Source organism: Photinus pyralis, unplaced genomic scaffold (assembly GCF_008802855.1).
Source record: "Photinus pyralis isolate 1611_PpyrPB1 unplaced genomic scaffold, Ppyr1.3 Ppyr1.4_unclustered_Scaffold539, whole genome shotgun sequence".
Lineage (NCBI taxonomy): Eukaryota > Metazoa > Arthropoda > Insecta > Coleoptera > Lampyridae > Photinus > Photinus pyralis.
The window spans coordinates 50386-122474 of NW_022171768.1; the positions used below are offsets into that span (position 1 = coordinate 50386).

Here is a 72089-nt window from a genome sequence, read left to right on the forward strand (position 1 = left end):
CACTATGGCCAAATGAAACCCCTGCTGCATCTGCATACGAATGACCGAGAGGGTCCATAAACATGCCCTTTGTCAACACCTGAGCTTCTCTATACACTACAAAACATAAACCCCCTGGGTGATCTTAGCCTCATAAAAGGTTTTGTTTATTGTATTTGTCCAATTTATTGTCTTCGTTTTCGGTGGCTTTATGGGTCAAAATTTTCGATTGCCATTGGAATTTTTATGACTACGGCTATTCATTCATCTTTACAAAAAAGAATATGTTAAGGTATTGTTATATTATTTGACCGGAACTACGTCATAACGACGAATTACTGGCAAAACGTCTACAATGCCTTGCATACCTGACGAAAAGCGCAATAAGAGAATATTAAAAGCATGTTAATTGTTATAAAATCATTAACGTCTTCATATGGAATTTATGAAGTAGGACTAACAGCTGTACCACTTTGACTACCTCCGGTTCTTAAGTGTATGAAAAATGTTTTCCGTTACCACTTAAAAGTATTTCTTAACTGATTCGCACCTTATAAAAAATGTACAACAGCTCTCTCTATCCATCTAGACTTCTTTAATTATATGTTTAGTTTATTGTGTACCTAATCAAAGTTAATTAAATTGGTTTGAGAATTTCCTCGTTTTTATAAATAGTGTAGACTTGATTTAATGAGACTTTACTAAATGCTAAATTCAAATTAGCGGATAGTTATGAGGCTGTTGATATAATGTTAATGTCAACGGGAAACTTAAATCTAATAAAAGACGATCAAAGATGATTTTCAACATCATTACTACAGCTAAAAAACATCTTAATCATTTTAAACTACACAAAAAACGTTGATTGAAAATTAGATATTGCTGAGGTATATGCTGAATAAAGTAACACACGGAAGTAATAAGGTAACTAAAAAACAGCCGAAATATAATGCTTTCCTCTATTTTGAGAGTAGATACCGACTACGGGTCATGCATAATGATTAAAATTTTCTTACCCTCACATCCACCACTCATGCCATTTATTTTTTAAGAGAAAATTCTCTAGTGCAAGGCTGCCCAAACTGTGCGTCGAGATCCAGTCGAGAGAACTACGCGCACATGTCGCAAGACGCGGGTGACGCTATTGACCTCCTCCTATACTTTCAAAAATATTTTCCTCATATAATCTGGAGAAATATGACTGGGTTAGAAACCCTTTCCAGTATAGCGCACACAATTTTCAACAGTGGAATAAGAGCAACTATACAGCTTGAATACGACGAGGACAATAGGTAGGTAATATTTAATTTTCTAACGTCTCTACACTACAGTAATGTTAGATTTAGATATATGTACAGACGACTAACACAATATTATTATTTCGATTATAATCACGCTCCCTTAGGAAAGTGAACTGGCTTCATTACCTAAAATGAAATCACGTCGTCCTCCGAATCAACCCCTTGCTTGCAGTTCTCAATAAATTAGCCTTCGAGGTAAAGACGCAACGTGACGTCTGTTGAACAACATCAGTAGCTATGTGTGTTAGTTCTAGTGCTATGCGGGAACGTGCTTTTAAACTCCTTACAGAGCGGATATCAGTAGACAATATTGCTATAGTCGTCCTCTAAACTAAATGTTAAGAGGTTTTTGTCGTACAAACGATGATACGCGGCGATTAACTCCCATCGAAATGCATGTTCAGCATAGATTCCCAAAACATACGAAAAGGAATTACCAAATGGCGGATCACTACGTGTCGATAATCTAGTATATCCTCAAAAACGAAATGGAAATAAGTAGCTTGCTACCAAACGACAATTATCTAAGCACAACAAAAAAATACGAATTAAGGTCGATTCTCACTAAGGCAGCGCGTCGCAGCGCGTCGCAGCGCAGCGCGGCGTGGGATAATGCTGCTTACAATTATATGCATACTATAAGGTCGCGCCGTTCTCATTTAAGCAGCGCGCCACAGCGCGGCGCCGCGCTTCACGAAGCAGCAACATCGGAATTGCTTTGCGAGCATTGCAAACGCGCTGCGCTGCTTGCTGACGCACAGATGTGAATCACAAAGCGTGTAGGAACTTGCAGAAATTGTCATTTAGTACTTCGAAATGGACGGTGACACAATTGAAAAATTAATTTCACTGGTCAATGAGTATCCTGAATTATACGATATGAGTAGAAAAATTAATTGTACTCGTCCGCTTTCTTTTTCTTCTTTTTTCGTCGTGTACATGGCATAGTGCCGCTATAAATATTATGAAATCATCTGGTGATGATGGCTCTTCTTCGAGCGTGTAAGAATACATTCTCCCTTAAGCTGAACACAAACAGAAACGCTGCTTCGTCACGCTTCCAAATGGTGCTTAAGTGGGAATACCCCTCTATAATTTGCTGCTAGCGACGCGCCGCGCTGCTCTGCACCGCGCCGCTCGGTGCTGCTCTAATGAGAATCGACCTTTACTAAACACACTGTTAACTAATTTGTGCGATAGACCCATAAAATTAACGACACTTCCTCTTCACATGCTTGCTGAAAAATAGTCTCTTCTGGAAAGGAATGAAAATTTTAACGATTTTGAACTTGCACGCTCCGGAACAAAAAGAATCCGGAAGATGTGGTTAGTTAAACTCCAATTATGATGCTTAGATGTTACGGGGGTTCTCCAACAAGTAATCATACCGTGAACCATAATAATGCTACGTAATGAAGAAAACGAATGAAAACTGGTTACCAATCGGCTTCAGCTAAAAACCTCGGCGTTGCCGTTCAAGAAAATTCCTGGAGCGGGCGTCTGGAAGCATTCCCCTTCGAACGGAGGACCCACTGGAGGGCGCACTCGGACTGTTATTAGAGTAGTCCGCTTTGGATGCCGCTCACCCTGTCCTTCGTGAATCTGCGGGGCCGTACCTTTAGATGATGATGCTGTTCTTAATACGAGTATATTGACGTTAAATACTTTCAATTACAGAATTCCAGGGTTTTTGAAAACTTACCACCTCCCATATCTTAATAAATAAACGAGATATTTAAAAAAATCAAAATCCGTTTCGGTAATTCGGAGGGGGAATCACAATGACATAGTTGGCGACGCACCCTCTCCAACCCCCTGCGCCCCAGTCACCCCAACTTTTAAATCTTAAATAGTGACCCCCCATGTGTGATACGTCGTTGGAAAGCTCTGAAAAAATGCTTTCCAACCATACCAAATAGCATTACATTTAGGTTAGTAATCATCGTGCAAATCAAAAAATAAACATGGAAAATCGTATTTAACTTGAACTTCCAAAGCCGACTCGATAGCAACTCATTTTTGATCGCCAGTTATAATCTATTCTCAAACTCTTTCGAACCTTTTCAAATGTTGGTTTTGCAATATTTCGACATTCTTGAATTATTCTCTGTCTTAGTTCGTCTATGTTCGCCGGTTGCGTTTTAAATACGACAGATTTCAAATGTATCATATTAGCTTATTTTTTGATTTGCACGATAATTACTCACCTAAATGTAATGCTATTTAGTATGGTTGGAAAGCATTTTTTCAGAGCTTTCCAACGACGTATCACACATGGGGGGTCACTATTTAAGATTTAAAAGTTGGGGTGGCTGGGGCGCAGGGGGTTGAAGGGGGTGCGTCGCCAACTATGTAATTGTGATTCCCCCTCCGAATTACCGAAATGGATTTTGATTTTTTTAAATATCTCGCTTATTTACTAAGATATGGGGGGTGGTAAGTTTTCAAATTGTCACCCTGTATATGTCTTATATACAGGCTGTTTCACGCAAATAGTATTCTTCGTATGTTGTATGTCGTGCGGAATCAATTCCTTATCATTTAAACCTGACAATTTTAGAAACACTAAATTAAAAATTACTGTCAAATGTATTCAGCTCATACGCACAATTTTGGGTAGTTTTTAGGATGTAATTTTAAATTTCTTTATTATGATGACTAATGAAACATGGAAACGAGTTCTAACTGTAAATGCAATAAATTCTTAGCTAAAATCACAAAAAAGTATTCATTCTGAAATAATCGTAGCAATAAATATCCAATATCACAGAAATATGAGCGCACCTAGATTAGGGTCGGTCGGTTTATTAGATACATTTTATACATTGTGTTCCTAAATATGATGTTAATACGGAACTCACTAATTCTTTGGCTTATTTTATGACTCAAAGCAAAGTTCATATAACCATATGCCCACAAACACTTCGTTACCGATTTACAGGGTGTTAACATTTCAAGATTTTTTAGGTTTTTTCTTTATATCTCCTGCAGTTTTTGAGATATTTCGTTCAAGTTTGAAATTATAACTCACGCTGAAGGGATTACATATTGGTCATTTCAATGGTTTTTCTTTTTGAACTTTTTTCGATACCATGATTATTACTACCAAGTACAACGACAACTTCACATAACAAATCGCAACATTTGTTACTTTATCGTATACACCACAGGCAACATACGTGTAGTACAAATCTAAAGGTATAATAATCCGTATTTTTTTCTGCGAAAGGATACGTTACTTTTTTTGTAGAGATGACGTTTTTTGTACTACTAAAATAGCGAGTTGTATTACAATTCGTTGATCCCAGAATTGGTAGATCCACGAAGAAGAAGAGGGCAAGATCTTCGAAAAATGAGCCGTTTAGCCGGAAATGAGAGTACAGACGGACCGACCGACCGACAGACCGACAGATCGACAGGCCTACTGACCGACAGACCGACTGACCGACAGACCAACATCATCAAGATTTTGTTTGATTCGGATTCCTGGTGCTTCAAAACGTGCATTTCCGTCAAAAAAGTGGGGGATCTTTTTTACGGTGCATCCCTTCCCGGCAATGTACATCCCGGCGACGTACACCCCGGCACCGTTCTCCCGGCGCCAACCCATCTCGGCGACCATTGCTATCCCGGCATCTGTCATCCCGGCGATTTATACCCGGCGACGACCTATCACGGCGACGGCCTATCCCGGCAACTATTGATTTTCCGGCATCGGTTATACCGGCATTGCATACCTTCCAAACGATCCCAGTCCATCCCCATCTTTTTTTGTTTTTTCTATACACACATTTATTATCTTCCAATTGCAAAAATTGAACACTGTTCATTGTCATTTCCTTTCATTTTTCCTGTATGAATAATAAATAGGCAAGGTATGTAAAAGTACCTATTTACTGTTAACGCTCCATTTTGTAGGTGTACGCAGTGTGTCCTTTCGATAGAAAGAAGGGTACATCAGCAAAGTTTTGGAAAGGTCTGAGCTGATTTGAAATCATTTTAAATTTAAGCAATTTCATTTTTTTTTTGTTTTCATGATATTTGATAACAGCAAATTGCCGGTACGACCGAAACCGGGACGTGCACTGTTGCCGGGATGGTCATCGCCGGGGTTGCCCGTCGCCGGGTTTAAATCGCCGGGATGACCGAAGCCGGGAAGTAAATGGTCGCCGAGATGGATTGTCACCGGGAAGTCGGTGCCGGGATAGTCATCACCGGGATGGCAATAGTCGGGATGACTGGCCGTCATTTTTTACCCAATGCATTGCAATACCTCCCTTACAAACGTGCGGGTGGTAAAAATTATAACGTTTTATTTATTATTCCAAAATATCCGGGCTATCCCACTAGGAAGGTTGTGGGACTTTTTCGAGCGTCGTCCTGGATGGTGGACACAAGTATCCATCAAGTGAACAGATTTAGTTATGCTATACCATCAACAAGTTTGAACAAGTCATAAAATACGGTCTTTCATGTTTTCCTGCTCCCGCAATTAGCAAATAGAGAAATTGAGTATCATACCCGAAGTATGGGACCCATTCATATTCAAGAAAAATTCCCCTTGTGAAAAGATGACTTTTGATGCTTGTCATAGTAGATATTCGATTTGTTCTTTAGCAGCTTTGGAATTGATGAGAGTGAAAAAAGCGCCTACCAGTCAACGAATGAATTTTGGTACTCAATTGACGCAAGATTGTGTGCTCTTTAATTCAGCATTAATAACTTTTTTCCTCAAAGACCAGTTTTCAAGTTTCATACAAAAATCTGAACAGTCATTGTTTTGCTGGTACTATGCCTAAAGCGGAAAAAAATTTCAAATTCGCTAATTTGGATGTTAAACATTGTCATTAAGACGATATCTAGCTTTTCAGGAAAAGGTGGACGTATCAGCCTTGACCAATATAATACATAATAATTTTTCTCCTTTTTTGTCCCGTTTAAATATAGATGAGACTTTGATTCGTGCACGAGTAAATCCACGTGCTTTTCGAGCACATTTATTAAGCAATTATGGTATCTGCCGAAACTCAATATAGGTATAAGCACAAAGCAAGATTGTGTGTGTGTGTGCGGTTGAATTTGTGGTGACTTAAAAAACGATTATGGTTAATAACACGAATTACCCTACCGTATTTAGAACCGCGGTGAATCACTACATTATTCCGAATTCGTGGGTCATATATAAATTATACTGTCAGGTATAAAAAAATCCATTGACTTGGGCTTTCAAATAACTCATAAAAATTCTTGAAAATCAAAATAGCTGGTAGGTATAAAAATCAATCGCCTCAAACGAGCTATTAGTGACGGTAAATTAGGAGAGGTCCGATTTTTGTCCCCGTTAAGCATTAGAACAGATAAATATTCGATAATAATGACGTTTAAAGCCGTCTGTAATTATATTTGATATATTTATAGATAAATACACAGAATATACGTGTATTAATAACAAAAATTCTCACGCACACATTTAACGAGACTTATTTTAAAGGAAACTGATATCTACAGCATCACTTTAAAAGCATTTGCAAAAAAAATGGAAAAGAATGGAATTCCGTGGCAATTACGCACGAACAATGGTTAAATGACAGGGTAGAAGCTATGATTAGTACCTGTAAGTGAGGAATATCACACCGGGGAGCCTGTCAGGGGGTCATTATATTCCTCCCTCCTATTCCGAGCCAGCCTACTGACCACAAGGACTTGGGTGGTCATTCCGACAAGGCCGTTCATTTTTTATCGGATTCGCAAATAATATTACTAATTTTGAAAGAATTAGTAATGGACCGTGGAAACCCGTGATGCTTTCTGTTAAATGAAAAGGATTTTTTACAATCCCGTGTCCCCTAAGCGGATTAAGCTGTTTGTCCCAGGATAAGCTCTATTATTTTTAGTATAAGTGTGTCATGCCTAACGCTTTATTATGTTCTTAGATGGAGCAATTTGTAAAATTAAAGCTTACCAACTTTGAATGGGAAAAATGAACGGATAATAAAAGTTATTCGGCTTCTTAAAGTTTTATGGTCGGTAACTAATTAAATGATATTAGATCGGAAACTTGATACCTAATATTTAATACGTAGTGTCGTTTACTTACCGAAACACGATTTACACGCTTAATTACGCCTGAAATGTATCAATCTGGAAGTGCGCCACCTAAAAGCCATTGCATTAACTGGTCGGAAAGCAGTTTCTTTTCAGAGTTGACTGACCATATCAAAAATGCGTAATTACGCTACACAACCTTTTCAGATTATATTCTCGTATGTGATATTTAAAAATTGATCATGATTGTATATATCGGCGAGCAATTATAAATTGGGTACACACAATCCGCTAAGGTCAACGAGTCTTACGTTACGAAAATTGTACCTACGCGTCATCCATCCATCGTGGGACCACGCGGCTTAACATAGAATTTAGTAGTTTTGGAATTAATTAGTGGACATTGTTGGCATACCTCTGAAAGTCGCTCATAGGAAAAGGGTTAAGTTAGTGTCGTGTTAGGAATTTTCTAACATTGAGTCGATATGTCTGTATATAGAATTTGTTGTTTCTTTTTATACGCTTCTTATGTTTTATCAATGGCAATTCCTTGAATATTTTCCTTGGCAAGGCTGGGAAACAATTCCTAATGGATGAAAGCTTTCAAACGTACTTTTGGTCCTAGATAATCTCGTACCGCTTTGTGTTACTATAGCAAATTGTATCTGTAGCGGGATAGAATAATTGTATACTCGTAGCATACAAAAGGCAATTGAGCGTTATGGTTAACTGTATGCAAATCCTAGCATTTTGTACGCGATGACTGAGATGCCAAATGTGATTGTGGCTTTCTACGTTCAGCCATAAAACACGAAATATAGGAAACGTACGTTGATACCATGTGTAACACCTAAGCATGCGAAATCGTTGGGTTTTAAAAAGAAACGTTTTTTTCCTTCGTCAAGAGAGCTTCTAACGTGTTTACTAATTGTCGACGAACTCCCGTAAAATTTGAAGCGATTTGATAGATGGCTCCACCTACTGATGGAAGTTAATTACGCAATTTCCGCGCAGAAATTACAGCGCATTTTTTTTGCATTGATTTTTGGTGTCCATATTCATTTCCTTTTCTTCGTAAGCCGCATCGAAGTACACCTCGATTAAAAAAACAGCCGAAAGGTTAAGGTCGAACGCATGGAATTGTAATTGCGATCTTCCGAATATATCTATCGATCTCTGTCGATTGAATTCATAATTTGGGAATTCCGAACTAACTAGTTTGGACGGTATCCGCCTATTACTGGAGGTTTTACATGTGCATTCTACTCTTTACGTAAGTGCCGCCATTTTGCATTTCGTTTATTTATCATGTACCTTCTTTAGGTTTTGGCTGTTATTTATTGTGGCGTAATTCCCATCGATAATCGTTGCTTTATCTACGAGTAGCCCTCGTATTCAAAAAGTAGATTTTATGTCATCAAAGAAGAGGGTTACCTTTGATTTCTTTTAGGATTCAAGTTCCATACACATTTTACGTTACATACTAATTCTTGTTTGACGTACAAGTTTTGTAACCTTGAACTCACCTTTACCTACGGGTGCCGATGCCCTTAGCTTACCTGCACATCTGCTAAATAGCAAGCGGCCATCTTGCTGTCAAGATAGATAATAGGCCACCGAGTCACGAAGGAGCCCTTATATAGAACAACTTCCGTAACCCTTTAGCGTCTTAGTTGATAACTATTTTGCTCTTTCGGGGTTTCATGTGTGTTGCGTCCCCAAACTAGAATAAAATATCCTTTCGTTTTTCCTTTAATGAAAATACCCTGTACATAACCGTTTTGCCTTGCCTGTATATATTCCTATTTGTTACGTGTGCGCGCATGAGCCGCAGAAGCTCAATATGTGTACTCGTCGCGCAGAATTCGTCCCATTCTTCGCCTAGAAGCCATCGACTCAACTACGTTGAGAAGTCGCCGTTAACCAATGGCCGATTAGCCTTCGTCGTTCGCATATAGATCTCGATCGATCCACAACGGGTCAAGATGTCGCCGTGCAGTTCGCAACATCGTTATTAACAAGCAGAACGTCAAAGCACCGCACATCAATAAGAAGATTTCGTTGTAGCAAAATCGACAAATTCGACAACTTCGTAGAATACAGCAATCTTCGCCATTGCAACATCGCCTTCGTTGTTAATGGACTTCGAAACAACACGTAAGTTCCTTTGTTTACATTATCCCTTCGTAACTTTACCATATTCTAGTAGCCGTCGTGCCTACGTCAACCATGTTCAATAGAAATTCATTTACTTTGTATTTTTGATAATAAACACGTTTATTTATGTGTCTATATTCTTTCATTCCCAGCATAAACAAGGCCTTGGAAGTAATTCATAATTACAGTCCACTTACAATCAAATTCTTTGTTATCGAAGCCCCCTTGTACGGTACAATGTGAGTATATTTAACTAATTTGTGAACATTCGTATATGCTCAGTACCCTTGCCATCTCGGTTAAGTTATGAAACGCAAATGTTGACCTAAGGATCGTACTCGATGTAGAAGCAGATTACGGGTAGAACAAGGCCTTTTAGGTAGTAATGAACTATATAATTATGTACCGAGCCCTGCGGCTTGGGAGGTTTTTTGACTGTTTTTAGAATTGGATGCGAGAACTGAACTCACTTCTTGGCGTCAACAGCTAGCTTTATTCCAAGTAAGAGTTGCCTTATGTGTTTTACTTGTAATTGACTCTATACGTGCGAATTTTTGTACAGAATATCAAGTTACTTGTGGAAAATCGTTTTAAGATTCAGTAATTAGTTTAATAGATCATTATTGACCGGGATTTATATTCTTTTGGGGGAAGTTAAATGTGAGTTTTATGGGAAGTTTAACGTACACGTTTGGGAAAATTCATATACGAGAATATTGTGTGTAATTAACGTTATTGAATTTTAGAGACACTTTGAATTTATATTATTTAGAAATAAACCAGTAATTTTCTTGGCTAATTTGATTTTACTGTTACTACTACCTTCGTATCTTCTCAATTTCATACGAGGAGAGCTCAGCCCTATTGGTAAGTTGTGACGAAGTGTAGAAGACTGAAAGCCCAGAACGAACTTCCGCTGTGGAAGCTCCCATGTTTATATTTCATTTACTAACCCTGAGCTAATTAACCGTTTATGCAGCGGATTTGAGTTAAAGCAGCTCCAACCTAAACCTTACGTTATAAGCTAAGGTGTAAACCTGGAGTAAACATTCAGCATCATCTTGCGATGGTACCTAAATATGTATTTTTGAATTCCCATATTTATAAAAATTAAAATTTGCAATACCAAATGTTACAGTGAATGCGTGAAGCAGAGAAAGCGTGCTTGCCGTTTTTTATATGGCGTCTATTTAATTATATTTAGTGGAAACAGTGCTGAATATTATTCCAAGAGTGCTTTTCCATATACATCAACAATTGATCAACGAATAGAAACAATTATCAACGCCAATCGACCAGTTTAGAAGAGATATTTACGTTGACCTACTTCAACTTCATGTAAGAGTCTTAACATGGAAAGATTTTATTGTTAACACGCTGATATTATTTATGAAGAATTTGGCATACAAATTGAGTAATGCTGTGGATGTAGGATTTGAAGAAGGCCTTTGTCGTCGTCGTTTTACCTTTCCGTAATTATGTTGGAAATCAGGGATATCATTTTCCTGTAACGTCACAGTTAAAACAACTGGTTTGAGCAGGTACGTTTTGCATGCGCGTTTCTAAGTATTTATTGATTTAAAGGTATAATTCAGGTAAAGTATCGATGTTGATTTTGGCGGGATATTTAAAATTGGCGCTTCATCTGAGCATAACGTTTCCCAAATTTTGTTGTCATAAACCTGCCCAAATTAAATTTTGGACATACCAACACTACATTATTTTTTTTACCAAAAAATAGATACCAGGTATTTATATAGGCAAGTACAAAAGATCAGTTCATGCAACGACCTACAGAGCAACTACAACAACAAGTCAGTAAGCAAAATCAACATCATTGGCGTAACCAACGTGAAATATCACAATCGACACAAAACAAGTACAATTTAAATACGAATTTTAGTTTCAATCGAAAAGTGTCCTTCTCAGATCTAACTTGTTAACCTTGTAAGTAAACTTCATGAAAGTATAAAAGTTTGTGACAGTTCTCTGCGACTTATACAAGTTCTGAATGTTTTGAATAATCTCAAAATCCTCAAGATCTTGTACGTATCCATTTATCCACCTTCTGAATATTTGAAGATTCTGGGAATTCTTAATATTCTGATTGTAAGCGTGTTGAAGATGATGAAAATTATATGGCAGATTTTGATGGTTTACAAAACAGTAAAATATTGTAATGATTTCGAGGATTTTAAAAGCGAGCGCCGCTCTAGTTTTTCTAGCGCCATCTGTGACTGAAAGTGGCAATGTCTAAACTTATGAATCTATGAATCACTCAGCCAGTGTGCGATGAACTGTTTCTTTCAATCGACAATATATCATTTTGCGCTCTTAATACATAAATAGCTATTGGCTAACGTATAGTTAACTACTGGTGGTGTAAAATTAAGAAAGTTACAACCCATGATGACATTGATGACTCCTAATAATAGTAGAACACCGCCGTACTAGTTCCCTCCCTCGCCCCCCTGTTTTGGAGAGTTTCCAATGTCATGGTTTTGGAATTTTCCAGGTTACGTCACTAGGTCATAACCTTGGGATTTCCCCGATTACATCACAGGGTCATTACCTTGGGACTTCTCCGATTACGTCGCAAGGTCACGACCTTGGAATTTTTTCAATGTCATGTGACGTCGCGTGGTCTTGGGATTTCCCAAAGCTATGGCCCCGGAATTTCCCAAGGTTATGGTCAATCTCATGGCTCTGGGACTTCCCAAGGTCATGTCTCTAGGATTTCCCAGATTTCCCCAAGGGCGTGGCTCTGAACTTTGGTTTCAAGCCTTGGATGCTGTACCAAGATTCTGGTTTTGGATTCTGGGCCAAGGTCATGGCCTTGGTACCGTCACTAAGGTGTGACCTTATTACAAGCTGTGAGATGAGGGCGTACAAAGCAAAACCAACGCGTACCATAAGTAAATATGGTGGGATGAGCTTGAACTTGGTGTATTACAAAAAAAAACCGAAACTATTCTTAAAGAATGACAAATTATGTATTTCAACATTTTGACAGAAGATGTACAAGCAAGCAAGCGAGCAAACAAAACAAAAAAACTTTGCTTATATGTAACGTTATCCTAGTTCTTGTTTGAAAATCCTTACTTTTTCAAGGCGTACTCTTTCTTGTTACACGTCATGTAAATTCGCGTTTCAAGAAAACCCAGTTTCAAGGTAAATTCAGACTTTGTTTATATACGAGTCTTCTGTAGGAATGTATGAGAGAATTTTCCAGAGCGAGTATTCCAGAAGGGCGACTTTTTGAGCGAATATTTCGAGAAGTTACAGTGTACTACTAACACAAAAAAACATTGTAGTAGGTATACTGTCATTCTCACCTTTATTGATTTATAATTTAAAAATAATAAAAGTGCGCAAAAATGGTAGCGGGTAATTCGTACAATTGCCTGTAAGATTAATAGTTCCTTATTCTCGCGGCAAAGCGTGAATCATAAACTAATTAAATGTATAAATAAAACAAAACTTTTGTGGATTAACCACAGAAATTTTGGAACTCATAATTACATCGCAAACCTATACTTACCTACAACGCCTCACTTTCCTGCGAGACTGAAACATTTGATCTTAATAACCTTTGATGTTTCATCATCTTACAAAAATTAACTTACCACCTCACCTGTTAATTTTTCAGTTACCTTGAAGGTGTAAATCTAAACGCCTTGATACCCATTTGATATTTTCAATTTGTTTACTATTATCTCTTTTACGTTTTGTTTTAACGCTCATCGTTAGCGAAAAACTTGTTCCACCAGACCATAGCTGGGAGATATAATTACGAGCAAATGATATCATCAATAATGCTTGTCCAAAAAAACTCGATTGGATGGATAATCTTGAGTGTATTAAATAGTTTAGGACAATAAACCGTAACCAATTAACATAAAAACTTGAAAACTACAAGAAAATTTAATTAACCGCGTATAAAGAAGGATTATCTCTAGAATTCACTAATACGAAATAGTTCTTAGCTATTCGTTAATGCCACTAAATTACTAATTGATACTAATAAAAAATCACTAAAAATAGAATAATGACTTTCTTTTTTATATTAACGGTGAAGGATCCAAATTCGTGTGGTGGGTGGCGTTCTTCATTATACCTGTGAGAATCTAATTAGTTGATGTTCAGTATGAGAGAAAGAGTCAACAAGTGACGCCATAATTTTTAATATTATTTGTGATGTTCTTTTAACGCATAATAGGCTATTAGAATGCTGCCGGACCATCTTCTTGTAAGCATTCAATTGAAATTATATACCGCTTAGTAATCATAACAATTCGCAGAAAGTAGAACACAAGCTTATCTTAAAAATTAGTTCACTCTGTATTAAATATGCAAAATTTAAGAATCGGTAAACACAAATATCATAGCACTCCAGTAAGGAAGAAATAGTGAGTGGTGTCTAATATTTTCTACGCTAGAATACCATGTTACAGACCAAGAAACCGAACCACCACGGACCTGGCCCCGAAACTACACACCAAACGTCAACCCTTGCGTTTTCCGAGTACCTTGTTTCTTCAAAGAGAACATAATTTCCAAAAATTTGTACGGAAAGACATAAAAAACAATTTTTCTCCTTTCCGTCGTTTTAAATATGTAGCAATAATATCTAATAGAAGAGATGGCACCAAAGCGTGATCTACTACGGCTCTAGAAGGATCCATACCGTTCACCTTGACTTCGGGCGAGAGGCGACGGGAGGTTTGAGCGAGGTGAAGAGGCACAGCCACCGAAACCGTGCTTATGTCCCATCCGGGAGCGGAATATTGAGGCGCAACATGATTAATTTAGATGAGGCTTATTCAGGCACCGACACGTAGAGACGCGATTTGTTAAAAGGCACCGAAATGTTTCAGTAGGTACCTAGGCGATTTCGTATAGAGTAGTACATTTCCACGGTTGTATTAAAAAAGTAAGTTCCAATGGTATTTCAACATAACAACACGAAGAGGTTAGCAGAAGAATGTACACCACAAACCTGAGAGTCTTCAACCTTTTACAAGATGCCAATAAAAATTAGCAACCCTTTTTCGGGAAAGAATTACCGAACCACCCTGTGTTTTATAACCATCCGTTACATGCAATTCATTTAATGTTTCAATTGCAGCATTAATTGTTTTTAGATTAGTGTGGAAGACCCAAACTCAGTCTCTACATTTAATTAAGGGAGCCATTAGTTTATTTGATTTTATTGATCCTCTGACTGGAGTCGTCTAGGACGTGCTCCACTTATCACTATTTGGCCACTTCCTATGTTTGTATTTTACTTTTAGAAAACATATTGTAATTAAGACTTGATTCATTTTATCCCTCAATATTGTGCTATTTTTGTCGTATCAAAATAAGTGCTGGGATCTTATTATTTCTTGAAGAATCTCGGAGTTTCTTCAAATATTCTTTATCGTTTCTTCTGGTTTGCTTTTTTACTTTGATTTGATGTTAAATCAGAAAGGACTAATGGTCCAATCAAATTTACTTTATAGGAGTGTAAACGAATACATTTTCTATTTACGTATTTCAACTGCCTCGTCCCTATCTATACTAACGTGTATTTTTTCCAGCGGGGTGTTTAACAATAAATGGCTTAAGTGCATCAATATTATGGGAGAGGGAGACCTATAATGAAAAATAAAATAATCAGAACAATCGTCTTCTGTTTCGTGGCGAAGTAGATTTCTTTTCTGGCGTCCCTCGTATATCTTGTTTCGGAGCTATCAGACTTTCTGGACCGCAGATGGTAAATCGAATTCAAGAAAGGAATTAATGAAAATCGCTATCGCCATTCGAATGGATGCGTATATATGACTACGTGTATTTAGTAGGTATGTTGTTCTCTAAATCAACATGCACTGTTTATGCATAAGTCGGGCAGAGTGAAGATCATTTTGCAATTAACATAATTATAAAGTTCAAATTTACGAACGTCTTTCCAAATTGTCGGCAGTGTATCTACTTATAGGTGTAGAAAAGATAAATAAACGCCCCAAAATTTTGAAATAGTGTGAATGTGCCAACGAACTGAATAGGTTTATCAATAAAGACGTGTTGAAACTAAAGCTTTAAACGGCATACCTATACCTATAATGTAAGAAGAGGGGTTCTTACCATTTAAACAGGCTTAAGTAGATATACGTGTATAACTTCCAACTGTTAAGTGCATCCCAATTGGTGCAAACAAATACTTCAAGATGTTTAGTTTTTAGAAAATTCAACAAATCCTTTTAAATTCCGTAAGAAAAGACAGGTATTAGGCCACTACAAAATCGAACGCTCAAGAGAGTTAGAGAAGAACGAAACTACTCGACTACCGCTTGTTCATTTTGTTTTTATTTAGACGCATAAAGAAATAAAAAGGCAGATGTTTCCCCAAAATCTGTATAGGGGAAAGATTGCATCATATCAATTTACTTTTGTGTTTAGCTATACACAGTGAACCGTTTAAGTACATACAATAGTGATATCAATAATTGATCGTAAGAGGATTTACACAGCATTTAACGCATTGTCGCTTATGTATCTTTTTTTATAAAAGAGGATTAAGTTTTAATCTGATATGATATTGCTTTCATTTTGAAATTCTGATATATAATGGCGTCTTAAACGTTTATTAAATAATGATTTAAGTATCGTCCATTATTCTTCAATATATCGGAGATACACTGCACCGACCATAAATTGCGCCTTGGGGACCTAACATTTACTGTGCGCGCTATATCAAAGAATTAAATGAAACAAATTACCTAAGTCTCTTCCTTTGTTCTGAAGTTGGATCTATTTCACGTACCTAGATTGAATGACAACACTTAAAAAGGAATAAAAGGTGTTACAAGCTCGTAGATTTTCAATTCATACATACTATACACGGTGGCGCATCAACGACGACCCACCATTAATAAACCCCTAAAGAGCATCTAAAAAAACGGCAGAGCACCTCGGTGTGACTCTACGGGCTCATTGGATTTGACCCATTTTTAATTAGCTTGTTACATGTGGTATATAGGTCAACCGGCTTTATGTTTCAGTGGTAGAGTGTTGGACTATAAATCCGGAGATCGGGTGTTCGAACCTGGGTTGAGGTGAATTTTTCATCTGTTCCAGAGATGGGAATTACATTAGACCAGTTTCGTCTCCACCATTGTAAACCCAAGAACAAAATTGCCGCCAACGTAAGTCAATTACTGTTGTGGAAAAAACATGTTCGCCAAATCTAGTAAAAAAAACACTCAACATTTTAAGCGCCCAATTCAAACTGTCTGCAAACATTTTGTCTCGCCCGGTATAAGCAAATTGAATTGTGTTTATTCAGTCTTAATTAACATCGATATCGTACAGAAAAATAACGAAATGCGCGCTTGATGGGTTATAAATCTGTCTGCAAATAAGTGAGAAATATTGAAATGTAATACATCCATTTATTTAAGAACCGTTATAAATTCATCAATAATATTAATTTTATATAATAATAAATAACGTTACAATATGTAATTCTCATCTTTACAAACGATATATTACCCTTTTTTATATGTGCCCTTGTTCATTAATTTTGGAATATGCGATGCACCTACATAACGTTTATTTTATATGATCGGAAAAAGCACAATAAAAGGGATTTGCTTTTCAACAACTATAGCGTCTCTCTCTCTCGCTTCCTTTCTTTCTTTCTCTCTTTCTTTCTTTCTCTACCTTCTCCTTTCTCAAAATATAGAAGACCGGGGTCTCGTTGACCTCTAGGGCGAATCTATAGCATAGCGCATTGGATTACAAAATTTACTAGCAGTGACAAGTCGAGGACTTTAAAATCCCAGGTATTGAGCGTAGTAGCAAAGAGTAGGTAAACTAATGACATATTTACTTTACTTTACCTACTCTATGCTAATAATTAATAACTATGGCCATAATAATAATAATTTCTCAACGGGAGCACCTACTAGAATGCTACTAGTAGCAGTAGCACAGATTTAGAGTATTTAAATCTGTGCTATTTTTTTTGTAGTAGGTAGGTAGGTATCACGCGCGCATAGTAAATCACAATGCGGCACATTTGGAGATATGTTTTATGTATGAATGAATCTACCAATTAAATATAAATTCTATGAATCTACTTCAGTCTCTAATTACACTGCCACTTTACATAAGTAAATAAAACACAAACACCTTGAGTGTTTATGCAACTTTACGTGTAAAATATTATGTTCAGAATTAGCATTAAGTCACCATCTACTGCAAATCCATTTAACTATCTTCGAACATATTACAGGGCAGAGAACGCTCGCTCATAAACTTACAGTTACCTCACCAAAGTGGTCCGTTGAAGTTAGAGCCCTACTTCGTATTGCGTCGTTTCCTCGTTTGTAAATATCAAAACGTGCTACTAAAATTACCCACTATGGAGCAGCACTTGCGTTTTTACGAAATAATAGTGTCATTTATTGTTTTCATTATTGAAATCAGAAAAAAATTCTCTATCAAGTGAGACGACAAAAAGTAAAAATGACTTTCATAATAAAAAACCAAGTTGATGATGGTTAACCGGAGACCGTTTATTAATATCACACTCACACTATGACACCACCTACTGTACGGTACAAAACATTAATTCCCCAAATTATAGATTATAACCACCAAATAATCCAAAATAAACACTACACATCACACAAAACCACAGGTAAATATTAACAAAAGAACTCAAAACAACACAACACAGGTACACACACGCATACACCCAATACCCTCCTCTTGTTATACTAACTCGGACAATACATAAAAAATTAAGATTCCAATAGCCATCTACTCCCAGCATCACTATTCCATCTGATATAATATTAAGCACCAATTGACGGTAATATACCTAGATATAATAGCGGTTGTTTCTAGATAGTTTTGTTAAATAAAAGCCAACCAATAAAGATTGTGAATACCGCTTCTTAATTTTCGTTTCGTTTGCTAATGTCTCAAATTTCAATCACAAAACCACAAATTTAGTCCAGTCAAATTACGGTTTGGGCTGGATGTTGTCACTTCACTCAACGACACCAAGCGCATCCTATGTAAAAAAATTCGCTGAATCCGAAAATCCTAGTCCCCCTGGCCGGAAACGCCCGAAACATATTGTTATAACCAAAAAACGAAGAAAAAATGGGAAAATGTCGTGTTTTTTCACATTTGACTTCGAATATCTCGTTAACTATTTCTCCGAGGGAAAAAATGAATAGAAATGTACTTGTTTAGAATAAAATTTTATATAAGATACAGTTCGTCGAGAACGCTCATTTTCAACTGTTATTGTTATTTATGGAAAAATGTAAAAAAGTAATCTCGAAAATTAACACTTTGTTATTACTAAGTAACATTCATCCGATCTTTTTGAAAATCCGTATTTAGTAACTTCTTTTGATAACAAAACAATATGACAAACCAGATCACCGTAGGTTTCATACCCATTGATTAATTAAATAAACAAGTAGAAAAAGGGATGCTTTGTCTTTCAAACTGGGGGACTACAAGAGCGTTCCCAATTTTTTTATACATAGTGGAACCGTAAGGCAATCTTTTCCAATAATTGTCCCGATCATTTTTGCAAATCAATGGACAATGGAATTTTTTTAGTTAACTAACAAATCGAATAGCTTCCGAGATTTAACAAGAAAAGTAACTCTATAATCGGCCCTTGGCACTCGGATTAATAAAAATCATTCATTTTGGTGAAATAGAAGCATGAAAAAAGTTCACGCTGTAAAGAATCGATCGGTGCGACCCGATTTGCAAAATCATTGTTGGTTGTTTCGAAAACTGGCTTCAAAGTGAAAAGCTGATTTCTCGTGAACTGTTAATTGGATTTGGACGTATTTTTTTTTAATGTACGGTTTTCCGAGAGTTTTACATTCGCCTATTATAGAGTTGTATTATTTTGTTAAATTTCGGGAGTTATTCCATTTGTTAACTAGGAAAATTCTTCGGATTGTTAAAAAAAAATTGCACAGTCCGTCGATTTGCAGGAATCATCGGGACAATTATTGCAAAAGATTGTTTTAGGGTTATAATATGTACCTATAAAAAAATTGAGAACACTCTTGTGCTCCCCCAGTTTGAAAGACAAAGCATCTCTTTTTCTAATTGTTTATTTCATTAATCAATGAGTATGAAACCTACGGTGATCTGGTTTGTCATATTGTTTTGTTATCAAAAGAAGTTACTAAATACGGATTTTGAAAAAGATCGGATGAATTTTACTTAGTAAGCAATAGTTACCGAGATATTGGCCCGTATGAATAAAAGTAAGCAAATGCTTATACTTGCAAAATTCAAAGTAAATACTCGTAAGTGCTCCTTCGCACTGAGCGACTTAGCAGCGCTTCTAAGCAGAATGACAGGACGCAGTGCAGCGCTGCTAAACCATGCTAAACAGACCAGTATGAAGGGGCAGTTACGAGTATTTACTTTGAATTTTGCAAGTATAAGCATTATTGCTTACTTTTATTCATACGGGCCATTGGCAGTCAAATGTGAAAAAACACGACATTTTCCCATTTTTTCTTCGTTTTTTGTTTATAACAATATGTTCCGGGAGTTTCCGGCCGGGGGGACTATGATTTTTCTATTCAGCGGATTTTTTTACATAGGGTACGTTTGGTTTCGTTCAGTGAAATGACAACATCCAGTTTATACTACTTTGAGAGCTAATTTGACTGGACTATAATTAGGGTAATCACTAACAAAACTATGTTGCATGATGCACCCAATTAAGAAAAAACAAGGAATATATATATCTTCAAAACAATTTGCCATACCCCCTTTTTCATTTATAATTTAAAAGGGGTAGCGTAGGCGGTACAACTGAATATCGAGGTAAACGCTGCACTTTGTGACAAAAACATGAAACTCGGTACACATGTTTATTAGGTCCAAATAAAACTTTTGACCCGCAGCACCCACCGAAATTTTCGTGTGGGTTCAAAATTTGAACACTTGTTCAAAAGGGTGTTCAAGATTTTAAACCTGTAAAAATTGATGAATTTCGGCATTCTAGGGGTCGTTTTTGAATGATTTAGGGTCGCTGGTGCTATGGCGGCATTAAAAAAGTTGTAAATCTGACCCTTAGGTCCCAAATTTGGAGTATTTTCAAAATAATGGTTAAATTTTGCATTTGATAGTTTTAACCCTGCGTGATGTTTCGGATGTCGATTCCAGCTAATGTGGACGTGCACTACTAGCTAGAAATATTATATTGATGTTAAAACAGTTTCTGGTGTGTAAATAGGCCGTTAATCGTTCAATAATTTATTCAAAATTTGGAAATTCCATACATGAAGGATTTTGCCGTTCTTGGTGTCGTTTCCATATAATTTGTGGTTGCTGATGCTGATTTTGTATTCAGAAAACAGATGCGACTCATAGTTAGGCCCTTTTCATACTATTTTACCTATAAGAGAGAATGTTCGGTGCAGTCATACCTTTGTTGTCCCGGATTGCAACAACTATTGAATAACAAAGAAAGACGAAAGAGACGGACATTTCATAAGATTCGGAAGTGGACATGTTCTCTGACGGGATATGCCCCCTATGCTGCCATTAATGCCCTCCCGTCATCGTTTGTTGGGAAATCTGTACTTCCAGTCAGTCTTGAGCTCACTCCACGACAAGTAACATCTCGCAGTGAGCTAGTTCCGTCCGACTCGTGCCCCTGGAAATGAGGATATTGCAACGATACCGTGAAACGCGATCGATCGCAACGCAGTGCCTGGGGCCCATTGCATGGTTTTTTGGGAATAAAATTTTTACATCCATAAAGCATTACCAATTTCACTAAAATAAAATATTTCATATTATGAGTCCTTGATTAGTAGAATAAAGTAATGTGGAATAGGTAAGTTTAAGCACAAAAAAGGGGCCCGTGCTTAACAACCCCTCGGGCCCCAAGTTTTTCTCTACGGCCCTGTACAGTACATACCGAAATATAGTTTCTTTCTATCGCCTTTGGCATATTTTAGGAATGACAACAAAATTCATCTTGATGACATGGCATTAACATATACCTACTAACAATAGGTAAGCAGGTACTATGCAGGTTATGTGTATTATTTACTCCTTAAAGTTGACAGTTGTACGAAAATTCAAATTTTAGCGCGCTTGCGTTTGCGCATGGAGTCAGTGTGCAACACATCTGCAATCAAGCTAGAGGCCGGTTATCTGGTAAAACAACTCAAGGAAGGGAAGATGATTAAAGCTGCTTTCATTCATAACAAAGCAAAGTGGCACAAAGCCTGTGCATCGAAGTTCCAAGGGGCTAAATTGGATCAACTTTTACTAAAAGTTCAGTCTTCTACCAGTGCTATTGACGTACCTGAAGAGGCACTGGAAGACTGGCGGCCAGAACCAGCTTCTGGCTGGTCAGGTCATGGTGGTAACGGTCTCTTAATATGCGTTTAGAGTTCCTACAGCGACGCACAGGGCCTAAAACGCCTGTGACTCGCAGCCTAATCGTATCGCCCGCCATCGGATGCACTTTGGGGGCTGCCTCGGCGACTTCTGGGAACACCTAGGCACTGTGTCGCGATCTATGGCGTTTCACGGTATCGTTGCGATATCCTCACTTCAAAGAAAGGTCGTCGCCAGAGGGGGCAGGGAAGGGAAACTGCCCCCGTCTAGAGATTAAAAGAGTAGCAAAATGCAAAGCAACCAAAGTGTCCTGCTTTTCTTGACCGATAATTCGTTATTTCAATTATTGTGGTTGTAGAGGTAAGACAGTACAACAGTAAAAGTTTGTGCTCTGCACCTTTGAATATAGGTATTTTATAATCAAAGCTCTGCACTATACCTACAATTAATAATTTTTTACCCTTTATATGTCAACTTGCCCATCTCTGGGCCATCAGCTGACGACACTCTTGCTTCAAGGGGCACGAGTCAGACGGAACTTGCTCGCTGAGTGATGTTACTTGTCATGGAATGAGCTCAAGACTGACTGGAAGTACAGATTTCCCAACAAACGATGCCGGGAGGGCAATAATGGAAGCATAGGCGGCATATCCCGTCAGAGAACATGTCCACTTTCGAATCTTAATGAAATGCCCGTTTCTTTCGTCTTTCTTTGTCATTCAATAGTTGTTGCAATCCGGGGCAACAAGGGTATGACTGCACCGAACATTCCCTCTTAATAGGTAAAATAGTTTGAAAAGGGCCTAACTATGAGTCGCATCTGTTTTCTGAATACAAAATCAGCATCAGCAACCACAAATTATATGGAAACGACACCAAGAACGGCAAAATCCTTCAAGTATGGAATTTCCAAATTTTGAATAAATTATTGAACGATTAACGGCCTATTTACACACCAGAAACTGTTTTAACATCAATATAATATTTCTAGCTAGTAGTGCACGTCCAAATTAGCTGGAATCGACATCCGAAACATCACGCAGGGTTAAAACTATCAAATTCAAAATTTAACCATTATTTTGAAAATACTCCAAATTTGGAGCCTAAGGGTCAGATATGCAACTTTTTTAATGCCGCCATTGGCACCAGCGACCCTAAATCATTCAAAAACGACCCCTAGAATGCCAAAATTCGTCAATTTTTACAGGTTTAAAACCTTGAACACTCTTTTGAACAAGTGTTCAAATTTTGAACCCACAAGAAAATTTCGATGGGTGCTGCGGACCAAAAGTTTTATTTGGACCTAATGAACACGTGTACCGAGTTTCATGCTTTTGTCACAAAATGCAGCGAAAAAATTTGTACTGCCTACGCTACTAGAGGAAAGTAATAATCATACGCTACAATAATTACATATTCTTCGAATTGTAGGTGAACTAAAACTAAAGAAAACAGCAAGCACAAGGAGACATTTTTAGCGTCACATGGTACAATGCTCTATGATCCAATGTGTCGCAACATGCAAAAATTTCTATTGCTTTCTACGAATTGCACTCAATCACAAAGAAAAATCCAACAATATTTTCAGTAGTAACTTTCGGATACGAAAAAAATTCTTTAACCTGCTTCGGGCATCATTTCAACAGAAAAAAAAAACTTTTATGTGTATCACTCATATCAATTGCTTTTATTAAATTAATAAATACAAAAGACAGCTGTTCAGAACAGATTATTTATTAAAGCTTCAATACTGAATTACAAAAATAAATAAGTAAAAAATTATCACAAAAAAAATTTCAAAATTAAAGTTGCGGCACTTTACAAACGCAATTACTCAGTACCATATACAAACAAAATTTAAAAAAAAATTATTTCAAAGAACCAGCAGCACATATAAAAATATCTGTCCCAATTTTCCAGTTTTACTTATTTTTTTTGTTTAATTTTTAGTTTACAAACGATTGAAGATCCATTCCCAAATTAAACCAAACTTACAAGATAAGATGTTTCTTTTTTTGGGTCCAACAAAGATGAATCGACGGAAATTATGCAGTTGTTGGTTTTTGAATTTATTCTACAAATCGCAGCATCAAGGAATGGATCTTAAGACATTTCAAAAACAATAAAAAATAATAGAACAATCGGTTATATACGCTGTGATAAAATAACAATCGATTTTCGCCTTAGCGAGCACTGGGATTGGTTTTTGTACTTGTTTGGTACTTCAAGTTAATTTTGTAAGAGGATTATTAATGAACTTTTACAAATGTATAAAAGGTATCAAAAGTACAAATCCTCCTTTAAAGCTATCTCTCAGTACCAAATCCAACTAAACACTATATACAAAAATCACACAATAGTTTAAATAAAGTATTGTTATGAAATGTCTTTTTTGCTATTCCTTAAATGACTCACACACTAAAAGTTGTTTTGTTATTAATAAAGATTAGTTATTGTGTGTAAAAAGTTGCAGGTGATAGTCTAAGCTTGACTTTCAGTAGTGGTGTTCTGCACGGATTGGTTTTCCTGTAACAAATGAAGTTTCATTAAATCTGCCAATAACTTGCATTAAACAAATATATGTTATATGAAGACCCATGAAATTTATAAATTCCCTTAAGTTCAAAAATAAATGAAATGCTGTGAGATCAAGATTTACCAACAGTTGCAGTGGGAATTAGTTTATTGTCTCTTCTCCGAATACAACAATCCACAAAAATGTTTCTTTAAAAAGCTCGAAATATTACACAAGATATTCGACCACTTTGTAGTAGTGTATAATAGTGGTACATAAAAATTGCCTCTAGACATTTACGACTTTAAAAAGCAGACAATAACGCACTGTTAGAATCTTAGTGTGTCATTGACCTTCAATATGTCATCCCCTGGCGGATTACAGCGAGTAGCTAGCGCAAAATATTGCAGGCGCACGGCGGTTACATAAAAATAAGATAAGGTTTTGAGTTTTCAAGTTTTTTTTTCTTTTAAACCTCGGATTACCGCAACCCTACTGCATTACTATCACCATATCACAACTAAAAATCAACAGCCTATTTAGTATTTTCCTACAATAAGCAATTCAATAAATAATTATTGCATTTGGATTTAGAACACAATTGGGAATAGTGATAGAACGATATCACTTTTTTTTGCCGATACAATATATCGGCCGATATATCGTATCGTATCGGCAAACAATAGATGGCGTTACTATTTAGACACGGTCAAGCAAAAACCGGGGAAGTCCCGATTTATAATTATTCCGTTGCAGTTGCAAGGAAACGTTTGGCATTGCGTCATCTATATCAAAAAGTTAAATTTTAAGTATATACTGTATTTAGAACCTGCTATATTAGGTATATTTTTTGTTGTTTTTTTTAACTTTTTTAGTAAAATTGTTAACTTTAGAATAAAACATTTTATTTTCTTTAATAAAGTATTTCATTTATGCACTGAAGAGTTAAAACAGCTAAAAAAATTGTTTGCCGATATATCGGCGCAATTACCTTGCCGATACGATACGATACCGATAATCGGCAACAATTGCCGATATACCGATATCAATATCGTTCTACCACTAATTGGGAACACCGATAATCACCTAATAAATCACTAAATAATTGTTTATAATAAATCATTTTGGTTATATGTTTCATTCATGAGAATTTCTGCAGTTTTTGAAAAAAAAGTTATTTGAATACAATGTGGACATGGGTCGTAAATAGTTCCCACGATGGATAATTATTTATTCCACACTGTATATTGCTGTTCTGGGTAATTCTTGCAATAATGTTTAGTCGCAAAATTCGGATAATTGTCCTAAAATTGATATTTTCTTTAGATATAATAAAAAATGTTTCAAACATTTTTAGGCTATTCGATTACCTAACTTAAAATTTTTGCTGTTTCGCCATTGGTATACCTAATAACAGTAACAGAAATAGCGCCAAACATCACCTTCAGCTAAAGCTCATTCATGAACATCATACAGTGAATTTTTTTTTAATGCGAACATAGGAGTTTGCATGCAATGTAATTTCCCTATGTTCGATTTTAAAAAAAACACATCAATCTATTGAGTGGTTCAAATGAGTAGTAGATACAATTGACGGCTGTCACATTTTTAAAAATACCGCCGTCCAATTTAATTACGAAATCGGTTAAGTTATTGCTTAGAATGTCAAAGAGGACACTTTGAACATTTATTGTAGTTGTTTTCGCTATTTATTTTCTTATTTTCTTCGTTTATGTATTGAATAGATCAAATTAGTAGAATACCAGGTGCACAACCTACAAATAATTGAAGGTTGGTTCACAATGAGTTGTGGTGTCAGTGCGTGGCCTCATGGCCTGTGAGGTCAAGTTATCGTAAGTTTAAGAAAAATGTTTCCTAATGTTGCTATGGCCTCACATGGCTTCTTAAAAAAAATCTTACCGAGTGCTCTTCATCATAAAGAGTATAGAGTCGCTGTTCATAGTCACACAACTTGGGCGATTTGGGAATGTGAACCGCGCACACCTCATAGATTGATGTGTTTTTTTTTAAATCGAACATAGGGAAATTACATTGCATGAAAATCCTATGTTCGCATTAAAAAAAAACTCACTGTAGGTGTACACATTAGAGATGATTTAGTGATATTTTTAAGTAAGTGTTAATGGTTACTGTGCAATCACATGAATAAAACTAGATGCTTCAATGTTTAGTAAACAGACAAATTAGTTCAGTTACGATGATATTCAAACTAGAGCACAAAATTGTTTTCATACTTACATCAGGCTTAGTAGTATCAGAAAGATCTTCAGCCTGAAACAATAATAGTGAATAACATTTTTTTTACCTCTCGCAAACCTTACGCATTTTGCAATATTCCCAAGCAAATGAAAACTGATAAATGGCTATCTATGTAATGGAAAGTGTCATTTTGTGTAATATGCAAACCAAATCATAAGAATTATTGAGGTTCACTTCCCACAATCTTCCTCAATTTTTCGAACATAATTAGTTAGAAATGACATTTTATCACAACATCCAGTATAATTAGTATCAACTGCGTTCTTAAATGAATTAACATAAATAATACCAGCGAAATTAGCGTTGAAAATAAGGGAAATGAATCAAGTATACCTTCAAAGAGATGTAAATTTTTTCTGTGGTATAGTAGTTTATTTCTAGCTTTACAATCGATGGTATCACTTTTGCTGCCTTTGAAGTATATCCTGTATCCTGTGTTAACCAAATTAGATTCACCCTTACAATTTTGGCAAAATTGGCGGTATGAATATAAAATTTTGTTGAGCGATATTATGAATATAATGAATTAAAACAGTAACCTATTTGTTTTTAATGGAACACCATGTATATTTTCATATTGTTGGATACTACAGACCAGTTTTCAGCAATTTATACGAGGTTCATCACACAAATCTTAAATTTCATTTTTTGATGTGGTTGGCCATGAATTAATCAAAACTGTTTTTCATTGAGTCTACATTTTGCCTAATCGATCCATTAATGAGGATTTTAACTATTTTGAAATTATCATACATACATAAATTATCGAAAACAATGTACCAGGTGTGAAATAAGTCTATAGAATCCAAAACCTGTAAAAATATACAAGATGTAATTTAAATTTAGAAATGTATGGTATGGAATTACTATTTACCCCACCAAAATGTTATACCACATCACAGTTACAGGACTGAGCCTAGTATGAAATTAAAAAACGTTTTAATTAAATTCAATCCAATACTATAGATCAAACCGTTGCCATCTTGCAGATTAAAACAATTTTAAAAAAGCAAAAAAGTGCAAACAGTGTAAAATATTTTCTAAACCTAGAAAGCAAGCATAGCATAGCAAATTTGAGTTTTCCATCCTCAGATTTGAGGACTTAATATCACAAAAGCGCCCTAACGTACGATAAAATGAAAAATGTCTGCCTATATTTGAAATAAGTAATGGTTACTATGATTGGTAAAACTTTAATTTTCATAAATATCTTGGTTACTTAATCCTGCCAAATAACTGCTATCACAATTGAAGCAAATGAAAGTTGCAAAATTTAATGATTTTTAAGCATCAAGCTAGATACCTTTCCAGATTCTGAAACAGAATCCCATGCACGTCGTGGACCACCACGTCTGCGGTAACGTTGTTGTCTTGGAGGACCACGGCTACTGTCATCCCCGCTTTGTTCACCTTGGCCATCTCCTTCCGACGAACGAGGTCTTCTACCTCCACCACGGCCGCCTCCTCTGTAATTTCTAAAAATGATGCTTGTAAATAAAAAAAACATGCAAGTCACACACACAAAAATTTGACTGAGCGAGAACTCACCTGCGGAAGAATCGTTTTGGGGGTCTACGACCACGAGCTCCGCCATCTCCTTCACCACCCTGTTCCTCATCGGAGCGAGGCGGGCCACGATACGAGCGGTAATATCCGCCGCCACCGCCGTAACCACCACCTCCTCCAAAGCCGCCGCCGCCGCCGCTATACCCGCCACGTCCACGTCGCGGTCTATAGCGTCTTGGCGGCCCTCCTCCTTCAACTACCTCAGATGATTCTTTTCCTTCCTCCTCAGGGCCGCCATACTCTAAAACAATGTGACGATAGAAATTCGCATCGTGCACGAATTACAGACATACCGTCTCTTGGTGGACGACGAGCTCCTCCTCTGCCGGCGCCTCGCCCTCTACGCGGATAAAACCATTGACGAAATCCACGTCTTCTATCAGCAGCATACGGTGACCCTCTGACTGGATCACCATTGGGACCAGTTACATTGGCTGCTTCATTGCCTTTCTCCCCTACCACTACACTGAACTCGACTACCTCCCCATCGCCCACTGAGCGAACCGCTTTTTTGGGGTTGTTCTTGATGATTGCAGACTATAAACAATCAACGATATTAATATAAAATAATTACGTCGTTAAAATTACAAAAATCGCTTAAAAACTTAAAAAATTGTGATAAATCAAACATACGGTAAGTACAATCTTTGATTTTTGTAAAACGATTATACTGCTTGGGCGTCTATTTTTTATTTAGTACAACGCATCACAACACATGCGCAGCAATAGGTAACGTTTGTTTTACCTTAAAATGACCTCCATATTACTTTTTTTTAGATTATTTTCCCAAAAATTGTGCTATAATCCATCATAGATTTAGTTATTTTTAAAAAACTTACGGAATTAAGAGATACCAATGCTGTGCATTTATATGTTGTTCAGATTCGTCACTACCATTGGGATCTCCGCAACAGTGTAGTCAGTTAAATGGAGGCAAAGTTTCATTACTTTTACATAAATTTAAAAAAAACATTGAAAATCAAATGTTTTATATTCATTTCTCAACAAAACATCCACGGGTATCTAGATCTTGCTGAATGAACATTGCTCTGATGGTGATACATTCAAATGAATTTCTTTTTCTGTCCTTTATCTCATTCCATAGAAATCCAATATGGCGTCCATAAAAAAATAAGAAAGTAGTAGCCTACCTGTAGCTTGTACATCTAGCGTGTTAAGGAAATTCTGATAACAAATTCTCCGAAAAAACGTGCTCATAGGAGCTGCTAATGGGAAGCGTCCATTTTTCAACAACCTTTCAATAAGTGGTTTCAATAGCTATCGAGTCAACGGTTTAACTTTAAATATTTTAGTTTGTTACCTGAAGATGATTAACAATCGAAACATGTCGTAACATTTCACAATTATATCTGTTCGTCAACAATTAATTACCATGGGGAAGGTTTTGAGGAATTGAGTTGTTTATTTTCTGTAAGGGTAGTTATGTAAAAATGAAAAGATTAGCGCAGAATAGGAAAGGGAGGACTGCGTCAAACCAATCCTAGGATTGTGCACTCTGAGTCATTTATTGTTTCATTTTGAGTTTTGAGCTTGTGTAAAGAATTTTGAATTTAATTAACAATATGGCAGTTAAATCACCTAAATCATCTCAACCATGCTTGATAATACCCAATTGACCATTGCCTGAAATAAGGAAACAATTTGGATTTGATCGAGTTACAAAGTGTAATGTCAGTTCTATTGAATCTTTTTATCTGCAATGTCACTTATCACAAAACTATTTATAGCCACTTTTATAGCTTCTTCTCAAAGTACATTGACCCAGAAATCTTTGAACTATTCCTACAAATAATAATTTGAAAATAAAACCAAAATCGTTATCGAACTATGACAAAGTTTTTGAGGAGTACAGGTTGGGATAGCGAAACAAACATAGCTCAGTCTAGAGTCTTGTATAAAGAAATCTAGTTAACCAAATTACATTCTAATATTTTGTCAACTGAATCTTTCCTGGCATGCCTTCATTTAATCTCAAAAATGTCAAGTTACAAGACATTTACTTGCAGCACTGTCGTCCCTGTTATACTGATAAAATAATTTCTTCCCATCAAAATATTTGTTGAAAAATTAAAAAATGTAGCTTTTACATTTAATTAAAAAAAGTACCTAATATTATGTAAATGGTGTGAACGTAGACAGTGATAACTGAAAGTGAGGTAAACGAAATAAAACCGACCAGTTTTCCAAGTTTTTTTTTTACAGAAACGGGTTTAGGCAGGTATCCTACTGAAAAATTGCTGATTTTACAAAGAAACTTTTAAATTTATGTACGTTTGGTTTGATATAGAAATGTATACACAAAATTAAAAAAAAAGTTGTGGACAGATCTAAACATATGTAATGAAAAACAAGTTAAAAACCACTTATTAACCATACCTTACTATTTATTATTGTATTATTTATTAATATCTGTATCTTGTTAAACTAATTAAAATACTATTGTTATTGTTAATAATTTATGTATAAATTGGCTTGGCCGTCAATAAAAATTATTATTATTATTACCAAGGTTGAAATACAGACCCTAAAAATCACAATAAATCTTTAATTCCTTAGACTTCCCTAATAATATACAATTAATGTCAAGCCGCTTTTTCAGTACTCGTTAAAATAATAAAAAAAATGCAAATATAAGCATGGCCCAAAAGCCGCCGATTCCGTTATACAGTAAAAAATTCAAAAAAGGCTTTAGAGAAAATCACAATCTTTTGAAATTTTTGCTATTTTTATTGAATCATTTTAATCATTTTTTGGATCTCTTTGGGGGTCGTCCATTGATCATGTGAAGTTAAAACATTTTAGCTGAAACACTTTTAAATAAGGCACAAAAATAATAAATGTAGTGCAAGTATCATCTTACTTTCACAATACATCATCAAATGTATTAGAAAAGGGATTAAAAACGCAATAGGCACAATTTGAACATTTATACATTTGCTATCCAGTTTAAGTCATAAATTGCAGGAGTAGTCACATTTTAAAATTATTTACATTAGCCCCTAATTACAATCATGGCCTATTAAAAAATCACTAATACTTTTTTAATCGTAAATAATATACACAAAGTTACCATGACCTAATTAAAAGCGGTGAATGCTGATTAGTGTTATCAATATTGATTGTTATATGAAGCAGTGAAGGTGCTATGCAAAAAGCACTGGCTATATAAAGTATCTATGTCTAATGTACACTGATTCATACAAAAACCTAGAATGAGTAACAATAAGAAACCAAAAAAGATATAAATCAGCATGTTAGATTGTAGAATATAAAAAATAAAAAAGTACTTATAGATACATACCTGATGGACAAACACATCTTCTTTGGTGTCATTTCTATGAAGAAAACAATAATTAAAAAAATGTAGCAAATAATAGTATTTAATATGAAAAACTAATATATAAAATACATTATTAATGTACTAAGGACAGCATGCTAACAGTCAGAAATAAGTCCACCAGTAAATTACTGAGAATAATACAGGATTGTGACTATAAATGACAGAAATATGTAAGCATAAAATCAAGAATAGATATCGTTAGTGCCATCAGATGCAAAACAAAATGACCTTACCTGTTTATAAAACCATAGCCGCTTTTAACGTTAAACCATTTCACTGTACCGGTGACCTTGGTTGCTGTAAAAAAACATTACTTAAAACATTGTTCCCGATAAAATCATAGTTGCTGTTAAGATTACAATATCCAAGTGGATAAAACGCGAAAACATCCTACCTATCAAAGGGGCTAACAATAATTTGGAGGTTATCACTGGTGCACAAGGTTAACTTACACACACTGATAGTTATCCAACTTGATTACTTTTACATAATTTTTAAGAAAATAAAAACATGGGTCGTAAAAACAGTTTAAAAAATCACGCGTGGTAAACTAATTAATTTAAATTTTATTCATGATTATATCGTTTGATTTCATTGATGGTAGAGTCAAGGACGATCAACACAAAAGATTGGCAAAAATTATAGACCACAAGCTTAATGGGTGTAATTATCTAAGTTGAGCAAGTTATAGGTAAATGACACTTTGAGTGGGTCGTAGTACGAAATATTTATTTTAAGAATAATGAAAAGATGAATTGAAGATAATGTACTTGTTATTGCACTTATTTTGCATATTTGACGTAAGTTATGACAAGCGCATAAAATTTTTAAAAGGAGCATTTTTGCATTTAAATAATGGCAATAAAAGACTATATCGGCGACAAAGCCAATAAATTAGCCATGTGCCGATTTAAAGATGGAGGAAGCAACGCGGTCGAACGCCGACACGAAATTAAAGTATACACAAAAATGATGTTACAAGCTCTCACCGATAATTTGCTTTCCTTGAGCGGTCGCCTTGTCTTGTTCGGGCGCCTGTTCCGCTTCAGCCATGATGTTATCGGGGCCGGTGGTAAGATTTTCTTACGCCACTACCACTTCAGATGTTGATCTCTATCCAGCTCTTGCAGTTGTTAACAATCGTTAAAAATTTCGGGCTTGGGAGGGTGGCTATGTTCAGCACGGGCAATTTTGGGCGATCTGATTGGTCGCTGTCAATCACGTGACCGCATCTTCTATAATTGGAACTCAAGATGGCACTGTACTGCTGAGATTTTAAATGAAATGTTGCCGCCTTTACAAAATAACGCTAAATGTAGTATTCAAATTCGTCAAATTAAACATGAAAAGGGCGCGAACTCTGCTATTTTATATGTTCTTCTCTCTTCTAACGCACAAAATTCTGTATTTTATTCAATTCCCTTACCGATCTCAGACGTCTCAACAAATCAAAGAACCGATTACACGATGTATATAGAAGTTCATTCGTGCCATTCATATCGAGTATATTTCTACGGAGATTCAAAAGTACCGCGAAACGTCCTTCTTTTCGACTTGAAAGAAATATGGTTTTGCTCGTATAGCTTTTTCCCTAAAATTTCCACAACCTCCCTAATCCATAATATCCACCACATTGTTTGAGATATGTCGCGGCCCAGCGCGATGGATACAAAAGGAGTGGAGATATGTATCCCTGTTAGTGCCTACCAGGGACGCATCTCCACGATAGCTAGTTGACTAAATCCTCGGAGAGGCGGCGACGCCAGGCATGTGCCAAAGTATCAAGCCTTTTCCTCAGAATTGCTAACTGTAAGTGTAGGGTAAGTCAAGGAGTGCGGTATCAGTTTCGGGAGACCTCTAAGATCGACATTACTCCACCATGAGCATTAAATAAAAAATTAATCATCCATTTTTAGCGTAACACAACGAAGTTGAGGTAAAGCTTATGTGTTCGTGTTTCCGTCTGTCCGTCCGTCCGTTCCATCGAGATATCGGCCCCTGGGCCACCTAGAGAATTCGGGTTTTCGCAAATTGATAGCTGTTATGGTCTATATTTGCCCATTTCGATCAGTTTCATTTAACTCCATATTTTGCGCAGACTGCGCAATGGCAACTTTCTTATTTATGGAGATATTTCTTTGAAATTTTAACCACAGACGCTTCTATAGTAAAGTTAAACATTTCGCACATAGTAAAAATTATGTGGGCATGCTAACATTCTTATTTATGGAGATCTTTCTTTGAAATTTTAACCACAGATGCTTCTAGTAAAGACAAACATTTCGCACATAGTAAAAATTATGTGTGGGCATGCGCAGTGATGTATGGGCATACTGCGAAATGGTAACTTTCTTATTTATGAAGATATTCCTTTGAAATTTTAACCGCAGATGCTGCTAGTAAAGGCAAACATTTTGTGTTACGCGGCAATACCCACGAGTGGGTTTTGGAACATTTTTTATTTAATGACCATGAGCAAACAAGAGATAGGAGATAGACTTATGAGGGCAAACTGGAAAGCTTTCTGTATAGCATTGCATTCTCTGCTTGAGCTCGTTTGAAGCAGATATAACAAAAACGACACTTTTTGTCGGGACTTGCGAGCGGAAATCGATTCCTGTTTGAGAACCCTGGATATTGAGTCTAACAATTCCTTCTCTTTGTGACTGATGCGCGCAAGTTGCACAGAAAGTTCTTCGTGAACGTGCTTTTTAATGGATAGCCTAGCCGTATTTGGTAGCAAAGCTACGGGGTTTCGCTTAGTTAGGGCAAAGGTGCTGATTTCTTGGACTCTTGGTCACTGATTGACAAAAGCGTAGCCAGAGCTAAAAATCTTTTAAGGTACGTCCTGGACTCGTCTCCATTTGGGGATTTACTGGTCAGCTGATCACAAAGCAAACACAATAGAGTTCATTCATCGTTCTTATCTTTTATTTATTTATTTATTTATTTATTTATTTATTTATTTATTTATTTATTTATTTATTTATTTATTTATTTATTTATTTATTTATTTATTTATTTATTTATTTATTTATTTATTTATTTAGTGTTTATTTATAAGATTCAGCTTCAGAATAGTCAACCCGAAAAAATCGTCCTCGGAAGATCTGCTCCTGGAGAATTTTCCCACAAAATATTCGCTCATAATAATTCGTCTCCCGAATATTCGCACCGGAAAACTCGTCCCGGAAGATTCGCCCAAGGAGATTTCTTACCTATAAGATTCGCTATGTGTAGCCTGTGTCATTAAAATTGATTCCTTAATCTCATAACCAAAGAGAAAACGCCCTTGTAATATCTATAATTGCTCAAAACGACTGATTGCCCCGTCAAATTTAATCAGGGCATTTAGGGTTATGTACACATCGTTTAATTTGCATGGTCCATTAACTTGCCTAAGGCATTTAAATTGTATTAACACAGGAAGGTAATCACATGAAATATTGGCTAATACCGTTGACTAAATGCTAATACTGTTGAGTGATTTCGTTATTCAATGCTAATATCGAAAATAACGATAATCGAATCAAAAAACCGGAAGGAAGGAGGAAAGGAAACTCGATCCAGGTAATAGTGACAGAAAATTATTCCAGGGCAAACCATCCAGGAGCGAATTTTGAGGGAGAAGATCTTCCGGGAGTGAATATTCCGCCGGTAGCGAATATTCCGAGGGGAATTTACTGGGGCGAATTTATCGCACAAGCATACTTACTCACCCATTTACTTGCGTCGCTTTCTTTTGAATGCTACCAAAATTTTAATTCTGAAATGTCTTGTTCGACTTGGCAACGTTGGAATCTGCCAAAATTCGCATGTGAACATTTCATAACCTTACATTTTATTTTCCAGTTTTTTAAAAATCTCAAATTGTTGTGTTAATAAATATGATCGCACTCGCGCCTCGACTTCGGTTTTTATCGAATTTTAGTAATAAGCCGTATAAAGTAAGTAAAGGCATTAGTTACGTATTAGTGTTATATCCATTGTATTTCTTTTAGTTATATTCAAAAAGATATGCCTCATATGTAAAGTATGCAGAACACAAACCAATTGAGAAGATTAGAAATATCGGCATATCGGCACACATCGATTCCGGTAAAACTACGTTAACCGAGCGTATACTTTTTTATACAGGCAGAATTGATGAAATGCATGAAGTAAAAGGTAAAGATAATGTGGGTGCTGTGATGGACTCAATGGAATTGGAGAGACAAAGAGGCATTACTATACAATCCGCCGCGACGTATACGATATGGAATGATCATAACATTAACATTATTGATACCCCTGGCCATGTAGATTTTACCGTAGAGGTTGAGAGAGCATTGCGCGTATTGGATGGTGCTATTCTGGTATTGTGTGCTGTGGGTGGTGTTCAAAGCCAAACGCTGACTGTCACTAGGCAAATGAAAAGGTACAACGTGCCATTTTTAGCATTCATCAACAAACTCGATCGGGCAGGCTCCAATCCTAACAGAGTAATTTCACAGTTAAGATCGAAACTTCAATACAATGCCGCCTTCTTGCATCTACCAATAGGATTAGAAGGTGAGCACAAGGGAATTGTCGATTTGGTCAGTCAAAAGGCGATATATTTCAACGGAAACTTTGGCGAATCTGTATGTTACGATGAGATTCCAAAAGATATGCGAGCTGAAAGTGACGACCGCAGAAGTGAACTCATTGAACATTTGTCCAATGTTGACGATAAGTTAGCGGAGTTATTTATGGAAGACAAGCCTGTAAATGAGCTCGATTTACATGCTGCGATTAGACGAACATGTCTAAAGCGTACCTTTACACCTGTTTTGTTAGGGACTGCGTTGAAAAATAAAGGGGTGCAACCTTTATTAGATGCTGTACTGAGGTATCTACCTAATCCAGGCGAAGTGAATAATTTTGCTCTCTGTGAAAAGGACGGCGAAGATACTCAGAAGATAGTTTTAAATCCTGCGAGGGATGATAGTAGCCCTTTTGTTAGTTTGGCTTTTAAATTAGAAGCGGGACGATATGGACAATTAACTTACATGCGATGCTATCAAGGTTCGTTAAAAAAGGGGGATTACATCTTTAATACAAGGACGTCGAGAAAAGTTCGTATTCCACGATTAGTTCGTTTACATTCGAACACAATGGAGGATGTGAACGAAGTTTTTGCTGGAGATATATTTGCGGTGTTTGGTGTTGATTGCGCCAGTGGTGACACGTTTGTGACCGATAATAAGCTCAATTTATCCATGGAATCGATATTTGTACCAGATCCAGTTGTGTCAATGGCGATCAATCCAGTAAATAATAAGGATCGAGACAATTTTTCTAAAGCTGTCGCAAGATTTACTAAAGAAGATCCTACCTTCCATTTCTTCTTTGACTCTGACAATAAAGAGACGATCGTGTCTGGAATGGGCGAACTGCATTTGGAGATCTACGCCCAGAGAATGGAACGCGAATACAATTGTCCGGTAGTTCTTGGTAAACCGCGAGTCGCGTTTCGCGAATCTCTGCTGCATCCTTGCGAATTTGACTATTTGCACAAGAAGCAATCTGGTGGTCACGGAGAGTTTGCACGAGTTATCGGCATATTGGAACCTTTGCCTCCTCAAAAAAATACCACTTTGGAATTTACAGACGAGACTGTGGGTACAAACGTTCCTAAACCCTTCATACCGGGTGTCAAACGTGGTTTCTTGCTTATGTCTGAGAAAGGATTGCTTTCCGGTAATAAACTTTCGGGACTTAAATTCCGTCTTATTGATGGAATGCATCACATTGTGGATTCCAGTGAACACGCATTTTGTCTTGCAGCACAAGGCGCAATTAAAGAAGGTAAGTCTCCACTTGATATACAAAAGAAAAGCAGCATGTCATGCCATCGTCATTCTCTGTATCGCTCCACATAGAGGAGACAGTTGAAAAATTGGTCAGAAGAGAGATTTAAAATGGCGTCCACTGTGGCAGCAGTTCACTTGCACCATCCAAATTTTCACTTTGCAGTGGTTTTAAATTCTCATTTTTGTGGTTGTAAACATGATGGAAGGTAATAATTCATGGCAGTTCAAAATTATATAGAATAGTTATATTTTATACCGTTTTTAATTACTACTTCATACTTAATTTTTTTTATAGTTTTCGAACGGGGTATATGGCAAATTCTTGAACCCATTATGGCTGTGGAAGTGACCACTCCCGATGAATTCCAGGGCTCAGTTATGGCTCAGTTAAATAAAAGACACGGTTTGGTAACAGGCACGGATGGAACTGAAGGATGGGTTACAGTATATGCGGAGGTACCATTAAATGATATGTTTGGATATGCAGGAGAACTTCGATCAAGCACTCAGGGAAAGGGAGAATTTTGTATGGAATATAGCAGATATTCTCCTTGTCCGGCAGAATTACAAGAGAAGCTAATAGAGGAATATCAGAAATCTCTGGGAATTTTACCTGACAAAGCTCAAAAGAAGAAAAAGAATTAATGTGATATTATTTTAGTTGCAAATAACTGATATTTATAATTTTGTATATAATGTATCCTTGTCAATCTGTGAATAAGTGAAATTATATTCATACAAACAAGGTCCCATATATGAGTTTATGATCATAAAAAACGTAATGCTCCTCTTATGCAACACACATTACAATTGTTACTATCGCTAGAAATTCTATTGTGTTGTCATTTTTGAATAATAACGAAATTTTTTCACTCAATGGTGGTCATTGAATAAATTATTAAATTTATTTCTTATTCAATGGTGTTCTGTACCCTAGTAGTGAAATTCAAACTCCGAACCAATTGGAAACATTTTCCCTGAAAATTACATCATTCAATGCTAATTTCAAAAGATAACTAATTTTTTGCTATAACCTACCTTATTGAATAGATAACTGCAACCTTGGTTTGTTTAGTTAATTGATAGAGCGAGTACAGTTACACAAATTGTAAATATTATAATTAATTGAATAAGTTTCAATTTCAAATTTTATATGTACAGGGTGGGCCGTTAGTGTGTGGGTGGAAGATTGTGGGTTTATTAACGCACATGTTTAAAATTCATTGTGCATGTGGGCATGTTGATTGTTGACAACCTAAAAATATTTTCAACAAAATTGCAATTGTTATACAGGGTGATTTATATCAAATTTGCAATTTTTTTAATGGAACGCCCTTTATATTATTGCATATTTCGATTCCTTGATAGATTTTAGTGTGATTTTATGTAGTAGGTACACATGATATCTAAAATAATGAGTTGTTTACCTGCCATCCGTCATTTTTTTCAAAAAGTTGAGTTCCTGTAAAAATTGAATAAGTTGCGTAGTTATCATAAAACTTAGAAGGCCGTGACTCTGTAGTGTTTCTAAACACGCAATGTACCGCCATACGCCGATCGCTCAAAGTTAAACTTCTTTTGTATTAAAAGAAATCACTCCGTCAATTTTCAAAACTTCAATCAAAAGTAACTTGATTTCTTTAAATGGAACTACTTACCACTTTATTAAATCAAATGTAGGATTTTATTACTTTAATACTTTTCTAACAATATAAGCATGTCGGTATTTATCTTTTACATATTCTTTGTAATTCAAGAATTTCAAATAATTTAGAGTGTTTATCGATTTTCAAAGCTTCTCACCAAGATATATAGAGATATCTTGCTTCTCACTATATCCAGTAATTAGTAGGCCGTGAAAAATTAAAATAAAAATAAAAGAAAAATAACAATACTATTTTAATAAATGTTCAAAATGTCTTTCGCGCTATCCTACCAAACAGTTATCGATGCGTTTAGAAAAGGATTCTTTGACATAAAGCATAGCTGACGTTATGGATGCGAAAGGGGGCCGGTACACTACGCCGAATGCCCACAACGCCGACACGATTTTTTGGTGGTCCATATCGCCGACTAGGGACAATACGTCGACGGATACTACGCCGACCGTGCCCACTTCGTCGAAAAGTGTACAAGGGACAAGCCCAACGTGACCACAACGTCGACTCATATAGTATGGTACGGAGTGCAACACCAAGCAGTTTTGGACGCTAGGACTAGGTTATTGTAGGTTTAGAATTTTTTTTTTAATTTTTTTTTAATTACAAACTCTTATAAATGAAACTGGACGGAGTGTGACACCAAGCAGCTTTGGATATTAGGTTATTTGTAGGTTTAGGACATTTTTTTAAACTTTTTTAAAAATACAAACTCGTACAAAAATAGTCCGCGTTGTGGTCACGTTCGGCTTACTGTCCCTTGCACACGTGTCGGCGATGTGGGCACGGTTGGCGACTGGCGTAGTGTCCGTCGGCGAAGAGACTGAAGGTAGGTATTTTGACGAGGCGAAGCCGAGTTAAAATATCAGTCAAATATATACAATATTTTTTTACATAGTGATGAAATTATCGGACTTTTTTAACGAAAAATCGTATGGAAAGTGGTACTTTACACAAATTTACAATGTACAAATTTAATTAACAATCGGTTGAGTTGTAGAAAAAATATTATATATATAACGCTAGCGCGAAGTCATTTCGGGCATTTGACTGATATTTTAACTCGGCTTTGCCTCGTCAAAATACCTTCAGTCTCAATGCGCGAAATTGAACTTCGCGCTCTTGTTATATAAATAACTATTTTCTACAACTGTCAAAAAAACCTGTCATTTTCTGACGGATTTCGAAACGCGAAATACTAGATTTTTAAACGGTTAATTAATAAATAAGTAAGGTTGCTATTGACAACGTGCGCGAAATCGTCAACAGTGAAAAAAAGTATTTCGCGCACGTGACAAAGTTGAACTTAAACAGCAAATTTAATTAACAATCGGATCAGTTGTAGAAAAAATATTGTATATAACGCTAGCGCGAAGTTATTTCGCGCATTTGACTGATATTTTGACTCGGCTTCGCCTCGTCAAAATACCTTCAGTCTCAATGCGCGAAATTGAACTTCGCGCTCTTGTTATGTAAATAACTATTTTCTACAACTGTCAAAAAACCTGTCATTTTCTGACGAATTTCGAAACGCGAAGTACTAGATTTTTAAACGGTTAATTAATAAGTAAGGTTGCTCTTGACAACGTGCGCGAAATCGTCAACAGTGAAAAAAAGTATTTCGCGCACGGGACAAAGTTGAACTTAAACAGCAATTTAATTAACAATCGGTTCAGTTGTAGAAAAAATATTGTATATAACGCTAGCGCGAAGTTATTTCGCGCATTTGACTGATATCTTGACTCGGCTTCGCCTCGTCAAAATACCTTCAGTCTCAATGCGCGAAATTGAACTTCGCGCTCTTGTTATATAAATAACTATTGCTATTTAAGTTCAACTTGTCATATGTGGGAAATAGGTACTTTTTTTCATTGTTGACGGTTTCGCGCACGTTGTCAAGGGCAACCCTACTTATTACATAACCGTTTAAAAATCTAGTACTTCGTGTTTCAAAATGCGTCAGAAAATGACGGGTTTATTTGACAGTTGTAGAAAATGATAATTATCGAGAGAATTTTCAACGACATAAACTTGAGAAGTCCATTTCCAATGTTTATACCAGTTGATTTGAAACAACAGCGATCAAGTAAGAGCATTGTGAAGTGCCATGATCACATTTCACAACCTAGTTCTCTACTAATTTTTGAGGATTATCGTCCACTTGCTCACCTTTGATCTCAGAAAACTTCAGCATACCTACCTACAGTTGTTCTAATATTTTTCAAAAGATCCTGTTTCTATTTAAATTATCTCTCGCAATACCAACACCAAAAAAGCAAAAATGCTAGCAAGTGTACGCATGGATGATGTACCTAATTATACCGATTGAAATAGTATATTGAAAGACAAGTGTTACAATGCGACCTATTGTAATACGACTATCTTGTGGCACGAGTGGCGACGCGAAGCGTAGCCACGAGTGTCCGCAAGATAGGAGTATTACAATAAAGCATTGTAACACGCGTTTTTCATACTATTTTTTCTATTTCGGTGCTTTAATTTAATTAAAAAAATCATTATCAGAAACTATAGGGAACATTAGAACTAACATGTTTTATGTTGGGAACACTTTTTATGCCGTTAAGTTTTAGGTTGGGAGCGTAGTAAGACTGACATTTTGAAGTTCAAACATGGAAGTACCCAACGAAGTACCTACTTGTACTAACTAGTAACTGCCAACTTAAGAGATGAGTTACCAAAAAAAACGACTATAATCACTGTCTTTGTACAACTGTTTTCGGAACAGTTGTACAAAATCATCATTGTGACACCGAAATAGAAAATAGTATATTGAAAGACAAGTGTTACAATGCGACCTATTGTAATACGACTATCTTGTGGCACGAGTGGCGACGCCAAGCGTAGCCACGAGTGTCCGCAAGATAGAAGTATTACAATAAAGCATTGTAACACGCGTTTTTCATACTATTTTTTCTATTTCGGTGCTTTAATTGAATTTAAAAAAATCATTATCAGAAACTATAGGGAACATTAGAACTAACATGTTTTATGTTGGGAACACTTTTTATGCCGTTAAGTTTTAGATTGGCAGCGTAGTACGACTGACATTTTGAAGTTCAAACATGGAAGGAAGTACCCAACGAAGTACCTACTTGTACTAACTAGTAACTGCCAACTTAAGAGATGAGTTACCAAAAAAAACGACTATAATCACTGTCTTTGTGCAACTGATTTCGGCCGAAAACAGTTGTACAAAATCATCATTGTAACACCGAAATAGAAAATAGTATATTGAAAGACAAGTGTTACAATGCGACCTATTGTAATACGACTATCTTGTGGCACGAGTGGCGACGCGAAGCGTAGCCACGAGTGTCCGCGAGATAGGACTATTACAATCAAGCATTGTAACACGCGTTTTTCATACTATTTTTTCTATTTCGGTGCTTTAATTTAATTAAAAAAATCATTATCAGAAACTATAGGGAACATTAGAACTACATGTTTTATGTTGGGAACACTTTTTATGCCGTTAAATTTTAGGTTGGCAGCGTAGTAAGACTGACATTTTGAAGTTCAAACATGGAAGTACCCAACGAAGTACCTACTTGTACTAACTAGTAACTGCCAACTTAAGAGATGAGTTACCAAAAAAAACGACTATAATCACTGTCTTTGTACAACTGTTTTCGGCCGAAAACAGTTGTACAAAATCATCATTGTGACACCGAAATAGAAAAAAGCATTTTCGACACTCTTCATTGCATGTCATAACACGTATATCAACTACGACACTCTCCACACTGAGCTTCACAATTAGAATAGGTAAGGGAATAGTTCTGTGGATGCGCTTACCTGTTTATAGCCGTGTACACTTACTCCATACAATTTGATGACCTTATCGACTTCCAAGTGTTCGGTTCGCTGATTATAAAAGTGTGATAGCTATTAGCCCTTATTCTACGGATCGTCACATTTTGCGATCGCTAAGATTATACTTTATTTCAAGAATGCAACATCAGGTAGGACCTAAATAATATTTCATTTTATTATTGTCACCGGAAACTGACAATAAATTGTTATGAATTCTTAAAACTACGTCCAAGTTTTATGGAAGTCCATGCCACATTCGATAAACTTGACAATAAATAAGACAGATTAGATCCAATTACGAGTCCGTCATATATGTTTCACGTCTAGGACCGATAAAAGCTTCAAACGAATCACTAAGTTCGAAATCCAGTACGTCAAAAGCAAAAGAATCCTGCGGGCAATTTCAAATGAACGCTCTTCAAAAAGCTGCACTTTGTGTTCGCTACGCTAACCCAGAATATTCTGTATAATAGGAAAACTAATAGTCCTTTCAGTATGCGTGTCTTCATTTTAGATCTTTTTTCAATTCAGCTTCCTCAATTTATTCTTTTATTATCGTCCATTGAAATGAACTAAAGGATGAAATGTGCTGTAAGAAGGCATATATTTTTTAGGGAGTTGTTCAAAACACACCAAAAGGTACATTTCTGTATAGCATCGCCGTGTATAACGCCTTAAAGTACAAAAACGATAGATTCCTTTCATACGGTCGTGTGTGGTATTGAACTGAAATTGAAATACTTTATGTTTGTTCTACCTATGTACTTTAATCTGCCGTCGCCGACGCGACGTACAAAATCTCATTACCCTTATGAATCAAATATTAGCATGCAGTATGGGGTCGAAGTTGGCTAGTTATGGGTACTCGCCTGAATGAACTTTAATTAAGCTATTCACAAAAATTGCACACTAATCTGTTCTATACAGACAACGGAACACGGTAAAATTCAATTTTTACATATTAATTGGATGTTAGGTAATTATACATTGGTACGCTTCCACCACTCCTCCGTCACCGTTCATACTACAAAGAGAAGTGATAGTAGGTTACAAAGCAATCGCCAAACAAAGAGATGTTCCAATACTGTTTTGCGCAAAATCATTGTCACTATATTGTGCTGTTTCAGAATTGAAGTGTCAAGATCTAAGGAGGTGGCAGACAAGTTTATTAGTATTTGTGAAGTTGGGGAACGAGTTCAGGTATTTTATAAAAACTCATGCAAAAAATTAACAACACTATGTGAATGCGTAATAAATTCATTGTACCTAGACTATCGAAAAATAGACTAAGCTCAAGTTTCTTTTGATAATCAAAGTTAGCTACGGAAGAGTGTACTAGAATTTTCGTTCCTATCTATAGTACGGGAGGTAGCGTCCTATTTTTACGGGTCATTTTCGCACAATTACTTTTTATTCTGCCTGGTAGTTTTTACTTAGTTAACACTTAAAACAAGCGTCAGCTGGCGCGACTGCGTGGCGTGATGGTATGAGAGGCTAAGAAACACGTAAAAAAAATTGTTTTTCGGACCATTTTCGCAAAGCTGAAAATGGTATATATAATAGTGTACAATGTAAAAAGAGCATAAATAACTGTCAGCTGATATTTAAATGTGGCAAAACCTGTTAGCTGGGCGTCCAAAGTGTAGCGTAGCGTTAGCGGGCGCTAGCGCGCGCGGCGACTTTGAATTTTGATGACCCAGCTAACACATTTTTCCACGTTGTCGTGTCAGCTAACAAGTGGTTTCCTTTTTTTTGTACCATAAACTGATGAGGTACTCATTTCCATGCATGCTGATGTCATATTATTGGAGAAAAATATGATTGAAAGAGAATACATGAGTAAAATGGTATCACATACTGTATAATAATATTATACATAAATTGAAACCTTGTATTTTATAATTTGTAACGTGGTTAAGGACATAGAATAAATCAAAAGAGACAAAACAAACTAAAAAAAGGATACTAATAGCCCTAACCACGGCTGCGGCTGCTTACGGAGAGATTATGGTACGTTTGTGTAAGATTATTTTAGGCGCTACTAACTTTTATTTTCCTGTTAGGACAAAACGCAACCAATAACACATTTCTTAGACAATTCTTAAAAAAATGCGTTACAAGAAAACAGACCGGGTCTGCGGGAGTGTTTGTCTTATTTTCTCCTTAGCTTCCTCGACCACAAGAGGGCTATTTTTTAATTTTTGGGCACGACTCCCTAACAGGGAAATAAAAGTTGGTAGCGCCTGAAAGATAATCACACACAATCATACCTACAGTCTCCCCGTGAGCAGCCGCAGCCGTGGTTAGGGCTATTAGTTTCCTTTTTTTGGTTTGTTTTGTCTATTTTGATTTATTATATGTCCTTAACGCACGTTACAAATTATAAAATACAATGTTTCATGTATAATATTATTATACAGTATGTGATACCATTTTACTCATGTATTCTCTTTCAATCATATTTTTCTCCAATAATATGACATCAGCATGCATGGAAATGAGTACGTCATCAGTTTATGGCGCAAAAAAAAGGAAACCACTTGCTAGCTGACACGACAACGTGGAAAAATGTGTTAGCTGGGTCATCAAAATTTAAAGTCGCCGCGCGCGCTAACACTACGCTACACTTTGGACGCCCAGCTAACAGGTTTTGCCACATTTAAATATCAGCTGACAGTTATTTATGCTCTTTTTACATTGTACACTATTATATATACCATTTTCAGCTTTGCGAAAATGGTCCGAAAAACAATTTTTTTTTACATCTTTCGCAGTCTCTCGCCATCTTAAGCCACGCTTTTGAACCAGCTGACGCCCCTATCGTTGATAGGTTATGGATCAAAAATCTATAGTAGAAAGATGAACTTTGCGAAAATGGTCCGGTCAAATAGGACGCTACCTCCCGTACTATTATTATAATCATTGAATTAGTATATTTCATTACCAGTCCAGAAAGGAAGATTTTCCCGTGGGCGCATGACGGGAAGTCATGCAAACACGGGAAAAGCCTTTCTGGACGTGTAATGAACGATATTTTTCATTATACCTCTCCGAAAATAACGGAGAATAATTATTTACATTGAAGTCCAAATCCAATTTGACAACAAATTCTGTTGCTTGTCTTATGACCCTTAAACCCCCATTATCTTCAACACATCATCAATAGTCGATCAAATTGTATCTCTGCATCTTGCTACAAATTTCCGCATACTAAAATAAACTTAGTAAGTAATAACCATTTTATTCTGCATCAGCTTCATTCAAAAATTGCTCCCTTGTTATACAGAACTATTGATTTTTTTGGGATATAGCGGACGGTCTGACGCTTCGAAAAGTCGATGGTTTTGCACAATTTGCTAGCGTTTTCATTTTCTTTTACCGCAAGAATATTCTTAATCACTGAAAACCTACTCCATAACGTACTCTTTTCACGATTTCTTCAACGCACCAGTTACGAAATTTTTCATATTCCTTTTCGCATCTCTCTTTTCATTTCGCTGGTAATAGTTGAGAACTGGTTTCTGCAGCTTCTCTTAATATATTAGCGGGAATTTCGACTTCACCAAAATCCATTTTTAACACAATGGTAAAAAATCGGTTGACATATATGTCAAAGTCAAACCGCGGTATGCATGGCAACGCATGGGGATAGGGATAGCTATGGCAAACTTGATTATTCGTAGCGCACGGGAAAAAGTTTTCCAGTGCACTCGCACGGGAAAACCCTACTTTCGGTGCGCTTGGGATACATGAAAAGACAGTATTTTCGGAGAGGTATAATGAAATAGTACATTTCATTAGGAGTCCGGAAACAGGCTTTTTCCGTGCGCGCGTGGCAAAGTCATGCAAGCACGGAAAAAGCATTTCTGGACGTGTAATGAACGATATTTTTTATTATACTTCTTTTAAATCGATAACATAAAAAACAACAAACTCGCTAACATTTTTATTTTGTAACAGTTATAGAACATGCGTTTTCATGGTTACTATCAATTCACTTCAAAGGCGATTTGTTTAATTAGTTTATTTCAGATAAGGTTGACGAAACGTCAAAAAATGTCACAAATTGTCAAAGAAGTTTATCTAAATACTCAAACATCTAGGAAAAATTAGCACATTTGTACATTGCATATGCTCCCTTGCATGAGTAGCACTCCAGAATTTGTTTGGCTACTTGCCCATACATTCCTTGCTTCTTAAAGCCTATTTATGGAATTTCCTTGCACTTATTGGATTACTCCTTCTTGATCTCAATAGTTTTCAGGAAAGTGACTCTCTTCTAAGGAAAGTTGAGAAATTCTTCGAAGGTTGGAAACTTGCCGTCTTCATCAGTGTGAAACCTATCCCATTCATTTAGAATATCACTCTCAAGTTTTTCGCTGATTATGGTTATGAGGATAGAGTTCCGCTGCTGGCCGATTCAGCGTCTCCTTTCGTCACATGTACCCTTCGTTGTCGGGAGAGATATGGTTGCGCAAAACCACGTGCTTGTTATTGTAACGAGTCATTGGCTGGTCCCACGCTACATTGTAATTATCCACAGTGAGCTTCATTCCTCAAATAACGTCGGTACTTAACCGGTGACGCATCCCCGAAGGTAACGGAACTTACGCTTCACTCTGCTCTTGCTTACATCAGAGACAGGAAACTATCTCGGAGGTGGAGCCACTCCTCAGATTTACCACTAAACTAGATTTTCCCTCGCGACTTCGTACGCTTGATATAGACGGATATATGATAATGATAACGTAAACCCAGCGTAAAGAATTATTTTCATTTAAACACAACAAACATTTATTCAATAATGGCTGTAATAAAAAGTGGCAATAGTTCCAGCGACAAATACCACGCATGCAAGCGCTCGATAGAAACAGGTTCAATAAACTCTGAATTACTTTGTAATGTCAATAATCCAAATCTCCAGTCTTACATTGCGTTTTCCATTAAACAGACGCAAACAAAAAAAAACACAAACGCTAATCTGCACGCCTCAAAAACTCCACTTTATTAGGTACATAAAACTTAAAACTTTTCTCCGAAGAGGTGACACAAACTTCTCCTCAACTCGATCTCGACTATTTAATTTAAACATGATGTACTTATAGTCTCTTAACTCGCTAACTACCGTTCTTCAATAAACATGTAATTACACAAACTATCTTTAGTAAATACATCTGAAAACCGAGAAACGGGGAGCACGGCTACAACAAATGAGTCCGACCCTATCCAAGGCACAAAACACGCCGGCGGGGACGAAAATCCCAAAGGCGAACGGAAAAAGCTACGGCGGCCATTAAAACACTATTCCTCTTTTTTCATTTAGTATATTTTCTCTATCCAATTTATAACCTTTAGACTTAGTTTTGATACAAGTATCTGCACCTAATTTTTTAAATATATCTGACCAAGTAAACGCGACTGTGAAGTCACGGACACTGGTTCGACAAAATCATTCTTTTTTCACACCTTGAAACTTAAAATAAGCATGGATAGCAAATTTTTGATCTCTACATGCTAAAATCTCAGTACCTAAGATGAGCAGTCGGATGGACTTGATTCATACATGTATTGGAACTGTGTGTAGCTGGTCTGCTTTTTAGCACACTAAGACGTAGTAATTGAGGGCCCAAGGAGATCATAAAGAAGAGATTGAACTAAACATTAAACTGTTTTGTTTGATAGGTGATAGTGTATAATGGCAGTGACAAACACGTACGAATTTTTTCCTAAATATGCATTGTTAGTGATTGCGATTAGCCATACAATTACTATATATTAATTGTTGGCTGTGCTTTATTGCTCACAATACAATTGACAACTCTATTGTATCTCATAAATACTAAATGAAGTGTTTGCATTTTCCACGATGTTTGTTATGACAACTTGAGTATTCATCGCTCTTCCAAGCCACTACTTGGGAATAATCTCATTTTTTACTTAATTCTGGCTTCCATTAAAAAAATGTGATTGAAAAATTAAATAGCACTTGAGTTCCTCTACACTGTAACGATGTTTTTTTTTAAATTATTATTTGAGTCCATTTAAAAGCAGAATTCCATTTAAATCCAAATAATGCCTTCGGGACTAATAATTTCTCCTATAGAAATGTTCCATTAAGGAATAACACAAATCCAATTTCTTTTTTGTAATGGAAATTTCTTCATCAGTTTTAACTGACATCTTACACATTAGCGAACACATTGAGTTTTCATAAATTCCGCTTTACATAATAAATATTTATTGGGAGATATAAAAGAAATTAGGAACGTCGCAAACAAAATTCATTCGAAAGATCGGTTCGCTTTCGAATAACGGGCGATTATTAAGGAATTGGGCGATTCTCCAATTAAGAAACCGGAACTACTAACGTAACTTTTGCTCGGAGTTCTGATATTTTAAAGAAAAAAAGTAAGCGAGAGGGTTCATAAACTTCATCTTTAGCAACTCTAACTTCGGAGACCCACTCAGAGAATAAGTGCCATAAAAAGTCCTCGACTTTAAAAGTGATTTTCAATAAATTATTTAAACATGAAAATGTTATAAATTGCTTCAGAATCCATTGCGGTAAAAACTGCACCCTTAAACGGGTCACTTTTGAAAGATTAAAATTTTAAGTTGCCGAGGTAAATGAATGAAATGCTCGTTATTTTTTATGTATCAGGCGGAGCTGATCTTTTCACGTGATTATCTCAAAGCTTGTGTTCAAGTATCACGCTTACGCTTACGTTAATAAGCCCTTACTCTGCAAGCATACAAAAAGTGCAAAGCAAGACTCTATGAAAAATCCATTTCACGACATCCCGTGGGAAATTTGAATATTCTTTTATAGGCTACGTGAAGGTTACCTGATGCACAGCCAGTTCTCACAAAAATGATGAAAATACTGTATACAAGGGGATGAAATTGTCACTATATTTCACACATTAGAATAGCAATATCAAAACTGTCTACTTCGTATTTTTCTCGCAGCGACTCAAATAATCGACTGGGTTTTCCCTAGCGAGACGTGTATCGGAAAGCTATTTTTCAACAAAAGTGAAAGATATCGTTCGTAGTATTATTTTCCCACTTACATCGACGCGCATTCCATGACCGTACGACCGCGACAATCATTCCTTAAATTCTATTTTCTTTGTTTTATTGAAACGAGGTAGACGTAAACGAAATTACAGTAAAAATAAAATAAAATCTCAGGTACGCTTTGTCGCGGAAACATTTCCATAAAAATTCTTTGCAGCAACTTTGAACGTCAAATAGAGGAAAATAAAAGGGCTAAAACGCAAATTCAAAATGGTTGAGAATAATTTGACACATGACTGACACACCTTTGTCATATGCTAATGCACGCTTTCTGTAGTTTTTTAAATACGTGTATAACAGCTGAAGTTGTTTATTAGTACTTATGCACTACTTTGTGTTGTTTAATTAAAGAAATACAAAATAGTTTTAAAAGTGTATACTTTTTGACTGTCTTCCAGACTTCAAAAATTTCCAGGCGATTTCAAAGGTCTCGAATAACTTCATTTAGGACCGGTCGTTCATGTTACTTTAAATGTAGCTGGCCGATCATTTCCATGGAAACAAGTGAACATACATTGGAAAGTATATGAGGAATCAGGAATCATAAAAGACCTGCACTTAAACTTATACATTTGAAAATGCTCATGTTTGTAACAACAGGTGCCTTCGGGCTCACTGTTTAAGACTGAAATTTGAATGTGGCCGCGAATGAAAGCTTATATTTCTATGTGGAATGGCGAATGGTCACTAAACCACACACACAAAGACCTGTCAAGCTAGTTCAGGTACTGACCAAACCTTTCATACGAAAATGAAACTCGGCAGCCTTAACCGTCTTCCCAAAAGTTCAAAGAATTATGTAGTTAATTTAAATTAACACCTAATAATATGATCCTGGGAAAAATTTATCTCTTGTAAGAATATGAAATTTTATCTGAACCTTCATTAATAGGTGGGGCCATCAATTACAATAAAATGATAAAGCATGAATTATCCCACCCACCATTGTCCCCTCTATCGTTATCACAATATAGGTATAAATTGGAAACAACCTGCAAAATTGAAACTTGAAGTCCTGTCTGCTCTCAGGCCAGCAACATTAAAACCGTAACCGTAAACCTGTACATTTCCATTTAATGATTTTGTTACGTTTTTTTTTCTTCCCAATTGATATTCCTGATTTAAATTCCATTTACGTAACTTTTTGATACTTACTTTCGTATATTCAATAACGCCATCTAGGTATTGCATTCGTAATCCACTAGTTTAAATGTAAATTATTCTTGTAGTAAAATTCTTTAACATAGTTCTTTATTTCGCCGATGGAGGTCGTGCAGATGTTTCCCATGGTACAGTCGACTTTTTATAATTCGAAGTTGACGGGGACTTTGAATTATCGAGGGAAAGAAAAAACTTCGAATTACTGAGAGTATATTATATTTTTGTTTGTTCATAGTCATGACAAGACAACACAACGAACTCACTTGTGCAACAACAGATGCAATTTGTCGCGTCATTTCGAATTACAGAGAACTTTACAAACATATATTGGAACTACTGCGTGTTCTAGATCGGCCGCCTCTCGGTTTCGAATAGATTTGTAGGGTCACTTCGAATTGCCTAAAAGATTCTCAAGGGACACAGAGCTTTCACATCGAATTTTAGAAATTTTCGAATTACTAAGAGTTTGAATTGCCAAGAGTCGACTGTACCACTCATTCTATTCCTTCTTAAATTTTGTCTTGCCCACGAGTTGTATTCTTTTCTCTTCAGTGAAGATTCTTCCGTCGTGTTGGTTGGTTGCAAATTATTTTTCTTTGGGACGCCATTACTTCTACTGACTTTCGTCTATCTGCACAAGTGCTTTTGGTTTTGACTGTCACCATATACCTTTGGAGTGGATTTCTCTCTTTCTTTTTGATATCCATGGTTGTGCTCCATTGAAACGATTTACGGATTTGCATTTGAACATAACCAGTACGAGGTCTGTTAGATTACGGCGCACCATTTTTCTTAATACGTGTTTTTAGGGCTTTACCTTGTAATGATATGAAATTTAATGTGATTAGTTTGTAATTGGACTCCTATAGGATTCTCGAATTAATCTAAATTTTTTGTGCATCATAAAGTAGTTTTCTTGAAGTTAACTTCACGTTTCTTTCCTAGTGTTGTATTAGATAATCCTGTTACCGACTAGCAGCTAGCAAGGGAGCAGCCCAGGCTTACATTCTTACATCCTAGGTCGTAATTCGGTCTCGATTAAACACAAAACTGAACAGTTACAGATGAAAGAAACTTATTCAACATAAATCAAAGAATAAAGCTATAAAATAGAAAGGCACTCAGGGCCTGAAGACAAATACCACTGAAACAAATTATTTAAATAGAGTTTTGATTACCTTAGCGTTAATAATAATCCTCAACATCCGGTCATAACTGCGATTTTTTTAAGCAGACACATTAACACAAACACTCTGTGAAACTTTAAGTGAACTTTTGGTAGTAGGGAACTTGACTTGAACGCGTATTTGAACACCTTAAGGACTTTCTCCTATAACAACTTTACAACCACCAAAACTGACTGGCCTTTCAAAAAATGTGAACCTCCAAGAAACATCTCCCTCGTTAAACTGAGACAGTTTGTATACCGCTCACGGTCACTTGTTCAGGGTGAACAGCAGCCTCACTGTCCTTAAGAAATGGTCTGGAATCCCTCGTGAAACGCCAACGACGTGTTTAATAGACAAGCTGAGATCTAATAATGATTAATGAATATTATGTACAGGTTATATACAAGTTTGTATCTGACGTAGTTTGTTTATATGACACAGTTTCCTTATTCTAAATGCAATACGTTGCTTTTGTTGGAGATCACAGTTTAGAACTCCTTTTATCTATAGGTTGGCTTTGAATAATAAAAAAATATAATGTCAGATTGAGTTTAGTCAATAAATAAAAAATACGTTTTATTTCCATTTTGCTGTGTTATGCTGCGCTATATTCAATAGGTTATGGGCTATCGCGTGTGAATTGGTGCGAAACGAAAGAGTTTAGTTGGACCAATTGTGCAATTTCGGAAATAAATTTCAACATAAATCGAAATGGTTGATGAGGAAAAGTTTGTATTCAAACAATTTGAGGGTCGTGAGTTCGACAATTGGTATTTTCGTTTGAAAATTACTTTAGAAGAAAAGGGCGTCGCACGATGGCTGGAAGAAGATGCTATGGAGGGCGAGCAAGGTGACCGGTGAAAAGGTTGAAATCATTCTAAAGGAAGACAAAATCTGCAAGACCCACATCACTAAACGTGTTGCGGATTCGCATTTAGAATATTTGAAAGATAGACCGACGGCATTTTCGATGATCCAATCGTTAAAAACAATTTTTGAACGGACAAGTGTGGCAACTGAAATTGGTGTCAGAAAGCGCATGTTAACAATGCGTTGTGCAGAATCTGATAAATTAATCACACATTTCTTAGCATTCGACAAATTAGTGCGGGAATTGAAGGCGTGTGGTGCTGAAACAAACGATCGAATGCTTGTAGTATCGCTCATGATTACGTTACCGAAGCGATACGACATGGTGGTTACGGCATTGGAAACGATCGAGCCTGCAAAATTGACAATGGAATTGGTGCGTTCGCGTCTGCTTGACCATGAAAGTAAAACATCAAACCATGTGGATGCGTCTTCGGACAATGTTGCCATGTATGGCGATGGTGGTACAATGAAATTCAAATGTTACTTTTGCAAAAAGCGAGGTCATCGTAAAAATGAATGTCCAAAGTTAAAACAAATAAATTCGTACAATGGATCATCAAACAGCAACAATAACGTGAAATCAAATCATCGATATCGTAAAGAAAATGCGAGTTGCGCATCAAACAAGGATGAGAATGATATTGGGTTTATTGCTGATGCTGGTAGTTTTGCGCTTGAGTGTGAATTGCAAACAATAAATTTCATTATTGACTCTGGGGCGACAGAACATATGGCAAATGATGAGTCTTTATTCACTGAGCTATGGGATTTGGCTGATCCGATTGTAATTGGTATTGCGAAGAATGGTGCATCGATCACAGCGAGTAAATGTGGTACGATTTTGGGAACCATTTTCGTCAATGATGTCAAGCGTCAGTGTATGTTCACGAATGTATTATTTATTGAAAATCTCAAGTACAACTTACTTTCTGTGAGTCGTTTGGAAAACGCTGGTTTTGAAGTGATTTTTGGTGATGGTGTGGTTCACATCACAAGGAATAATTTAGAAATGGCTATCGGCAGGCGCAGTGGCAAACTATATACTTTGCAGTTCAGGCTTAGGCAACATAAGGTAGCAAATATAACGGAATCATCCATCAAAAGTAATATTTCGAAAGGATCGAAATCAACAAACGCGAATTCGAAACAAAGTGTTCGTTTGTGGCATCGTCGGTTGGCACATTTAAACTACGCAGATGTTAGGCGTTTATCAACTTTAGTTGAAGGGATGGGTGCTATGAATAATGATGCTGATGCTGTTTGCGAGTCGTGTGTTTTTGGAAAACAATCTCGAAAACCATTCAACAGTTCGGGAGAAGCGCGATCAAGTCGTTTATTGGAGCTTATTCACAGCGATGTATGTGGACCAGTGACACCTGTCACATGGGATGAACAACGGTTTTTGGTAACATTCGTTGATGATTACACACATTTTACGGTCGTATATCTGGTTAAATATAAATCTGATGTTTTGCAAATGTTTCAGAGATATAAAGCGTTCGCTGAGACTCACACTGGAAAGAAGATTGCAAAAATACGCTGTGATAATGGTGGTGAATACAAATCAAATCAATTTAAACAGATTTGTAATGATGCCGGGATTCAAATCCAATATACTGAACCATACACACCTGAACACAATGGTGTGGCTGAACGCATGAACCGAACCCTGCTAGAGAAAGCACGTTCGATGATTGCTGATACTAAAATGGATAAGAAATTTTGGGGCGAGGCTGTTTATTGTGCAGCATATCTAACGAATCGGAGTCCGTCACGTGCAATAGTTTCCAATACAACACCGGTGGAGCTTTGGACAGGCAAGAAACCAAATATGTCAAGGCTTCGTGTTTTTGGATCAATAGCATATATGCACATGTTCCGAACCAATTACGAATGAAATTGGATTCGAAATCACAGAAAATGATAATGGTTGGATACGGCGTGAATGGTTATCGATTGTGGGACCCATTGAAGAAAAATATCGTAATAAGACGAGACGTTGTGTTTGATGAATCACAGCGAAATTCTCCGGCGGTTTTCTTTGAGATAGAGTCAATTACGGATGATGTTGACGAGGCGGAGGATCTTGAGGATAGCGATGAAGTGGATGTTGTGAGAGATCATAGTCGATCAGAAGCAATTAATCCAGGCGGAGTAGCGACGGATGTCGTACGAGATGATGATCAACCCACCGGAATGAAGGATCGACCACTAAATATAACATCGCGACCTCAAAGAAAGCGTCAACCTCCGAAACGATATGGAAATTGTATTGATTTGGAAAAACCGAAGAGTCATAGTGATGAGGAGTATTTCTCTGCATTTGCATTAAGTGCTGACACATTAGATTTTGCAATAAATGCTATGGCATATGTTGACAACGTTCCACAGTCATTTGGTGAGATTGCGAAGAGAGATGATGCGGCACAATGGATGAAAGCGGTTCATGATGAGATGAGCTCACACAAGCGAAATGATACTTGGAAGTTAGTTGAGCGTCCGATGAATCGTTCTGTTGTCACTTGCAAATGGGTATTTTCTCGAAAGCGGAATGATGAGAGCAAGTTGATGTCGTACAAAGCGCGACTGGTTGCTCGTGGATTCACTCAACGTAAGGGACTTGATTTTCATGAAACATATTCACCAGTTGCAAGAATTGCTACATTAAGGATAATGCTGGCTCTTGCTGTGGAGCGTGATTTAGAGATTCATCAAATGGATGTAAAAACGGCATTCTTAAATGGAAAACTCGAAGAGGACATTTACATGGAACAGCCGGATGGTTTCATGCAGGGCGATTTTGTATGTAAATTGAACAAATCATTATATGGTTTGAAACAAGCGTCCCGTGTGTGGAATGAGCGATTTCATAATTTCATACTTGAGAATGGATTTATTCGATCAGAATATGATCACTGTTTGTATTCTCGTATCAATAAGGAAAAAGTGGTGTATCTGTTATTATATGTGGATGATCTCATTTTGTTGGGAGAAGATATCGAAGAGATCATAAAAATTAAACAGATGGTATCCAAGGAATTCGAAATGCATGACATGGGTGAAACGAGAAGTTTTCTTGGCATTAACATCGAACGTGAACGGGAACATGGGATTTTGAGGATAAATCAACGTGGCTATCTGGAAGATGTATTGCAACGATTTGGAATGACTGATTGCAATTCAATTTCAACTCCCATAAAATGCCAATTAAAATTGGAGAATGATTCGGGGAGCAAACTTACAGATAAACCGTACCGTGAATTGACTGGATGCTTGATGTATGCAGCTTGTACAACTCGACCAGACTTATCCGCGGCAGTGAATTATTTGAGTCAATTTCAATCATGTGCGACTGAGGATCATTGGAGGGCAGCTAAACGAATCCTCCGATATATCAAGGGAGCAATCGATTTGAAGTTGGAATATCGTTACAAGGAGAATTCGGTTGCATTGATTGGATATGCGGATGCTGATTGGGCAGGCGATATCAACGATCGAAAATCAGTTTCTAGGAACGTGATAAAAGTATTTGGGGCCACTGTGGTTTGGATGACACGTAAGCAGACATGTGTTGCTTTATCATCTACCGAAGCTGAATATGTGTCATTATGCTTATGTGAAATCATGTGGATGCGTGGATTGTTAATGGAAATTGGAGAGACACCTGACGAACCAATAATACTGAATGAAGATAATCAAGGTGCAATTGTGATATCATCGCAGGAAAAGGAAATGCAGCGGACAAAACATATTGATGTGAAATTCAATTTTGTTCGTAATCTTATACATCAAGGAATTCTTGAGGTCAGGTACATTTCAACAAATGAACAATTAGCTGACATCATGACAAAAGGATTACCAAAGAAGACGTTTGAGTTTTTGCGAAATGAATTAAATTTGATTCGTTTAAATTAATTATTTTGGAACATTGTGATCATGATTTGAACTTGCAATTACTAATCGAACATTATCGATAGGAATTGAGGCGGAGTGTTGGAGATCACAGTTTAGAACTCCTTTTATCTATAGGTTGGCTTTGAATAATAAAAAAATATAATGTCAGATTGAGTTTAGTCAATAAATAAAAAATACGTTTTATTTCCATTTTGCTGTGTTATGCTGCGCTATATTCAATAGCTTTTGCGTATGCAATCTTGTCACTTAATTTGATAGTTTGTAGTATGTTTGTGGCAAGTTTGCTTATTTGCATTTCACAACTTGTTAATTGTTATACCTTTCAATAATATTACATTAGTCTAGTTCTACTTTTGTATTCTATTGCGACAGCGATATATTTGCTGCAGCTTTCCTATTTTTTTCTGTTTAATGCCTTTTGGTATTAAACAAAAAACCTTCATTAAGACACCAAAAAGTTTGACCCACAAGAACCACCAAAAGACTCCGTTTCCTGTCTGTTTCTCATTTTTAAAACATTCTTCCCTTCTATTCTTTACGATCTTCGTTTACCATTTTGTCAACGTACAGCAACGAAATTCAATATAGCCACCAGCAAAACTTCCAAAGGAGGTCGGACGACTTGTATCACATTGCGCGTCTTTGATAAACTCAACATCTGTGTTTACTTTCGGCGAAAACACCTTCTTATCTATAACGTAATTAGCTTTTACACAGTGATAAAGAACTTCTTATCGCAAGACCGGATTTAAAAGAGATACACTTTTACAAAACACTCCGTAATTATTTCCAGATGTGTCTAATTTTTTAACATGTACCTAATATTTCAATTCAACTCATACAGGGTGACCCATGATTCTTATAGGTGCTGATACCAATAAAAATGTCCGCATGACGTACCTAACTTACATAACAATATTTATGCACAAACGTGGGATTTGACGCACAAAAGAGCCCAAAATAAGTGCAATTCACCTTGCAAAATTGAACTCGATTGAAAAGTTATATACCTCCCGCAATATAGACGCACAAAATATGTGTTTTAGTTCATAAAACAGCACAAAACTAGCACTAATTAATATTCTCGGGTCTTGTAGGTGGGTAAGTAAATCTCCAAGCAAAACACCAATAAAAGCCCTGTCCCTGGCATTAAGCACAGCGCTGATTTGCGACATGTTGGTTTTCAATAAAATGAGATCGAGTAAATGGAATAACACTAATCTAATAAATAAGAAACCATTTCCGTGAAATTTAGTAAACCAGTGTTTGTTTCTACTCCAAATGTATTATTTCGATTATACTTACGAATAACACAAAAATCATCAAAAACATCATAATTTGGATGTTATTCTGTTTGATCCATTTTCCTGATGAAACCGCCTACATAAAAATGTTTCTTTTATAGCGTACAGTATAAATTGTAGATAAAATAAGGGACGACTCGAAGTATGAGATGTGTCCCTCGACGCCCATAAATCAGAGATCGGGGGTCATCCTAGTTATCAGTATTATAAATATAGGTTGCCCCTCTAACTGCAATATCTATTTTGCGGATCTTCATGAGTCATCCGAAGAGAATCCTCTTGTTATTTCGTGTCCGTTAACGTGGAGATCTGTCGCCTATTGTTAGAATTGTGTTTGTCAAAATCGTTTCAAGTTGCTATCTGTATTATATCTCTGATATGCCTTTTATTACCGAATAAAGTATCGCGATATAAATTACACAACTAGTTAAGAACTTTCACAATAAACAATTCCTATTACCACGGAGGGTTCGTATATACCTACGGTTATTTGATGCATCCAATTTGATTATGTTCGCTTTACTGTGAGAAACATCAAAGTGTGAATGATACGTTTGTAATGAAAATTGACATTTTGTTCTGTCGGGTTGGAGCGATTTAATCTTTTACTTGCAAGAGTGGCCTACCCGTGTCAAATACACAGGGTGTAGAATTGATACATCCCATTCAACTTAGCATTAAAATTCAAATTGTATTACAAATAGAACGAAAATCTGAAGTGGAAGACCCCATTTTGCGCATATTCTATTCAGGAAAACTAAAATTGAAAAATCAAGAGTGGCAAATTTCATTCCTGTCAAGTCGCTATTGACGAGATGGTCAACAAAGTTACAACCCGGACAATAATTTTTCTTAATTTGTAGTTACTGTAAAGGTACTGAACTTATTCACATATTTTCGGGAAGAAGTCGTCAGTTATTCATTGTTTAATAAAATGACCGATGTCGAGCATGGACATTTCAAAGAACAATCACAAATAAATAATAATATTTTAATTGTGTAATTAATAATCTGATATTTTTGTGAGGCTTTCTGTACGTTTCAGGAAATGCTTATCAAGGGCTCTAGTAACTAGTTTATAGGTATAGGTGGTATAAAATGTTTAAAAACAGCGAAAGGGAATTGTAATTAACACGCCGCGCCGGGTACTTTACCGTCTAACCGTCTAATTGTTTTTGCAACTACTTACATATGAAATAGTATAATTGGTTTAGTGCCAGTTGTCACTATAATTTTTGTTCGGTTTTGGGAAAAAGCAGTGCCATTTTAACTCATGTCACAACCGACCTTCACCACGATGGATGAAATCATTATGAACGTGCTGATCGTTTTGTTCTCTCCAATCGACGAATAATAAATTGTTAGTGCTATTGCTGATGTTGTTTCAGACGGTGCTGGAAGCATGAAAACTATATCTCTTTTCCTTCTCGAGTTGGATGAGGAACAGACGGATCTAATTTTTTTCTTTAAAAATATGTCCTTAAAATGAATGTAATTATTAGAACAATAAAGTTTGAATATATTTCTGTTTCTACCATGCTGGAAGATGTACGGATCTCTTGTAGCTCTTGCGGATAATTAATCATGGACTTAGTGAAATCATTTCTCTTAATACCGATAAGAAACATACGGCGATAAAAATCACTTATACCTAACTGCTAGTGCAGTAATCCCGTAAAAAAATCTTGTTTGATATTCTGTACCAAATTTTTAAATCGGATACCGCTTGTTTAGACATTTGACATACCCGCCCCATTGTGAGTACCTACTTTTACTTCAATTAATTTTTTTTACAATGTTATAAACAAAGAAACGCGAAACACAAAACAACGGTAGGTACAAGCAAATCAAAGCAGCGCCCACTTTCTCTAGTAAATAGACAAGAACAAAATTATAGATACTGTTAGAGTAGTCTCAAAATGAGAAGTACATCGTGACGTCATCACTTTCTGCGCGTATTGTTGCCACTAGTGGCGTATCATAGGGTATTTAAATTGAGGTTTGAAAGTACATTTGCTGTGTGAGGTAATGCACAAATGTCAACGCGCGCGCTCCCCTTAGGAGTTATCATGGTCTCTCTCGGGCACATTTTCATGCTTTGCGCAAATGACGTCACGATGTACTTCTCATTTTGAGATTACTCTAGTACAGGAAAATTGTCCAAAATAGACAAGAAAATTGCGAAGTAGTTGAAACTTGGTATAGACGTTTGAAAATACGTATATTTCAAGGAACCGAGGAGTCCCTAACCGCAAGAGGTATGCTGGAGTGGTCATGCTCAAACATGCCTTTAGTGGTGCCAAGTAAAACTTTTGTAAACGGGGGGGGGGGGAGGTAAACACACGCTCTACTTTTCATGGTATTCTAACGAAAGGTCTCATCGAAATAAATTGTTGTGTAAAAACTATTACTTTCCCGTGCGACTCTTTTTCGAGATCAGGGGGTGACGGGACGGGACGGGATCGTAAAGATGTTTGCAAATTTCCTCCATGTATGCAACGGTACAGTTGCACGAAATAAGTTGTAGTACGGATTGTGGTCCTCGCCTAAAGAGTGTTGTAATAGGCTACAATGAGCCGTTGATTTTCTTCCAGCCCCACTGTTCGGTATTTTTGGTACTACGAAGCCATATCTGAAATTGGTAGAATACTCGCGAGTAATGCTGAGCAGCGGCCACTCAGGTTAGTGGTAATAATTTGGCCCTGATTTTTGCTTTTCCCACGATTTTTTAAATTGATAAAACATATGAATTAAGGGAAGATTTCAAATTTTCAAACAAAAAAAGGGGTTCACCAGCTTCTCTTACTTCTGATAGGGTTGAAATTTTGGTCATTCTCACTATAGCCAATTGCATTTTGTTTTGCAATAGTTTGAGAAATGGTCATCGAAGGATCCTCAGGATTACCATCACTTTTTTAACGACCTATTTTTATCTTGGATGATACATATAGTCAACAAAAATGCATCAATTCATGTCCTGGGCATTGAGATAATGCTGTTATGTTTTTCCAAACGATCTTGGTGCATAAATAAAGATTTTGAAAAATGGGATGGGAATACATATTATGGCCGCCAAAAAAGGCATTAAATTCATGTCTTGGCCATTGAGATAATGTTCTTGGTCTTTTTCCCAACGATCCCGGTGCAAGAATAACAACTTTGATATGTTTTGAGCAGAACACGTCATACACAGCAGAATTTTTTGTCTTCCTTATTTCGCTGGTGCCTTTAAACACTGAAAGTGGATACGGAGCAAATTCATACTTGAAGACTTCCACGAGATCATTCTATTGGTTCTGCGTATACGGTAAAAATCCGATCAGGGAAAACTTTACTGTGTGAACGAGCCGTTACGACAGGTGGGCGAGCGGCGTGAAGGTTTTTAAACCTTCATTTTGGGCTGAGCACACTATGTAACGCTAGGGACTCGTCGAATTCTTAAACAGAATATATTTATGTATAAGTATACAAAGTTACAAAGACTTCGCAATTTTCTTGGATATTTGACGAATTTGGATACAATTTGATTGTACTATGTCTGCCACAAATGTTGTGGTTGAAATACGTCGATGACACCTTCTTAATATGGCCACCAGGAAGAGGAGTTCTTGGAAGTTGACATCTGTACCACATCGTACACAGGAAAGCTACACAATCTCACCATCATACGATCTAATTAAGAATCCGCTGTGAAAACGCTAGTGACAAGATTCCACGGACTAAGACCAAGTATACTGAACCACTTACAGAGCCTGTGACAACGCCAAATTCACAGACCCGTCAATGTCCGAAGAACACCGCAACGCAGTGCATAAGTACATCTCGACATCGTCTTTGGCACAACACAAGAGCAACACATCGCACACCATCAGCATTGAAGACATAATGATCGACAACTTCAAAAACAAGACCAAGACAATTCGAACAGCAATCGAAATTGAGATACACTAATGAAACCTCAGCAAGCGAGATAACTAGCGAAACGTTGAAACCATTCTGGTAGGAGTCAGCACCGTCAGAAGAAAACGTGAGAATTCGCGCCCGGGTAATTCGCTCCCGGACAATTTGGCAGGAGGCAGGCGCGTTCTGTAACCCGAAAGGCATCCGTCGGAACCGGCACATTCCAGATGCAGTAACGAAGGCTGTCTTATCCTGATCTTTTTCGCGGACTTCATCGATCCGACGTAATGGAAAATGGTCTGGGCGAGGTTCTTGATGTCGATTTTCCGGTAGTCTATACAGACCGGAATATTCCCAACTCGTTTGGGCACCAAAGCAACAGCAGTAGACCAAAGGTTTTCGCATTCCTAGATAACGTTGAGTCTCTTCATCATTTGAAGCTCTTTTTCTAGTTGTAGTTTTCGAGAAAGTGTTAACAGACCTCCTTAACCAGTCAAACATTGTCACACAGCAAAATACCCACCTCGTCGCGACGCTCCTTATCTCATCATTAGAAAGAGGGGGCGCACATATGAAGTAGCGGCTGTCGAATAACCAGGCGTCTCTTCCTTAATATACCATATCACAGATCTGCGGCCCTACTATGGACCACGGGAAGGTAACGCAGGACCCCAGATTCGCCAGCGTGGACGCCCCCTCAAACGGTCACCCACGAGGAATGCCGTTGAAATGGAGGCGCCATCCCTAGTCCACAAAGCTCCTAAGGATTAAAAGGGCCCTACCACTCGTAAGAATCGGAGTACGACAAGCCGTTACTTCCATTAATCTGTGCGTCGCGTCGGGAGGAGAGTTGGTGCAAAGAGGGAAATTCGTAACAAAGTTCCCCGCAAGGCGCGCGTGGCGCTGTAAGTATGGAGTTGGAGGAGTTGGTTCATGCTTTCCCCACTTACTCCGTCTAGTCCCGCCTCGTCAATCGATCGGGTTCCGAGCGTTCACGAAGACCAGAGAACGCCACTTCACCGCATAGAATTATCAGACTTGGTCTTAGCATTCAGGCGACTGGAACTAATCGATCAACGCCCGCACCCCTCACGACTAATCCTGCATCTAGGTGACTGGAACAGTATTAATTACCCAAATCGTGTACGAGGGGGCAACCAAAACCAGTTTCCAGGAAAGTTGTTTTTCAAGCGTGTATTTATGCTTTTGTACAACATTCTTTCAATCCGATTCAAAGTACTCTCCGTTAGCGGCAATATACACACTAGCCTCTTCTGCCATTGTTCGAAACATTTTTTAAACTGATTTACTTTTAGGTCTGCAAGCGCCTCCGTCGTTTTCCTCTTCACCTCCTCCTCCACGTCGGCAAACACTATCCCTTGAGGAACGGTATATCCCGTACTTATTTTCTCCCATCCCAAATTTTAAATCAAACGAGAACGTATCGTGCAACTCGTTTGGTAACCTTTCGATAAGTCTTTTAGACTTCAAGGAAACCGAAAACTATTGTTCATTGATGGAAATAAATTCAATTCAATTCAATCTTAATTTAATAAATACCTATGTACCTATAGTACAGTGCAATTAGACCCAAACCTCAACATCCAAAGTAAAAGTTTCCCTCCAACTGCAAATTGTTCTATACAGTCCACAGATTCTTTGGTGAAAAGTTACACCATTTTAAGCGTCGGGTTTGGATGGGAGGGGGGAGGGAAGTTGGAAAATTAGTAGTTGTGATAAGTTTTTCTTAAATATTTAGAAAACTATACGATTTAGTGCGAAAAGTGCCGTATATAAAAATAATCTACAGTAAATTGCGAACAAAAATGGCCTCGTATATAATCTTGCTAAATTGAACCGTTCCAGATTTACGGAGGATGTAACAGTAGAAATTTTTCATCTTTTTTTTTAGATTCTTTTGGAAAAAATATGAGATTATCACTAAGGAAACTATTTTTTTTTGTTAAAACCGGTTCAAACAAATTGCACTTTAGTGACCGGTGGTATGTTACTGATAAGTCCTTGAAGGAACGATAACCTTACCACCTTCTCAAGGGGGGCCATTTTTTCAAGAGACTTCCACTATGAGGGACAGTAATTCCTGGGGAGTTGCAGGATGTGTTGTTATTGCTCTCAGGTGTTCGACAATCTTCCATCCCCACTTCAGCGGGTTCTTCTTCTCATGCGGCCACTGTTACACCTGATGGTAACTACTTCTAAATGAATGTTATACCCAGGTAGCTGCTGAAGTGGAGAGAAGCGCAGCCAACTTGAACAGTGAATGTATAGGATGCTTTGAAATGGCTTGCAAGTAACACTGGTAACGAAAACAAGCCAGATCTTCAGTGTTCTTTACTTCAAACATAATTTCATTTTTCCAGAAAATCGAAAAAATACGAAAAATGTTTACTTTTTACACCCTCCATAACTCTGGAATCGTTCACTTGAGCAAGATTATACAGAAGACTATTTTTGTTCACAATTTAATGTAGATTATTTTTTGACATCGTACTTTTCTCGCCAAACCCCATAGTTTTCTAAATATTTAACCCTCTCATGCATGATTTATTTTAAAGAATAAAAAAACAAAATAAATTATTTTTTGTATTTATATAACTAGAAAATGGGTTACAGGAACTCAAAAGTATATCAAATTAAAAAATATATTCAAAAAAAGTCAAAATTTTAACTGTCCACTCTAGTGGACACAGTGCATTTTACATCCTACTTATGGAAATTTTCCATGCAATCTGGGCAACATGGCTCGTTACACCTTTTACATATATCTTTGGTCTTCCGTTTACACGAAGACGAGTGGCATCTTCTTGCATTTTTTATGTCTGTAAGTTTGGGCCAGTGTCCAAAATTGTCTTTCCGTATTTCTTCTGGAGCATGGTGGTTTGGTTTTCTCGTTTTCAGTATGCTAGTTGGTGGGGTAGTAGACCTGGGCCTTCCCCTTTTATTTTCTGAGTTTCTAGTACCCCTATTTATGAGTGTTCGGCCAACGCTTCCTTTGAATTCTAGGAGATCCATATCGCTATTTCCATCCTTCTTATACAGAATCCAAGAATTTATTACTGCTACATCCAGAAAATGCATGAATATTCTAATGTACCACCTTTTATTCCGCCTTCGCAAAGGGTACAGTGCAAGTAGTTGATCTAATAAGTCAACACCACCCATATTCTTGTTATAGTATTTGACAGAGAACGGCCTATTTACTTCAATAGTGGTTTTATTGGGCTTAGACCAACGTTTCACAGAACTTTGTGGTTCAACTCCTGCACATGTTGAACCTATGTGTATGGCATTGCTATCCATCCATTTTGTTATGGTAATATCCCCTGATTCTGTGGAAACTACAGAAGAAGTACCTCTTCCCTGTTTTTTCATGTCTTTTTCTGACATCAAACATTCTCCTGCTCCTGAAAGGCGATTTCCCCTCAACGTACCAGTAGCCCATATTTTTCGCTGTTTCAGCTCTTGCAACAGTGGCACAGAACAGAACAAATTATCGAAAAACAACTTGTGATTTTTGTGTTGGATGTCATCGCTGAGACGGAGAATAACATCTCCGCAAGCACCAAAATCGCTAATTGCCTCTCGTCCTCCTCCCGCTCCTTGGTATACTTCGAAACGATACATATATCCACTTACACCCGCTCTAACCCAAATTTTCACGCCCCATTTCTTAGGTTTCTTCGGAAGATACTGTTTTATGCTCAACCGCCCCTTTAGCGGAACAATCTGTTCGTTTATTGCCTGGTATTCTTCTGGTTCAGTGGCACTCAAAAAGTTCTTTTGAAGTTTATCGAGAAATGGCCTGAGTTTCTTGAGTTTATCGGTGGAATTAGTATCTAGATCCAGGTTATTTGTAAAATGTAGATGTCTCAGAATCGATTCATACCTGTTTACAGGCATAGAATCTGCAATGAAACTCATACGAAATGCAGCATCACTGTTCCAGTAGAGACGTGTTCGTGGATATCTTATATACGACATTATCAAATTTATACCCAAAAATGTTTGCAATTCATACTTTGTAAGGGTGAAGTTGGGTTTGTCCAACTGGTGTGCATATAAATTAGATTGAAATACTATTTCTTCTAAGATCTCATCAGAGAAATAAAATAAAAAGTAATCTATTGGTCTCTTACTTTGAGTTTTTCCTCCTTCCAAACCGAGGAATGGTGGTAAAGTACCAGGGCCATACATACTGTCAGAATTTACCCATTTCCTTTTATTGTCCATGGCCTTTTTAGATTTTGAATTTTTACGCCGCAGTAATTGGGCCAATGGTATTTCATCCTCTGAACTAAATTCACCGTCAGTATCCTGTAGCTGGTAGAGATTTTCGTCTTCAGCTTCGGATTCCAATTCAGACCCATCGGGTAAATTGAATTTGAACTCGGTGATGTCCAGCTCCGTATCACCCGCCTCAATCTCAATAACCTCTTCGATTTCAGGATTCTCTTCGACACCAATAATATCATTATCAAGATCAAAAATAACAGTCTAAAAATAGAAAACATATTGTTGGAAAACAACCCAAATTGCATTGTGTCCACTGCAGTGGACAGCTAAGTTTTGATTGATAATTATATTATTTTAATTAAATCGGCGAAGAAGCACAATGCACATGTCTTAGAGGACCACAATGCAGCGAATGAACATTTTTTACCTTTTTTCTGCCTCCTCCATAAAAAGTTCTAGCACTAATAGGTTGGAAACAATCGTCATCCATCTTGAATTGTATAGCACAACACCATACAACACAAAACATGTGGTTTTATGAATTCTACACTTTGTTGGTCTGTGCTGCCACTTACTGGTGATTGAATGAAGGTTGTGGAAGTGATCTGTAATGATTTCTAGGGGCCTGGCATAATGTGTGGCCTATATTTCAAGAAAAAATAACTGTCCACTACAGTGGACCCAATGCACGAGAGGGTGAAAAACTCCAAAAACTACTAATTTACCAACTTTCCTCCCCCCTCCCATTCAAACCCGACGCTTAAAATGGCGTAACTTTTTACCAAACAATATGTGGACTGTATAGAACAATTTGCAGTTAATGGGAAACTTTTACTTTGGATGTTGAGGTTAAGCCGTTTTTTCGACTAATTGCACCGTACTATATCAGATATTGATGTTTGTTGAAAAACATTTGAAGTAGGTGAAAGTACGTAAGATTGGTTGCATATCTTAAGGGGTATTTGACTTATATCAAAGAGTACATTATGGTTACTCTTTGCTTATATATTGAGGCGCTATGGCACTGCGACGCAAAACATTAGGACGCAGACATTAGGACGCAGACATTGGGACGCGGAGATTAGGACGCAGACATTGGGATGCGAAGTTTAGGACGCAAACACTGGGACGTGATGTTGGGATGCGGACATTAGAACACAAGCATCATGTAGGTCACCTTATAAAGCAGAGAGTAGGTCGCAGGTAGCGAAATAAAAGGTATAATCAAATTAAACCAATGTTATTTTACTTATTTCATTTGTGTATGCGCTCTAACGTCTCGTCCTAGTCTATAGGATCACTGTCATAATGTCCGACTCCCAGTGTCTGCATCCCAATGTCTGCGTTCTAAAGTCCGCGTCCTAATGTCCGCGTCCCAATGTCTGCGTCCTAACTTCTGCGTCCTAATGTCCGCGTCCAAATGTCTGCGTCCCAATGTCCGCGTCCTAATGTCCGCGTCCTAATATCTGCGACCTACTTCCTTTGCGGTCTGGCGGACCCATGACGACGTCATATTGTCTGGGTCCTAATGTCTGGCGGCCTAATGCCCGGTCACCGTATATTGAACGTAGGAGATATTAGTATGTTCACAGTTAAAATTTACACACTGTATGTATACAGGGTGATTCCTATAGTACCTGCCACCGTTTGGGAGCGTATAGGGGGTGCCTAGGGGAGTATTTTGATATAGGACACTTGGGGTCGGAAATCTAAAATAAGGGCGCCAGAACCAAATTTATCTTCTGGAATTTCACGCCTGTATGTAGGCAACCCAACCGACCGACGTTTCGCGCGGAGCGATGCAGAGCGAGTTAGCGCGAGGAAGCGACATGGGAGGGAAGGAGGGAAAACGACAGTCAAAAGCAATAACGTTTACAAGTGTTCAACGTGGCCACCGTTGTTCTCAAATCTGCACTTCCTACATCTAGCCAACTATTATTATACTATTGCCATAGTGTTTATTCACTTGATACGCGTCGTTGCAGACGGGATTTCGTGGGTTTAAACAAAATTCTGATCAAGTGTCAGCCACACATCGCCGCCTGAGATCGCTCCGTGTGCACCGCCGGCCGGTTGGGTTGCCTACCTACAGGCGCGAAATTCCAGAAGGTAAATTTGGCTCTGGCACCCTTATTTTAGATTTCCGACCCCAAGTGTCCTATATCAAAATACTCCCCTACGCACCACCTACACGCTCCCAAACGGTGGCAGGTACTATAGGAATCACCCTGTATATATTTACTCGTTTAATATGCGGAAATTATCGACTTGATTGATGTTTGTATGAACGTACATTTCGAAGTAACTAGACAAACCTAGGGATAGGGGATAGGGATACTGTAACCAAATGAGTTACGGCATTAAGAGGTTCCACCCTGTATAGACAACTTACGACGATACATACATTTTTGAGAGTTGGCAACCATACAATTTCTAGGTGGGGAAAAGCTGCCTGCGCCATCTAGAAAGCACAAACGGGGGTTACGTTTGGCATCTTGTCTTAAATGGAGGTCGTGAACGCGTCGCTCCATAAATGTTTGTTGCTATTTTGTGTTATTTAATGCAGGTAGTAATCTTTGCATTTCTTTATATCGTATTTGTGTTTTGTATGCCGCATTTTATATTTTGTTGTTTCAATCTTCGTTTTTGAATTTACTTGGTTTAACCGTAATGCAGAATGACATGTTTAATACCGTTATCCCTTTGTTTGCAATCGTTTACGTTTTTGGTGTAATGTTTGCTCAATTTATGTTTATGTGTTGATTACTTGGTCTTGTCCCTGAAGTAACATTCATATAAGTTTTGAACATTTTATTTTAATATGTGGAAATTACTGATTCGTTTGATGTATGTACTGACTTGTTTGTTAACTAACAATTTTCTTCGTGAATCAAGCAGTCACGGGGGTGGTAAAAACTGTAGTCAAAATTGAGCTACGACACATAATTCCCTGATTGTCTTCGACATTCAACTGTAGGCTCGAAACCCCGAACGAAGGGCGACGCTACCTATCTTGCAGGGGCGAGATTATGCTAATCAAAGCTCTTCAGTTTAGAATCTATGTGCGATAAATGAGTTACGATTCGTAATTTCCACATATCTTGTTTTTAGTTAAATTTACCTACAAGGCCACGTAATTTTCCATCTGGCTTTTAACAAAAAGACTTTATTGCACCAAAGATGAGTCACATCCTGTACTCTTCACTCTTTCTTAGAATCTTGGTACCTGCTTACTTGACCCATAATTCCCAAAACTTGTTTTTAACCTATTTGTTACCTCTTGAAGTCTACATGCTACTTTTTGTGATGTTATAGTTTGATGTTACGCATTCACATTAGTACAAATAATTAATTTTACTATACAATTTAATATTAATTTGACGGCTGGTTTTTTTTATTGGTAAGTTCTTTTTTTCCAGCCTATTTCTATTTTTATTCGGTGAACTACCATTTTCAAAGTTATTTTTGCAATGTAATTTATTTCGACTTAAATTTCCGAGCTTTTACAATTCATAATAGTAACGATAATTATTAAACAAACGTTTCACAATTTTGGTGTTTTATTTAATGTTCCTTCCCTACTGTGCTTCAGGTCAAAGCGTTGTTTACAACTAACGTAAGGGGGCCCTGCCTTAGATGTTTGATCACGGGCCACTTTTCAAATTTAAGCGGGATCTTGTTTAGTTTTGGAGGGAATTCGGGGGTCCATTTTTAAACGTTGCCGGGTTGACTTTATTTCCGTGTTCTTGTAGTGTGAAGTTAGCATCAAACCTGAGGGTTAAGTACACTACAACATCTAAGACTAATTTCCACATACTCCGTAGTTTAAACCTTGAATTTTGTGTTGCTTTTATACCAAACATGAGTACCTTGAATAACCCGGTAACCATTTTTAAAAGTTTCCGTGTTAATTTTATTTTTGTGTTACTGTGGTGTGAAGTTAGGGGTTAAGTAGGTACACTACAAAGCAGACCTCACGTCATCTTGCTTCAAACTGAGGAAACCGTGCTCAAATCTATTTCAATTGTAGTATGTCATTTTTTACACTACAGCTATTCAAGCTATCCTCATTCGAACAATTTATTGTAGCCACTACTAAAACAAACAAGGTAATCAATCAAAATGCGTTAATGAGCAGTTCAACACACCCCACATTTACCAAAAAACTACGTACTGTATGAATGATATATCAGATGTTTATTATCCGTTCCCTTCATTCTCGTCGATTATTTAGAAAAGAAATGGTTAATTACTGTTAATAAAAAACATTTTAGTGTTGGGAGGCTCGGCCGTTAATTGTTAATAGAAAAACTGTTCGTTTGTCTTTTTCATGTAGAAAGAAATCTTTATTCTTTGCTAGATTTCATTAAGACGTTAGGCTTCTAAATCAATCTATCACTTTTCCCAATCGCTTTGCGCGAAAATTTCTTAATCGAAATGTGCTCTTAAATAAAGAAAGATTATTTGAGACGTCAATTTAAAATTGAGATTGTATAAATAATTAAATAAAATAAGTCAATATTATCTTTAGATGCTATACTTGAACTTTATACGTATAGGGTGCTTTATCCTCGCCAATTTAATCAGCTAATGCGTATTGATCCCGATTTTGTACAAGTTTTGAAAGCTCTTCTCTGTATGAGTCGAGATGTGTGCAATGTAGTATTATAAACTTCTTTAGAAGCTAATACGTTAGTCTCTGAACATAACGAGTAGACCATTTTATTGCGGTGAATGAAAATTACTCATTCGGCACAACAAAGATTTATTCCTGACTTGAGCCAGTTTAACCCTTGAATTGATGGTCTTAAGCTTTAAAGTTTCATGCCACCTTTTTAATTCTATTTTATAGCCTATAAAGAATTTCTTAAAGTTTTCAAAGTTCCAATATAACACCATTACCAACAATTGTATGCCATTATCACTTTGCGCCTGAAACCTTTTTCTTATCATTTCTTTATAAAGTTTTAAAGTAACTTTATTACCATAACATTTACCCAACTTACGCATTAAAAATTCATTACTTTTCTGTTTTCAAAATTTCCCTCTTAATAGAAGGTTATGAAATAGAAGCACCGCACGCTTTTCTGTAATTGAATACTGCGGTTTCCATTCTTGAATAGTATTTCGAAATAATAAAACAAATCAATGTATAATTGGTTGGTTGAACTATATGTCATTCAAACGTGAATGCACCATTGAAGTCGATATAAGTGCTAATTGAAATGATCAAGTTCATGGAAGTTTGTAAATTGATTTGCCGTTCATTGAATAGTCGTGTAGTTTATTTGAATGGGTAGAAAATGCAAGAATTGAGTGAATTTTAAATTGAACTTTCTTTCTCGTTAACTAATTTAAATTTCTATATCAAGATTCGATATAACGTCATTGACTGAGAAGTCAATAATTTCATCTTATCTATACGCTTTGAAGTGAAGTGGAAGTAGTAGATAATGTAATCAACATCAAACATTCACAGTGCTCCCAAGAGAATTTAAAATAAATCT

At 36.8% G+C, this 72089-nt stretch overlaps 2 protein-coding genes across 5 annotated transcripts; one reads left to right on the plus strand and one right to left on the minus strand.

The window, feature by feature from the left end:
- Positions 1–23592: 23592 nt before the first annotated feature.
- LOC116182462 (Y-box factor homolog) lies at positions 23593–32752 on the minus strand. Of its 4 annotated transcripts, none has more exons than XM_031502997.1 (8): positions 32590–32751; positions 31834–31897; positions 31562–31595; positions 28533–28776; positions 28222–28480; positions 27977–28139; positions 26653–26685; positions 23593–24404 (listed from the first exon to the last, which is right to left on the minus strand). In XM_031502997.1, exons 1-8 carry the CDS (start codon positions 32651–32653, stop codon positions 24360–24362), a joined length of 906 nt encoding a protein of 301 aa, XP_031358857.1. In that variant the 5' UTR covers positions 32654–32751; the 3' UTR covers positions 23593–24359. The 4 variants fall into 4 exon arrangements, with proteins under 4 accessions (XP_031358857.1, XP_031358854.1, XP_031358856.1 ...); XM_031502994.1 differs by having other exon boundaries at positions 27977–28160; XM_031502996.1 differs by having other exon boundaries at positions 27977–28148; positions 32590–32749.
- A 2666-nt stretch (positions 32753–35418) lies between these two features.
- LOC116182461 (elongation factor G, mitochondrial-like) lies at positions 35419–38180 on the plus strand. The gene is made up of 3 exons (XM_031502993.1): positions 35419–35547; positions 35602–37429; positions 37730–38180. Exons 1-3 carry the CDS (start codon positions 35488–35490, stop codon positions 38077–38079), a joined length of 2238 nt encoding a protein of 745 aa, XP_031358853.1. The 5' UTR covers positions 35419–35487; the 3' UTR covers positions 38080–38180.
- Positions 38181–72089: the final 33909 nt, after the last annotated feature.

Excerpts from the sequence above, each read along its gene's own strand:
- LOC116182462 (XM_031502994.1), bottom strand. The coding sequence starts at position 32,653 with ATGGCTGAAGCGGAACAGGCGCCCGAACAAGACAAGGCGACCGCTCAA. Across the intron at positions 31,898-32,589 it reads TCAAGGAAAGCAAATTATCG|CAACCAAGGTCACCGGTACA; the intron begins GTGAGAGCTTGT and ends GTTTTTTTACAG. Across the intron at positions 28,161-28,221 it reads CCAAAACGATTCTTCCGCAG|CATCATTTTTAGAAATTACA; the intron begins GTGAGTTCTCGC and ends TTTATTTACAAG.
- LOC116182461 (XM_031502993.1), top strand. The coding sequence starts at position 35,488 with ATGATCGCACTCGCGCCTCGACTTCGGTTTTTATCGAATTTTAGTAAT. Across the intron at positions 35,548-35,601 it reads TTAGTAATAAGCCGTATAAA|TTATATTCAAAAAGATATGC; the intron begins GTAAGTAAAGGC and ends TATTTCTTTTAG. Across the intron at positions 37,430-37,729 it reads ACAAGGCGCAATTAAAGAAG|TTTTCGAACGGGGTATATGG; the intron begins GTAAGTCTCCAC and ends TTTTTTTTATAG.